Consider the following 72,089-nt stretch of genomic DNA (forward strand, 5'->3'; position numbering starts at 1 on the left):
TCCTATCTACATCTCAGATATGAGTTTCTGTGTAACTTTCGTCTACCATACTGTATATCCTCCTGCATTCATCTTTATGCTTAGCCATAATTTTTTTGGTTTACCAATCAATATTATTTACAAATTTGTGGAACCGCCATGGGCACCAGGTTTGCCCCGAGCTATGCCAATATCTATATGGACCATTTTGAACATCTTTATGTATGGGCCAGTGGCGTGCTCGGGGCGAGCCTGGTGACATGGCGGAGATATATTGATGACGTCATTTGTATCTGGAAAGGAAACCTAGAAACCTTAAATCTTTTCATTTCCCACTTGAACAGCAATAATATGAACATTACACTTACCCCTGAAATTCATAAAACAGAGGCAACCTTTTTAGATCTGTCCATTTCCATCAGAGGGAGTTATACACACTAAAACACATTTTAAAAAATGTGATACTAACACATATATCAGACACGACAGCCAACATCATCCCAGTTAGCTTAAAGCCATCCCTAAAGGCCAATTTCAAAGCCTCAGACGAAATTGTGACCAATTAGACGATTATGAGGAACAGTCCATCATGCTAAAAAAAAGATTTTTACAAAAAGGATACAAGTCAGAGACATTAGAACTAGATAGACAGTATGCCAAAAATCTAGATCGAAGTGAGATACTTAAAGGACATAAACGTATACAATCACAAGAAAGCTCCTTCCCTAGGTTTATAACAACATTTAATTCAGGACATAATCAAATTAAAAACATCATAAACAAACACTGGCACGTGTTAAAGAGTGATGAAGTATTAAATAAAATTATTCCCTCCAAACCACAAATTACATTCCGAAAAGGCCACAATTTTAAACATAAATTAGCACCTTCATTAATTAAAGGGATGACCCCAAAAATTCCTTTATCCATCGCGAACCTACAAGGCTTCTACACCTGTGGTCGGTGTAAGGGTTGTAACTACACAAAAAGGGTACACAAGTCATTTACTTCATCCACTACAGGACAAACATTTATTATTAAACATTTCATAACATGCAAAACCACTAATGTCATTTACCTTCTACAGTGCAATTGTAAGACCCAATATTTAGGCCAAACAACCAGGTTTTTAAAAACACGTATACTAGAACATCTCAATAAAATAGAGAAAAAGCATGAAGATCACGGTGTACCCCTACATTGTAATTCCTGTCAAGATTTCAACAAAAATCATTTTCTCTGGTTGGGTATAGAAAGAGTGTCTACCCACTGGAGGGGGGGGGGAGCTGGAAAAAGAACTAGAAGGGAACTTTGGTGGATTCACACTATGAGAACCTACAACCAATGGGGTTTAAACAAGGACATTAGGATAGAAGCCTTTATGTAATATATCAATTATATCACTGTTAATTGAATACACTATTTTTGACACATTATTAAATTAATGCTACACTTATAAACTATTAGGTACATTTAGGTATCTCATCAACACTTCACACATACCATTCACACTTATGTTATATTTTAGGATTAAATTAATATTTAAGACATCACATTCACATTTAAGATATCACATTTTTATTTCTTTTTATTCATTTCTTTTTTATTTCTTTTTATTCATTTCATTATTAATAATAATGTATTAGTATAGGGACTTTCTATAGTAAATAAGCACAATTAAATTTTCACTATTCAAATGTTGCACATATTTATTTATTTTTATTATTTCTTATGTTAGAGACAATATTTGAAATTTCCTTAAACAAAATATTTATTTATAATCATGTTACTAGATTTGTGGGCTCTCACCATGACATTTCCTTAAACAAAATATTTATTTATAATCATGCTACTAGATTTGTGGGCTCTCACCATGATTCATATAAATGTATTCTTTCCTGCTATGGAAGTTACATATGGCTATTTCATTTGTTTGGGTAGGCACAACCATCTCAATCTTGATATTTTATTTTTATGTATTGTCCCTTTAATATATAAGTTGTAATTTTTTCACATTATTATAGTTAGTGCCACTGACTATATATATCGGGTTTTTCCCAAATCAGGTATTCATCTTCATATGGTCCCACAATGAATGTAATCTAGACGCATAATACCTCTATATGAGATGTAATGACATTGTGACAACGATCATAATTTTTTTAAACCCAAAACAGTTAACGTCACTGCCAGTATATATTGGGCTTTTGCAAATCAGGCACTTTACTTTATATGGTCCTGCAATAATCATAATTCAGACGTAGAATATCTCTACATGAGATGTAATAATATTGTGACAGTTTAATAGAATATTGAACCCCCTTTTTTGTAATATGAATGTGCCGTACGGATCCCCTTTTTGAAATGTGAATGTAGCGTGTCACAAATGTTTCAGATTCATTCTGAAGAGCAAATACTGGTAACTTTTTTCCTGCTTTTGTTTCAGAATTATTTATCTTGTTTTATTGGCTGAGATGTATGTCTGATGTCATTCGGGATACTCCCTCTATTATACACAGAACTTTGACTCTTCCGAATTGATGCTTTCACCCTTGGATTACTGCCGTCCTCTGATTGGACAAGAAAAGCACATGACCACAGATCGGACCTGAAAAGGAACTGTTACACAACGGACTACTCGATTGAGGACTTTATACTACTGTCTGTTCATTGGTCTAAATATCCAAGAAGTGTTTTGATTGGTTAGATAACATATCAATACTAAACTAAGCCTCTATTTTTAAACTTTGATGGTTTTTTAATGATTTTCTTTAAAATATATTTTTCTTCATTTTTATTCTCAGGAATAGTTTACTATTGATGCATATATATAGTATTAAACATTTTATGAAGTTTTTGTGTGTCCAATTTCCTGTGCTCAACAGGAAATTGGAACTAATTGTTCACCTGTATGTAAACCAGCCCTGTAGCCACAGCAAACACACTCAATACTTGGTTTTACTTACCTGTTTTACTTGTTTTAATGTATGCTCTTGATAAAGACGTGTAATACGTTGAAACGCGTTGAGCAAATAAAACGTTGTATCCTTTGTTGAAAGATTGTCAAGATCTTGTTTTGCTGTGCTGAGCTGGAATCTCCTTATTTATGGAGTAAGTTACTACATTTATTTTCAATTATACACTGGATTATTTTGTCATTTGGGCCTCTATTCATTTATAGTCCACTTTTGGATAAACCTGAAAATTCAGTATTTGACTCCAGGAACCTGTGGACTCTTGCCATCTGATGCTACGTTCCCTTTCAGCTGTAAAGATTCATCTTATGGAGTTAGTATACTGCACTCATATTAATTGGCTTCAATATATGCATCAAGCCTTTTTTTCTCTCCACTTACTAGAGAAAATTATTCAATAGACCAGCACCATCTACTACCACTATCTATCTATACACAGTCACAAGGGAGAGACTGCAAGAAGGCTGCGGTCTGACCTAAAGGAGAGTATCAGTTCTTAGTTCATTTGTTCAGAATATTGTGTGTTTTTTTCCATCTTGCACCTCTGTATATTGATTTCCTTTTTGTGTGATATATGTCTGGCATGGTGATACATCATGTATAATCAGTACTCAATGGACACAGTAGAATATATTTAAAGTGATGTTTCAAGGCTAATACCTCCTATCTACATCTCAGATATGAGTTTCTGTGTACCTTTCGTCTACCATACTGTATATCCTCCTGCATTCATCTTTAGAAGTATCTTAGGTGTCATTTGTGGGGCCACAACTCTTTTTTTTATGTACCCTCTCTTTCAGGAATCTCAATACATCATATGGATTCCAATATCATCTCTGTTCTGCCAGTGCTCAATTGTATTTTTCTTCCCCCTACTTTACCCATGAAATATAGAAATACATATCAAGTCTCTAGCAATTGTTATATTTTAGATCCCCAGTGTCTTAAACTTTACATGACATAGACATAACCCATATATTCCTTCACACATGGAAAGGATAGCATAAGTCATAGAGTAGAATAAAATGGATGTTTTGGATGACATGCTTTACTCCTCTCTATAAATTTTTGTTGTATCAGACAAAATTTGTTTGAAAAATCCTGCTCCTTTCTCAGAAACATTGTAAAGGTAAATTGATTATTTGGTCATTCCACTGATATTTATCTCTGCTTTGGTCTTCTTCATTTCTTAAACATTTCCCCCTTGCTCACATTTCTCCCTTACTTAAATAGATATGAAATGCTTTGAGATTGTAATATAAAAACCAAGGGAATAATCCAATAGGGGGCGCTATTGAGAATGATATACGGTATATATGTGAACCCACGTGACCATATATAAATGTTTCAATAATCAGCAGATTAATAATAAAGCAAAAAAAACAAACAAAAAAAACAATATTAATGTGTATATACACTGCTAGATACCGGAATCCTAGATCGTAGATGGAGGACAAATACAAAAAGTCCAAAATAGTCCAATATGATTCAGGTATCTGTCTTCTATGGAACTAAAGGCAGCACTCTATCTTCACCCTCCAAAGGTTAACGAATCTAGAATCAAACACAAGGAAAGAGGCGCCGTATGTGTGAATCTGAAACAGCTAACATCAGATATAGAACAAGTGCAGGGTACTCACAATATGGAAAGGCACTCCAATGTGCCTATAGGAGCAGGCTGGTATTCACAGCAAACCAGCTAGCTGAACCGGCAATCCAGAATATCCTAAGGTAGGGATCTCTATGTCTTAGCAGACTGTATTTACTGGGTCCAGCAATATGGAAGCAGGAGCTAGGTGCAAACAAAGGCACACAACTGTGTGAATCTCTGAGGGTACAATAGTAAATTTGCAATCTGTGCAGGGTACTCACATTCTGTGGCGGCACTCAATTGTACCAATAGAAACAGGCTGGCTTTCTCAGCAAACCAGCTGGCTGTGTGGGATGTGAAGCAGGAAACTCCGCAACATTCAGGATCAACAGGTAGCTCAGAAGATGAAATAATCAGTAGCAATGATGATATATGGGTTAAAAATGGATTTAATAATATTAAAAGCAATTAAAAATACATATATCACTCATGCACTATAAGTAGGTGACATGCAACACGTTTCTCGGTTTCAACCGTTTCATCAGGCATGTGTTCTTGATCTAAACAAACATCTTATAAAGACCTGAGCTACCTGTACTACCCCACCCTTCATACCAAAAAGACCAATCGCAAAAGCCCTTTGTTTAATTAATCATGGAACATCGTTCCTATAGCTAGAAATCTCTAATACCGGCAGCTAGTCCTGCTAATCAAATTATATGACAATGGTACTACCAGATATCTAGTGGGTAACAGTTACTAGTGTGGCAAAAATCACCAGTAAGGGAACAGCCACTATATAAACCTACCAGTGAATATCTGCCTAATAAGCCTAATCTGGGGCATATCACTTAGCGCTTCCCTCAACTCATACCCCAGTGCGTGGGCCCAGATCCATATACGGGACAACATGACCCTCTACATGACCAGAACCACCAAACATGGTGGCCCATACCAGAACTAAGTGTGATCACAACTAATGCCCCAGATTAGGCTTATTAGGCAGATATTCACTGGAAGGTTTATATAGTGGCTGTTCCCTTACTGGAGATTTTTGCCACACTAGTAACCGTTACCCACTAGATATCTGGTAGTACCATTGTCATATAATTTGATTAGCAGGACTAGCTGCCGGTATTAGAGATTTCTAGCCATAGGAACGATGTTCCATGACTGTATCCATTCACGGGAGTGTCTATGGAAGTTTGGGTTGACAGCTCTGTGACGTAGTGAGGAGGCGGGTCCTGTCGATGACGGACCTGAGACGGGAGAAGTTTCCCCTCTTTCGGTCTCTATGCTGGAGCAGTTTCTAGCGGATGACACTGATCGGTACTAGAGTTGGTGCTGACAATTGTTGCAGCATGCTGTGGGTATCGGGGGCATCAGCAGAGTGCCTTCACCCACTGTCGCGAGTCTGAAGATCTGTTTACCCACTCGAGTAGGGGTGTGCAGCGGCTAGCATTTTTGATTGGTCTGATGGCTGGAGCTAATAAGCCTACCATCGGCGTATACGTCAGATGCCGGACAATCACGGAGGATTGTTTACCTTACATGATCTGTGTGGCGGTTTTTTGTTTAATGCTATATTGTGTGAATTAGGCGAATATTGTGGAAAAATGTTAAGAGGATCCACAGTGAAACATAGAAGACTGAATAGAGAAATTAGGTATTGAGCACATCTTATTATAAACTTTTCAGCTGCGCATTACGTTAAACACAAGCAGACAGGTATGAACATTTTATTTTCTAATAGAATGAGGCTATCATTAGATTAAATGAGGTATTGATCTATGGCCATGCACACTATACTTGGTGTGTATCTATAATAATAATAAATATATATCTATTGTATTATGGTCTTGAATTGGGGTACATTTCAAAAAACATTTAGTTTGCTCTTCCCTCCCATTGAAGTATACTACTGATACAAGTTTATTAAGCCTATTAGGGTAGGGGATGAGAAGTGTGCAGGTGCATCAACTAATGGGCAATTAAACAAAGGGCTTTTGCGATTGGTCTTTTTGGTATGAAGGGTGGGGTAGTACAGGTAGCTCAGGTCTTTATAAGATGTTTGTTTAGATCAAGAACATATGCCTGATGAAACGGTTGAAACTGAGAAACGCGTTGCATGTCACCTACTTATAGTGCATGAGTGATATATGTATTTTTAATTGCTTTTAATATTATTAAATCCATTTTTAACCCATATATCCTCATTGCTACTGATTATTTCATCTTCTGAGCTACCTGTTGATCCTGAATGTTGCGGAGTTTCCTGCTTCACATCCCACACAGCCAGCTGGTTTGCTGAGAAAGCCAGCCTGTTTCTATTGGTACAATTGAGTGCCGCCACAGAATGTGAGTACCCTGCACAGATTGCAAATTTACTATTGTACCCTCACAGATTCACACAGTGGTGTGCCTTTGTTTGCACCTAGCTCCTGCTTCCATATTGCTGGACCCAGTAAATACAGTCTGCTAAGACATAGAGATCCCTACCTTAGGATATTCTGGATTGCCGGTTCAGCTAGCTGGTTTGCTGTGAATACCAGCCTGCTCCTATAGGCACATTGGAGTGCATTTCCATATTGTGAGTACCCTGCACTTGTTCTATATCTGAGATTGTAATATGTTTAGTTATATGTTTAAAAAACTTTGCAATAAACTTACACTGATCTGCCCCTTAGATATTCCTATATATATCTGTAAATATTTATACCTATAAATAATCATCTCTTTATATAGGTAAGATAAATATTGTACCAAAATACCATCAGATATATGTAGAAAGATTTATTTATGAATAAATAGATAATATTCTTCTATGAGAATAACATTGGAATGTGAAATATACATATTTTCATGTCGGGTTAGCACACATGAGGAAATGCAATGGGTTTGCATGTGAGTAGGTTTTTTTTTCCACTTTTTTAAATTTTCTCTATTGACTGCGATTGGGGAATATATGAATGCAAAGACAATATTCTAACTTCAGCTTTTTGCACTTGACGGGTTAGCGCAAGAGCAAAAACAGTTTACTTTCAACTCATAAAATGAGCACAACCTGATGAGCACAAAAAGCTTACTTCTAGCGCAGTTTACACTTGCGCAGGAGCATTAAATAGCGCTCCACTCATAATCTGGCAATATGTCGTACCCAGCAATCTCTTTTGATTCTGTACAATGAAACACAAGATGACTCGGCACTTGTAACATTCAAAACTTGTGCCATACCAGTATGTTGAAACTGCTCTCTGTCTTGCATTGTATAGCCACTAGATCTTTCCAGTCTGTGTGTCAAGATAACTCAACCTTTATTTTCAGAGAATAGCAGGAATATTAAATGTTCTTGGGGGCATAGACTGTACTCATGTTGCCATAATACCACAAAACTACAGAGAGGTGTTTTATGGGAACATTAAACACTTTCATTCCATTAATATTCAGATGGTTTGACCAATGCCCATTTCCTGATTATCAAATTGTAGTTCTGCAGAATACAGTGCACAAGAACTGTGTTCTGCTGGTAGGAGAACTGGATTTTTCTACCCCTTTTCATCCTTCTGAACTCCATATCCGAAGAAGAAGCCATAATCGTAGTTATAATAAATTTTAGAACTGGTCATTTTCTAAAGAAAAAATGACAGTAATTATTTACTCACCACCATGCCCAATTAGTTTTTATAGCATTGGCTGCTGTAAAAACTTTCTCATGAGTATGTTTTTTGTCACATAATGTTAATATCCCCCCCAAAAAAAGTTGAAACATTTATAAATTTCCATTGATTTTTAAGTTATCAAACATTCGCAAGCATATAGTTTATTATTATTTTTTTATAACATTCACTCCTGGAGAGCTGTTTGGGACAAGTGGGGTGATGCGGATCTGTTCTCATCAATAAACTTGTTGACACTTTCATAAATGGGGACCCAAGAGATTGTATCATATTGTAAATAGTGAACTTTTAAAGGTTCTGCTTTTACCGGTTGGAATTAATTATCTATCATTCCCTTGTATGGCTCCACTTCATTACTAGGGGATCTAAACTGTTCTAGAAGTATGGCATTTAATGAAGTTGAACCTGGTATAACCTGCTATAACATCTCTAATCTGCATAGTATTATAGGTCATATAGATGGTGTTTGCTGTATATATTTTTCTTATGCTGAAATAATAGGTTATATTTACTATAGAATCTGGGAAGGAGAAGAACCTCTACCCAACAATTTAAACCTATGCATGCCAACATTGCTTTAAAGGTAGGGTGGCCCTATTGCCACTTTAAAACAGGACACATGAAAAATACATACATAATGGAACATTATTCAAAACATTTCTTTAAACAGCCCTCACATATGTATTTTTCAAGGGTCTTATTTTAAAGCGGCAACATAGTCACCCTATTTAAAGGGCATGAAAGTTAACATTTCTTTTTCATGATTCAAATAGAGTGTACAATTTAAAAAAAATAAAACTTTATATTTTACATTTATTGTAAAGAATTGTTTGGTCTGCCTGAATCTTGAAAGTTTACTCATGATTTCCTTATCCCTTTAAATTCCAATTAAAATTACAAGAGAATACATTAATGTTTAATATTCTTAACAACAAACTAGGGCATGCAATTTTGAACATCTTTTTAATATACTTTTATTATCAAATTTGCTTTGTTCTCTTGGTATTCTTAGTTGAAAGCTAAACCTGAGTAGGCTCATATGCTAATTGCTAAGCCCTTGAAAGATGCCTATTATCTGAATGCATTTGGCAGTTTTTCCCAGCTCGAGGACGTTAGTTCATGTGTTTCATATAAATAACATTGTGCTCACGCACGTGAAGTTATTTAAGAGTCAGCACTAATTGCCTGAAATGCAAGTCTGTCAAAAGATATGAGATAAGGAGGCAGTCTGCAGAAACTTAGATACAAGGTAATTACAAAGGTAAAAAGTATCTATACTATAATTGCGTTTGTAATGTCCGTCACTGTCGGCAGTTGTGCACGCATCCTCAATGGAATGTTGGCAGCGCGAGGCAGCCAACAGAATGTTGGCTGCGCACGCAGCCAAAAGAATTCACCTGGATGCAGAATTCTATTGGCTATTCAAATCAGCAAATAGAATTTCAGTAGCTCTCATCCTATTGGCTGATTTGAATTTGAAGAATCAAATCAGCCAATAGGAATTCAAGGGACGCCATTTTTAATCGCGTACCTTAAATTCACTATCCAGGGTACGGCTGCAATCGTACAAAGAGGATCCTCCACGCTCCATGGCTTCGTGGTCGCCGGTCTTCAGTTCCAGGGTCGCCGGTCTTCAGTTCCAGGGTCGCCGGTCTTCAGCTCCATGGTCATCGGTCTTCAGCTCCACCCTCCGCTCCGCACAGGATGTTCCTGGAAGAAGAAAGAAAGAAGTTGCCGCTTGGAAGAAGACTTCATGGGACAGGACCTTCTCTGTCGGACTTCAGGAATGGTGAGTACCAACCTGGGGGTTAGACTTAGGTTTTTTTTAAATGTTTGTGGTTTTTTTTTTTATTTAGAATAGGGTGGGCATTTTGTAAATAACTAAATACCCTTTAAAGGCAATGTCCAAGAAATGCCCTTTTCAGGGCAATGGGTAGTTTAGGTTTTTTTATTTTGGGGGGTTTGGTGGGTGGGGGGGTTTACTGTTAGGGGGACTTTGTGTATTTTGAATGTAAAAGAGCTGTTTATTTTGGGGCAAAGTTTATTCTTTGAGTAGGGGGTGTTTTTATTTTGGGGGGGGCGTTTTTATTTTCATAGGGATTAGGTATAATTTTTAAAGTTTGGTCATCTGTTTTTTATGTTCTGTAATGTTAGCCTTTTTATTTTTTGTAATCTTAGCTTTTTTTATTTTTTTGTAACTTTAGCATAATTTAAAACTTAGGTTTAATGTTTTAATTTTTGGAGGTTTTCCTTAGGGGTTTTTTTGTTAGGGTTTTTTTTTTTAGATTAGAGATGGGTAGCATAAGAGCTGAATGCCTTCTAAGGGCAATGCCCATACAAGTGCCCTTTTTAAGGCAATGGATACTTTTTTAGTGTTAGGTTTATTTATTTTGAGGGGTTTGGTGGGTGGTGGGTTTTACTGTTAGGGGGGACTTGGAATTTTTGGAAACTGCAAAAGAGCTGTTTAACTTAGGGCAATGCCCCTACAAAAAGCCCTTTTAAGGGCTATTGTTAGTTTAGCATTAGATTTGGGGGGTATTTTTTCTTGGGGGGGGGGAGCTTTTTAATTTGTATAGGGATTAGGTTTAATTTTTTTTAGTTTTGATCATTTTTTTAATTTATTTTTTTTATTAACAACACATAGACTGCCCTCTGGGTAGGCTTACCAACTAGTATTTCTATAACAGTTATGGTTATGGTAAATAAAGGGATTATCTATCTTTTTAAACAATTACATTTTAGGAGTTTACTATCTCTTTAAGGAAGTTTGCTTTGAGATCCCAAACGATTATAGAGAAATCAGTGTAAAGCAAAATGTGAATTCAGCAGTGATAAGTCTGATTGGCTGTTTTTTTTTTTATTATGCAGAAGTGTGAATTCAGCAGTGATACGTCTGATTGGCTGTTTTTTTTCATTATGCAGAAGTGTGAATTCAGCAGTGATACGTCTGATTGGCTGTTTTTTTTCATTATGCAGATGACAGTTAAAAAAGTAGCTGATAGATAACTGCTCACAGAGAATAAAGGGACTGTCTAGTCAAAATTAAACTTTCATGATTCAGATAAGGCATGTCATTTTAAACAACTTTCCAATTGACTTTTATCATTATATTTGCTTTGTTCCCTTGGTGGTATTTTTGAAAACCTAAGCCTAGTTAGGCTCAAACTGATTTCTAAACCGTTGAAAACCGCCTCTTAGCTCATAGGATTTTGAAAGTTTTTCACAGTTGGTGGACAGTACTAGTTCATGTGTGTCATACAGTTAACATTGTGCTTACTCCCTTGGAGTTATTTAGGAGTCTGCACTGATTGGCTAAATTGCATGTCTGTCAAAAGCACTGAGATAAAGGGGCAGTCTTGCAGAGGCTTAGATACAAGGCAATCACAGAGGTAAAACATATATTTTTATAACTGTGTTGGTTATGCAAAGCTAGGGAATGGATAATAAAGGGGTTATCTATCTATTTAAACAATAACAATTCTGGTGTAGACTGTCCCTTTAACTCTAGTGATCTGAAGAAAGTTTGCAGTAAAATATCTTCATTTTTTACACAGAAAAGTTAATTTGATATTTTCTAAACAGCTTCTTTTAGATATGTTGCATCACTTTTAAGTTTTATTTCATAGCATTTTACAGTCTTTGCTAAATTATTTTCTAAAAGGGATTTAATTGGGAATCTTTGTGCCTCTCAATAATAAAAAAGAGAACATCAAATGTTATATAAAAATAGTACATTTCTAGTTCATGTTTTATTAGCTTTGATATTAGTAGCTACATTAGTTAATATAATCAATTCCATTAAATTATAAAGGAGATAATGGTTCCAAAAATAGTGACAATTACTTTTCAGAAACTTTAAAATCAATAAAGATATTTAAAGCAAATAGATTATTACAAGAATAGAATAAAATCCAAAAGAAAATAATTTATTCTCATGACAGGGATTATTAAGAGAACAGAAAATTGCCCCTTCGGAATCTATTTTCATGACAAAGATAGTAATGAGAATGGAAAAGGTTAAAGTAATTCATTCTAGTGACAGAAATTATAATGGAAATTCGATGGCCTTCAGATATTGCTAAACCATCAAGTTTCTGTAAGTGCAAAGTAATTACATTTTTTTCATTTTCCTTACCTATGTTTTTAATAGTTAAAATATTAGCAGAAAAGGCAGAATAATCCATCATATGCAAACATATGCAATATGCATATGTAAGAATGTAAGATTCTTATTTCGTATTAAAACCTTATGTTTCTGATATATAGATAGTAGATAGATAGATAGATAGATAGAAAAATAGATAGATAGATAGATAGATAGATAGATATAGACAGATAGTTAGATATAGATGATATATTTTTACACATATAATCATAAATTATTTTTTGGATGAAATTTATGTTTTTATATATATATATATATATATATATATATATATTTTTTTTTTTTCCAGTTTTTGCAGTACTTGGGAGGAGCATATGAGGGACTTATGTTTGATATTTTTAAGTACTCACTTTTTTCTATGATCAAAGTGTGCCTAAGAAAGGGGCTGATACCCAGAAATAATATTAGATTAATACATTTTATAAAGGGATAGTAAAGTCCAAAATAAACTTTCATGATTCTGATAGAGCATGCATTTTTAAAACACTTTCTAATTTACTTTTATCATAAAATTTGCTTTGTTCTCTTGTTATTCTTAGTTGAAAGCTAAACCTAGGTAGGCTCATATGCTAATTTATGAGCCCTTGAAGGCCGCCTCTCATCTAAATGCATTTGACAGTTTTTCTCATCTAGAGGGTGTTAGTTCATGTGTTTCATATAAATAACATTCATCTAGATTACAAGTTTTGCGTTATAGAGGGTGCGAAACGAACGCAACAAAAGTTGCCTTATTTCACCCTCCATAGCGCTGCCATTACAAGTTTTTGAAAACCTCCTTGTGCGTGCGATATGGTGGCAATGAGCTCCATACCGCACAAAATCCAAGGCTGATTTGATGTGCTAGTGTACGCTTTCCCCATAGACATCAATGAAGGGAAGCGTGTTAGAAAAAAACCTGACACTTGAAGGGTGGAATGGCAATTGCCATAACGCAACACCATTGATGTCTATAGGGAAAAAAAAAGTTACATTTAAACCTAACACCCTAACATAAACCCTAAGACTAAAGACCCCTAATCTGCTGCCCCCGACATCGCCGACACCTACATAAAGTTATTAACCCCTAATCTGCCGCCCCCAACATCGCCGCCACCAAGATAAACGTATTAACCCCTAATCTGCTGCTCCCGATATCACCACCACTATAATAAAGTTATTAACCCCTATTCCCCCACACCCCAACATCGCTGCCACAATAATAAAGATATTAACCCCTATTCCACCGCTCCCCAACATTGCCGCTACTAAATAAAGTTATTAACCCCTAAACATCTGGCCTCCTACATCACCACCACTAAATAAACCTATTAACCCCTAAACTGCCAGTCCCCCACATTGCAAAAAAACTAAATTAAACTATTAACCCCTAAACCTAACAACCCCCTAACTTGACAATATTTCTATCTTGAAATAAATAAAATCTTACCTGTGAAATTAAAAAACCTAAGTTTAAACTAACAATTAAACTAACAACTATTATACTAAAATTAAAATAAATACCAATTAAAAAAAACTAAATTACACCTTAAAAAAAAACTAACACTACTAAAAAAAATTAATTACAAAATTACAAAAAATAAAAATTTACAAAAAATAACAAACAATAAATTACGAAAAATAACAAATGAAATTATCCAAAATAAAAAAAATTACACCTAATCTAATGGCCCTATAAAAATAAAAAAGCCCCCCCAAAATAAAAAAACCATTGCCCTAAAGAAATCAGCTCTTTTCCCTGTAAAAAAATTAAGACGCCCCCAACAGTAAAACCCACCACCCAACTAACCTCCCAAAATAAAAACCTAACTCTAACAAAAATCTAAGATACCCATTGCCTTGAAAAGGGCATTTGTATGGGCAGTGCCCTTAAAAGGGCATTTAGCTCTTTTAAGAAAGCCCAATCTCTTGCTTGTGTCTTCAAGTTCAGGCTATGGTTTCTCTTGTGCTTTTGTGTCAGTAATGGAAATAGCAGTATAATTATATATTAGGATTGGCACCCATGCAAAAATTTAAACTGTAATCTCAGTGACAGTGTCATGTTAGTGTCAAAGTATTAGGCAAGACACTAATCAGTTTTGGGGATATTCTGGTATAGCTATATCAGAATACCTTGCCCCCTCAGAGACCTAATTCCATACCCTCCTGATAAACATTTTTTAAGCCTTTCCATATTTTTTTTGTGCTTTTTTATTATCTTCATGACTATCTGACATCTTAAATGTGTAAAATAGCAGTAATTTAGTAAAGCCCTTATTTGAGTTTATGAGTGTGTACAATGTTTGAACTGATGCTGTATGTATTAACATATTTAATTTCTGCTTTTCACTGGTGAGATAGAACATTCTTATTCACACATCCAGTTTTCTTTTCTTTTTTAAATAACCAAATGGAATCTGAAAAATAACCAACAAGCCCATAGCAGTAAGTCTATTTTTAAGAGAAAATATATAAACTATTGTTGTTTTCATCACTTTATCTAGATCTTTTCAGCTAATCGGACATCTCTTCATAAATGTATATACTTGTTAGACATTTTGGCAAGGGAAAGTTGCATTGCAAAATTGAAAGTGAATATTTCTTTTATGCTTTTGATATGCATGATTTTGGGGTCATATTGACCTATGTGTACATGTAATTTCCTACCCCATTGTTATTTTTTACTTTGGCCAATATTCATATAGTTTGACCTTTTAACATACAAAATCCAGTTAAGAAAATGTGTTCCTTTAAATCTTGTATGTCCAAATAAAGGTTGGGGGCCACAATGCAGCCAACCAAGACATTTTATTTATGTACTTACATTTCCTAAACACACTAAATATATTTATGTCTGAAATAATGCTACTTTCAAGTAAAACTAATATAACCGTATCAGTTGTGTAGTGCCTACAAATCTTTACTGACTGATAGGAATATAAATCAATAAATACATTTTATTTTATAAAAAATACATTTTGAAATGTCCTTTTTTAAATTATACAAAGTTAGAATGACTGAAATGTTCAATTTAAAGGGACACTCAAGTCAAAATAAACTTTTATGATTTAGAAAGAGCATGCAGTTTTAAGACATTTTCCACTTTACTTTCATTAACACATTTTGCACAGTCTTTTTATATTCACACTTTCTGGGGAACAAGATACTACTGAGTATGTGCACAAGCTCACAGGGTATACGAATATGAGTCTGTGATTGTCTGAAGTCTGTCACATGGTACAGGGGGCCAGAAAAATGGAAGAAAAAAATACATTTGTCAGAAAAAAATCTACTGCTTTAAGTCTACAGTTTGTGTAGACTGTGTAGAAACTAGGGATATACAGTAGTTATACTTAATTTTATATTATATATATATTTAATACAGCATTTTATATATATATATATATATATATATACTTCCAAGTTAAAACGGCACACACTTTATCAAATCAGCCACCCGGTGCTCTGCCACAGAAGGACATACAGCAAAACTGGTGATAATCATCATTAAACGGATTGTTTCAAAGCCTGTTGTACCTACTGTGTCTTGAGTCCTATTGCACAGCGGAGACCGTCCGTGGGATTCATCACCAGTTTTGATATATATATATATATATATATATATATATATATATATATATAGTACAGATGAAGCTTGCACTCTCTGGATTTTCAAAAAGGTGCTTTATTTAGCAAAAAATGTGACGTTTCGGGGATCAATCACCCCTTCATCAGACCAAACAAACAGTGAGCAAACAGTGTTTAAATAAGGTGTTAACCCCTCCCCCAGTTCAGAATAAGACAGCCCCATAAGGTCATATCCAATTAGACCCATCAAAAATATAAAGTGAAATTTCAAAAAAATAATATCTTAGCATATTTATACATGTGTGCAAGCATATCAACAATAACAACATATATATAGTATATTATGGGGGGCTGAACTAGTGTACATTCCAATAAAGTGAGAAACTGATAATGAATTCAATCCCAAATAACAGCAGAGCGGTCAAATAAACTGCAATATACTAGCAATCAGAGACTTAAACATATAGGAGGGACAATAATAAAAGTAAACACTTGCAAATGGTAAATTAAACATTCAAATCTCCATTACAATCACCCAGACCACCAAACCTCGACACAGTGGGCGTGGCCAAAAACAGCATCTTGGAGAAAAACGTCATGTAACGCCATTCAGTCACTGGATGTCATGTTTTGAACTGTGGTTGTGATGGGAACTGGCCTACTCAATCTCTTTATGAGCAAATTAGAAACTACAATTCACATTATTATGCAGGTCAGGCAGGAAGACTGCACTTGTAAGCCAAGTTACAGGATAAGAAACAGGTAAGAGAATTCTTGGGAAAAATACTGTCAGAAAATAGTGCTTTATTTGTCTCAAATTTAATTTTTTAATGTTTTTGAGACTAGTAGACAATAAAAAAATTGTTTTGAATTATTAAATTTGTGGCTTGGAAGGAATGTTCACACGGAAGCAATGGAAAATATTTATACATTAAGTGCCCTGAAAGCAGTTTCAAAAAGAATATGCTAGAAATAAATATACCAGATGTTTACAGGGTCTTGTATTTTAGCAAAAAATAAGTTGGTTATTATCAGATCTCATTATGAGGCATTAGGTCAGACAATGGCCCTGCAGATACCTGGCCTTGTCCTCTTTGTCTTTATCCACACCTGATCTCAGATCAGCCACCTGGCCTTAAAACTACTCTATAACTCAGTATAAGTGCACACATCATATTAGACCCCCTGGCATAAGGCACCCATCATAATAGACCCCTGGCATAACTTTCAAACATTCTTTTAGCCATATACCCATATTAGTTCAAACTTGTGGGCGTGTAATCTACTAGGAAAGTAGAGAAATGTATGTGTAATACTCTTAATTGAGTTGTACTGAAAATGAGTAATTCTGGATCTGGTAGGAATGCCCCTGGATGTGGCTGCAATACATTTTATGTTGAGCCAATCAAGGCACATGAAACAAGCAATGATCACATGGTTCAATGTTGAAAAGAAAAACAAAACTTGTGAGATTTGAGGCATCAACAACTAGCTGTGTCAGTTCTACAGTTAAATTAGGGTAGCCAAACATTATAGGTTAACAGATTCCAAAACCTCAATGAAATAGAAAGTAACAAACTGTTTTAATTAGCAATGCATACTTACAGTAATTACAAAACAGGCAAAATCTTTTTCAGTCATGAGGATTGACATTCTTTTTATATACACACTTTTTGAGGCACCAGCTCCTACTGAGTATGTGCACACGCTCATAGGGTATACGTTTACAAGTATTTGATTGACTGATGGCTGTCACATAATACAGCGGCAGGCAAATGTGGTGAAAAATACATTTGTCAGAAAAATTTTTACTGCTTAGTTGAAATTCAGAGTAAGTGATATTGCATTGTCTTTTTATTTTGTGATGGTTAATTATGCAATTATACTATATTTAGTGGTCCTTTAAATGTAAAATGTGTGCTTATTATTGATTGTGAGTATATATATATATATATATATATATATATATATATATATATATATTTGTATATGTGTATGTATGTTTATGTATGTACTGTATGTGCACACATACACATATATACACATATATACTTACACACACACTTTGAGTTTTTCCCTGTCAAACACCTTGTCACATACCATATCAATACTTCTAGGGGAAAAGCAAGTGGGGATACTTGCCTAGATCTGCTAATTTTATACACAATAATTATATGACTTTTTATTAAATGGAGGATTTTAATCTCCTGCTTTTATTTCCACCATAATTCAAATGAGTATTGCTTATATTTATCTATCTATCTATCTATCTATATAATCTATCATATATATAATCTATTAACTATCTATCATATATATATATATATATATATATATATATATATATATATATACACACACTCTACAATGCACGAAAATGGGACTGCACTTTCAAACCAGACTGGGCACACATCCTATGACCCTGCAAAACTCACAGACAGCTGCACAGCTTTCAGGGACTCAGGCAGTTAACCCCAGACAAGCTTGAGTGCAAAGCCTAGTTGGCCAAATGCTGTAACTAACTCTTTCATTTTTCTTTTAATCTAGTCGTGTTTTTGCAAGAGAGTGCCAGACTTTATATGTTTTGTTTTGTAATTTCCCCTATGGGCTTTGCACCCAAACTGGTCTGGGGTTAACTACCTAAATCCCTGAAAGCTGTGCAGCTGGCTGTGAGTGCTAGTGAGCATCCAGGGCTGTGAGTTGTCCAAGGTCATATGATGTGTACCCATTCCGGTTTGATAGTGCAGTCCATTTTCCTGTTTTGTATGTGTCTAGAGAAATTACAAAGGGCATGTGCAGCCCTTGTTTGTATCTCAGTGTGTATGGTTGAAGGCATGCATTGGGTAGGTGAAGGTTAAGTACCCAGGGAGGAAGAGACCCTGACGTGGTCATCAAAATGCTGTAACTAACTCTTCCATTTTGCTTTTAATCTATCTGTGTGCTTGCAAAAGAGTGCAAGATTATCTATCTGTTATATTTATATGTAATTATATACAAAATAACATTTTCTTCTGAGGGAAGAACAATCCTATGTCACCTATTTCTTAACACACCTTCAGCTTTAGCTAACTTTGGCTCACGTTATCGATAGAACAAAAGCCAAAACAGGGTTTTGTAGTGAGCCCCATAGAAGTAATATTTTGTGCTCCACTTGTAGTCTAGCCCAAAATGTTTAAAATATGTGTATGAATAAATCATGGTAATCTAATTAAATATGTTTTTTTCCATCTTTTAACTCTGAAAATTATGGCTTTTGCTAGTACCCCAACTCCAAATAGATTGGTTCTCCTTAATGTTACTTACTGTGACTGATGAATATCTTATTGTCACTAGCCAGGGAGATAAGATAAACTGACTTATTAAGTGATCTGCACTACTAAGAAATTCAAATTAGGCTAACAAGATTACAAATTAAAGTTATTTTCAAATAACACTTATGCAGATCTGAAGAGGTCATTCCCAAGATTTAATTCTGTTTACATTTTGGTCACCAGTTTTAGGCTGTACAATAACTGTTGCCTATACAATCTAATTGTATTCAGTAGAACACATTTTTTTTTCACAACACTTTGTTATACCCATGTTAAAACCCATTGTGATCCCATTTAGACATTACTTCTGAGATTAAATCTAAAGGTTTATAATTAAACCATAAATTCATGCACAAACTCACACAGAGCATTCCTTGATGAACAAAAATGAATGCGCCTCACAAAGTCATCATTACAGGCTTGTTGAGATAAAAGCAGTACTTTGAATCTATTAACCTTTCATTGTGTAGCACTATCAACCAGTGCTGGAGATTAGCTACTGACACTTTTAGCAAAGGATGATAAATGAGCTGTCCTTTTAGATGTCTGATTATTTGACCTTTATTCAGTTAAACGCAAAAGGGCTGACAATGTTAAGTAGTGCAAGTTTTGAATGAAACTGAACCAAAAAAAATAAATTCATACAGGGCAATGACATTTAGTATGTTTGATAAATTAAACACTTTATAAAACATTTTTGGTGTAAGTTGTACAAAACACTTAAAGGTACATTGTAGTAAACAAAAACAAACAACATATTTATCTTATCAGCTTAGTTATTTTTATAACAATTGTCTGGTGTCACTATTCTGTGGTTTAAACAATATGAGCTAGATCCTAAAGTTCACACATGTCCCGTATTTTGAAGGATTGTCACAGCTTGGGAGGTCCACCTGTTATTCCCCAAGTCCCAATTTCATGAGCGATGCCTTGCTTTACCCATGATCTAGCCATGATCTCTCTTGTTCTGAACAACTCTTGTCCAGCTCCACCCACTACTTGTCCAACTCCTTACCAACATGATGTGACTTCTTAACACACACAAAATTGAATAGTGGCACTCCTCGGGCTTTTCCTCTTTATTTTATTTAATTATATATTCACCTGTTTAGTGTGTAGTGATTGTATATCTCTATAGAGGAAATGGTGCTTGTGCATGAAATTAATCCAACCGAATGGAAAGATGATATAAAGAATACCACAATTCCAAAAGTATGCACTTTTAGCACTCTGGGCCCTAAACTAAAGGGTGGGTGGTCCCTGCTGGGATTGGATAAAAATTAACTTTTATTGTAACCTTTTAAAAAACCAAATTGTTGGTTGAAATACACATACTATTAAAATACACTCCAGTACCATATACCAGTAATATCAACATATATTGGATCACCAGTAATTTGAATTAGGCCTGTCTATATTCACAGTCATGAATGATCCAAAAATTTTTTATAACAAAATAGCGTTCGCTAAAACACTGTTACAGTGTACCTACATCAAAAAGTGATTACAAGTGTGAGTTGGGTATATGTAATGAGAGAATGGATAGAACATGTCCCCTCTCTTTGTTAATCCCTGGATTACTGAATTCTAATATTAAATTGTGTTCAGTCTATATTGTAACTTCAGTACACTGTGGTAATAGCTAGCAGCTACTACCAGGTCATATGAATAATTGTTCAGTCCAGCTAAGTCTGTGCGGTGTCAGAGTTGGTAATCACAATGAGTTAAAGTGCTGTTATTCCGGCATCACTTATATGTGAAGGGCTAAATATTTCTGTTGTGGCTGAGTCTGGCACAACCCAGACTAGATAAGTGAAATATTTGTGAATTAGAGAGCCTTTCTAGTGGATCGATCTGGATACTAATGACCCAGTTTGCCTGTGTGAGTTTATCATTACTTGTTAGTCATAATATTTCTTCAGGTACACACCACTGCAAAGCACCTCACACAGTTCTATATATGAATGTAGCTAAATCTAATAGTTGTCTGTTACTCCCTCTGTTCAAGTCCTTAGGTATCACTGTATCAGACACACTATGCTACTATTTAGTACAAATTATAACTTGAGTACATTGCGGTAATGGCCTGCAGTTAATACCAGGTCATATCGAAAATTGTTCAGTCTAGCTATGTCTGTACAGTGTCAGAGTTAGTAATTCTGTCTGTGTAGTCACAATGAGTTTAGGTGCTCTTATTCCGGTATCCACTATATATCAAAGGCTGTATAAATCTGATAAAGCTAAGTCTGGCACAACCCAGACTAAGTAAATTGGGTATCTATAAATTACAAAGTCTTTTTAGTGAGTCAATCTGGATAGTTATAACCCAGTTAGCCGATATAAATGTTTCATTGTTCATTCATCATGGTATTTGTTCATACATACACCTCTACACATCATCTCGCACAATTCAATATATAAATAAAGCTAAGTCTGGCACAACCCAGGCTGTGAGTTTTTACTGTTATCAGTTATTTTTCATTCCAATCAGCTGTGCAGCACTCATACAGCTACGATTCTGTTATTCGCAGTCTGAGTAGAATATTGACTGTGAGTTTATATTTTCTACTGTCCACTCTGTTAATAGGCTATATATCAAGTTAAATTACTATCTGGCACAACCCAGTTTCTATATTGAATGTTTATATTTTACATAGCCTTGCAATGAATACGCCCGGTGTTTGCTGTCCGGTGCACTGATACGACCTTGTAAGCTAGATTGATCATTCAGACATTCATTCAGTTTAAATCCCTTGATTCATTATCGAGGGCACGTAGTGTAATTGTGATACTGGGGTACTGGTTTATACCATATCCCCAGATACACCCAAGTCACTCGCTACGAAGTATATTATGAAGGTACAATTTTAGCGGTACATGGATAGATGGTACTGGGCAGTTAAAAATACACAAAAATTCGAGTGTGAAGGAATCAACACTCTCCCCGCAGGGGAGAGTGTTGATTCCTTCACACTCGAATTTTTGTGTATTTTTAACTGCCCAGTACCATCTATCCATGTACCGCTAAAATTGTACCTTCATAATATACTTCGTAGCGAGTGACTTGGGTGTATCTGGGGATATGGTATAAACCAGTACCCCAGTATCACAATTACACTACGTGCCCTCGATAATGAATCAAGGGATTTAAACTGAATGAATGTCTGAATGATCAATCTAGCTTACAAGGTCGTATCAGTGCACCGGACAGCAAACACCGGGCGTATTCATTGCAAGGCTATGTAAAATATAAACATTCAATATAGAAACTGGGTTGTGCCAGATAGTAATTTAACTTGATATATAGCCTATTAACAGAGTGGACAGTAGAAAATATAAACTCACAGTCAATATTCTACTCAGACTGCGAATAACAGAATCGTAGCTGTATGAGTGCTGCACAGCTGATTGGAATGAAAAATAACTGATAACAGTAAAAACTCACAGCCTGGGTTGTGCCAGACTTAGCTTTATTTATATATTGAATTGTGCGAGATGATGTGTAGAGGTGTATGTATGAACAAATACCATGATGAATGAACAATGAAACATTTATATCGGCTAACTGGGTTATAACTATCCAGATTGACTCACTAAAAAGACTTTGTAATTTATAGATACCCAATTTACTTAGTCTGGGTTGTGCCAGACTTAGCTTTATCAGATTTATACAGCCTTTGATATATAGTGGATACCGGAATAAGAGCACCTAAACTCATTGTGACTACACAGACAGAATTACTAACTCTGACACTGTACAGACATAGCTAGACTGAACAATTTTCGATATGACCTGGTATTAACTGCAGGCCATTACCGCAATGTACTCAAGTTATAATTTGTACTAAATAGTAGCATAGTGTGTCTGATACAGTGATACCTAAGGACTTGAACAGAGGGAGTAACAGACAACTATTAGATTTAGCTACATTCATATATAGAACTGTGTGAGGTGCTTTGCAGTGGTGTGTACCTGAAGAAATATTATGACTAACAAGTAATGATAAACTCACACAGGCAAACTGGGTCATTAGTATCCAGATCGATCCACTAGAAAGGCTCTCTAATTCACAAATATTTCACTTATCTAGTCTGGGTTGTGCCAGACTCAGCCACAACAGAAATATTTAGCCCTTCACATATAAGTGATGCCGGAATAACAGCACTTTAACTCATTGTGATTACCAACTCTGACACCGCACAGACTTAGCTGGACTGAACAATTATTCATATGACCTGGTAGTAGCTGCTAGCTATTACCACAGTGTACTGAAGTTACAATATAGACTGAACACAATTTAATATTAGAATTCAGTAATCCAGGGATTAACAAAGAGAGGGGACATGTTCTATCCATTCTCTCATTACATATACCCAACTCACACTTGTAATCACTTTTTGATGTAGGTACACTGTAACAGTGTTTTAGCGAACGCTATTTTGTTATAAAAAATTTTTGGATCATTCATGACTGTGAATATAGACAGGCCTAATTCAAATTACTGGTGATCCAATATATGTTGATATTACTGGTATATGGTACTGGAGTGTATTTTAATAGTATGTGTATTTCAACCAACAATTTGGTTTTTTAAAAGGTTACAATAAAAGTTAATTTTTATCCAATCCCAGCAGGGACCACCCACCCTTTAGTTTAGGGCCCAGAGTGCTAAAAGTGCATACTTTTGGAATTGTGGTATTCTTTATATCATCTTTCCATTCGGTTGGATGATGTGACTTCTTCCCAGTTTGCTAAAACTCTGCTCTCTGTATAGCTGCAGCACTGTTACGATCAACAGCAGTGGTTCAATTATCAAAATTAAGTTGCAGAAACTTTGAACATTTAAAGCAGTATAAAACAATGCACTGCTTTCTATGCTATCCCATGTCTGAAGCCAGAGTGCTCCCACCTACTCCTGTTTGGCAGCAACAATTTAATGGAACAGTGTGGTGTATTTTTCATTTGTTTCTTTGAAAGGAGAGCATTTTAAAATGTATTCCTGTTTTTTAATGTATGTTCCTGTACTGAATAAATAAAAAGAGAGAAGCGCTCAACCTGGGAACAATAGCATAATAGCTTGTTTTATGGCTAGTTACCACCCTAGGAGCAGCCTCTTTTTGCTCAACATGTGCCTTTCACAGAGAAGAACTTTCCTGTAGCATATCAGTCTGATCCTGACTTAACAGTGCAGTCCAGTCCCAAAACACCAGGCAATACTTCTCTAAACGAGAGAAACAGCAAAACCCCAGATGTACGTTTCAGCCTATTGTGGGCCTCATCGTTGAGGTGCAGCCATATCCCTCTAGGCACACTGATATCTGGCTTCCCGCATCACCCATAGGCAGACTTCCCTCAGGGTCATAATTTGCATAAATAAAAAGAGAGAAGAGAACAGTGTGGTGTATTTTTTATTTGTTTCTTTGAAAAGAGAACATTTTAAAATGCATTCCTGTTTTTTAATATATGTTCCTGTACTGAATAAATAAAAAGAGAGAAGCGCTCAATCTGGGAGTGAACAATAGCATAATAGCTTGTTCTATGGGTAATTACCACCCAAGGAGCAGCCTCTTGTACTTAATAACTCATCATTTTCATATTAGAGTAATGAAAAGGTGTGCCCTCCTCTACAAATAGCGATGTATCAGTTAATGAGTATTAGAAGAAAGCACATAATTGGTATTAGTATGTAATTTGGATTAAAAAAAAGAGCTTACGCATGTTTACCACTCACAAACAATATCCTTATCTTGAGCAGTACCAGAGTGTGCAAGATTATGGTGGCATTTATTTTTATACCGCTAATTAAGTATTGGCTGTTGTAAGTCATTAATTTTTTTTCTCAATTTATGCTTTTCTGTACTTTGGCAGTTTGCATTGTGCTGATTTCCTTCATGTAATTGGCAAGAGTCCATGAGCTAGTGACGTATGGGATATGCATTCCTACCAGGAGGGGCAAAGTTTCCCAAACCTCAAAATGCCTATAAATACACCCCCACCACACCCACAATTCAGTTTTACAAACTTTGCCTCCTATGGAGGTCTTGAAGTAAGTTTGTGCTAGATTTCTACATTGATATGCGCTTCTTAGCATGCTGAAGCCCGGTTCCTCTCAGAGTGCAGTGAATGACAGAGGGATGTGAAGGGAGTATTACCTATTGAATGCAATGGTCATCCTAACGGGGATCTATTTCATAGGTTCTCTGTTATCGGTCGTAGAGATTCATCTCCTACCTCCCTTTTCAGATCGACAATATACTCTTATATACCATTACCTCTGCTGATTCTCGTTTCAGTACTGGTTTGGCTATCAACTTTATGTAGATGAGTGTCTTTTGGTAAGTATGTTTTCCTTTATTAAGACACTCTCAGCTATGGTTTGGCACTTTATATGTAAAGTTCTAAATATAATGTTTGTACTTATATTTGCCATGATTCAGGTTTATCAGTATATTTCCTTTTTGCAGACTGTCAGTTTTCATTTTGGGAAATGGACATAAAAAAAAATAAAAAAATTCTTACCTGAAATTTTCAAATTGACTTTCTTTTCTAAATTGGAGGCTGTTAGGCTCGTGGGTGCGCAAAATGCTATAATTTATTGCGTCATTCTTGGTGCAAGACTTTTTTGGCACGAGAATTACATTTGTTGACGTTTTTTCGTCATTTTCTGGCGTCTTAGTTGCCGCCGAGAATTTTCACGTAGTTGCGTCATCTATGTTGCTCCTGTTTGTTGCAGACGTTTTTGGCACCAAAAATATTTTATCAGTTGTGGGCGTCATACTTGGTGCCAGACTTTTGACATTATTTACGTCTTCATTTATTTTTGCTTCTGGTTTCCAGAGGGTTATTTTGTTTTGCATTTCTTTTCCATTCCTGAAACTGTCATATAAGGAAATTGATATTTTGCTTTTTATGTTGTTTTTTCTCTTACATTTGCAAGATATCTCAAAACTGTTCCTGTATTAGAAAACACTGTTGGATTCCTGCTGACTGATATCAGTCCTACCAAAGCTAAGTTCATTTATTTTAATGTTATGAATTTTTATCTTTAGCTATGGTTTGTAATAAGTTATCATGATAAACTTTTACATGCAGAGAAAATGTCCATTAGTATTAATGAATTGTCTGTTGCTATTCTTTTAACATCTAATGTTCTAGATATACCTGGGAATTTATAAGAATATTATTCTGATTCTATTCAGAAGGCTTTGTCTGCCATCCTGCCTTCTAATAAAATGTAAAGGTCTTTTTTTAAACAAATGACCGACAACATACTGAATTATCCTTCTCTGATGAGGATTTATCTGATTCAGGATATCCTTCATCAAATATTGACACTAACAAATCTACTTTTTTATTTGTAAATGGAGTACATTCATTCTTTGTTGAAAAAGTGTTGATTTTATTGGATATTAAGGAGTCTAGTCCTTTTTAAGGCTAGCTATCATTTACATTCTTTTTATTTACCTCCTGTGGTTACTTCAGAGGTTTTTTCCCAGTTCCTAATACTAGGGAATGGAATAGGCCTGGTACTTTTTTTTTTTTTTTTTTTAAATTAAAAAATGTATTCTTTGTCAGCAGTTTGGAGTTTTGAAAAGTTCCCCAAAGTTATCTCTACTCTTGCTAAACATACTACTATTCTTATGGAAAATAGTATTTATTTTAAAGATCCTTCAGATGGGAAACTTGTATCTTATCTAAGGAAAATTAATTTATTTTCAGGTCCTTTTCTTAGGCCTGCAATTTCTTTGGCTGATGTTGCAGCTGTTTCACCTTTTTTAGTTGGAAACTTTAGTGCAACAAGCATCGGATTATGATTTGTTTAGCATTGTTAACTTGCTTCAACATGCTGATAATTTCATTTGTGATGCAATTTTTTTGATATTTTCAAAATTGAGGTTTAATCTATGTCTTTAGCTATTTTAGCTAGAGGAACTTTGTGGCCTTATCTTGGAATGCTGATTTGATTTCTAAATCCAGATTTCTATTTTCTTTCCTTCTAAGGTAATAAATTATTTAGTAGAGATAGATGAGGGGAGTAGTCTGTTTTAAATCGAATAAGGCTGAGTCCATAGTTTAGACACAGCTGAACCTGTTTAAAGGATTGAAAATGCAGACCCTTAAAATATATATTGAAAAAACTTTTAAAGAGAGAAGCTTGTAGAGACCAAATAAGTAAATACACAAAAGACAGGGATATCAGCATTTTCATTTTAATTGGTTAAAGTAACCTTGACAATCACTGCCGACGCACCACGGAGCGGGCCGCTCAGCCCTGGAACAAACAAAGTTTGCAACAGAATGGAAACATTTGGTAACAAACTTGATAGTTCACAAGCCTAGCCAAGCGGTTTGGATACACGATTGCTGCTTCTTTGCTCGAGAGGATTGCCTCAAGAATTATCATGTTCACATTGAAATAGAGGGAAGGAATTTTACCCCTCGGAGAATGTAATTATATGGCACTTGGTTTATCAGGCATATGTGACAACTGTACTCTGGACAGTGCGTAATACTTGTACTACAAGTTCGGAGGATATACATTTCATTGCCTGTTATGTGGTTTATTATGTGTATCATGACATTGTTGTACATATGTATATATTATTTGCCTGTTTGTTTCCTTTGCAATAACTCTGTATTTTGACTGAATCCATTAATTCCTAAGCGGTAATATTGTCACCTTGAATTTAGGAAGACCAAGCATAGATCCTAAACAGTTAATTTCAAGACACCATATCCTTCCTAGATGTTAGGGGTGCCCTCTGAAATAGGTGTTGCTTGGTTTCCCTTAGGTCTCAATTACCACTTTCCAGTCAAACTTTACCTATGCACTTATAATTGAAAGCATATATGCTTAAAATACTTTCTTGCACAATTTAACATAGTTTGTGTTCACTATCTGTTTTAGCAAACATAGATCCTCAATGATTAACATGTTGGCCGATTAGTGCAGTCTCTGCACTGCCATCCACTGTTAGAGGTGTTGTTTGTTGATTCAGGTATTAAAAGTGCTTACTTTATGAGTGAATGTTGCAAATTTGATGTCCTAGGACTGCGTGACCTTAGCTTTACGTGCATTTTCTGTATGTGGTTCCCATGTAAAGCCAGTATCAGGGTCTCTGTCTGGTATAGGCTTGCACGAACTGTGTTGCACCGTTTTGTATTTAGTTTTCCCTGATGGGGATGATTGTCAAGGTTACTTTAACCAATTAAAATGAAAATGCTGATATCCCTGTCTTTTGTGTAGTTACTTAATTGGTCTCTACAAACTTCTCTCTTTAAAAGTTTTTTCAATAATAAATTATTTGGTTCACAGTTGAATTCAATGCTTTCAACTGCTACTGTGGGGAAGGGAGCTTTTTTGCCTCAAGATTAAGTTCTAGGGGTAAATCTTAAGCTTATTTCCATTTTTGTTCTTAATAAGGAACAGAAATCTAATTCTTCCTCAAGTAATATGTTTCTAATTGGAAGCTTTCTTAAAAATGGAATGAATTCAAGCCATTTAAGAGATCAAAGCCAGCCCCCAAAATTTGCCTGAAGGTGCGTCCCTTATTCCAGCTTAGCTGGTAGGGGGCAGGTTAAGTTTTTTCTAAAGTTGTTTGGTTCAATTTGGTCCAAACTCCTTAGATTGGGGTACAGAATAGGATTCAGGGTAAGACCACCTGTGGGAAGTCTTTTTCTCTCTCACTTATTCCAGCAAGCCCAGTAAGGGCTCAGATTTTTCTGAAGTGTGTTTCAGACCTGGAGTTATCTGGGGTATTCATACCAGTTCCGTTTCAGGAACGGGGTCTGGGGTTTTATTCAGAACTATTCATTGTCCCAAAGAAGAAAATCTTTTTTATTGTCATGTAAGAGCACCATCTTTTCAGAATGGTGATTATAAGGTCTATTCTGCCTTTTGTTCAGCAAGGGCATTATTTGCCCACAATAGACTTACAGGATGCATGTCTTCATATTCTGCTTCATTCAGATTATTTTCATTTTCTGAAATTCTCTTTTTTTGGACAAGCATTACCAATTTGTTGCTCTTCCTTTCTGGCATAGCAACAGCTCTAGGAATCTTTTCAAAGGTTCTCGATGTTTCCTTACTTGGACGATATCTTGGTACTTGTTCAGTCTTTTCGTTCTACAGAATCTCATACGATTCAAATTCTGTTGTTTCTTCAAAGACAAGGGTCACCTTTTTTTAGGTTTCCAGAGAGATTGTGTCAATGTCTTTGTTCCTAACAGACAAGAGACAAATTTTATTGGGTTCAGTTTGTCGAAACCTTCAGTCTATATTATTTCCTTTTCATTTTTTAATGCTGAATTAATGGTGCAGGGATTTTTCTAGGATATCACATTTAATATCCTTGAATCCCAATATTCAACTATCTCTGACTTGGTGGTTAGATCACCATCGTATAGTTCTATGGGTCTCTTTGGTTTATCCAACCTGGACCGTGATTACAACAGATGCGAGTCTTTTAGGTTGGGAAGCTGTCTGGGGATCTCTGACAGCACAAGGGGTTTGGAAATCTCAAGAGGCGAGATTACCATTCAATATTTTGGAACTCTGTGCGATTCTCAGAGCTCTTCACTTTTGGCTTTTATTGAAGAGAGAGACGTTTATTGGTTTTCAGACAGACAATGTCACAACTGTGGCGTATGTCAATCATCAGGGTGGGACTCACAGTCCTTAGGCTATGAAAGAAGTATCTCGGATACTTGCTTGGGCAGAATCCAGCTCCTGTCTAATTTCTGCGGTCCATATCCCAGGTATAGACAATTGGGAAGTGGATTTTCTCAGTCGTCAAGCTTTACATCCGGAAGAGTGGTCTCTTCATCCAGATGTGTTTTTTCATTTTTTTCAGATGTGGGGGCTTCCAGAAATAGATCTGATGGCATCTCATCTAAACAAGAAACTTCCCAGGTACCTATCCAGGTCCAGGGATCCTCAGGCGGAAGCAGTGGATGCATTGACACTTCCTTGGAGTTTTCATCCTGCCTATTTTTTTCCGTCTCTAGTTCTTTTTCCAAGAGTGATTTTCAAAATCATCATGGAACAATCATTTATGCTGCTGGTGGCTCCAAAATGGCTGCACAGGTTTGGTATGTGGATCTTGTTCGGATGTCCAGTTGCCAACCTTGGTCACTTCCATTAAGGCCAGACCTTATATCTCAAGGTTCGTTTTTCCATCAAGATCTCAAATCATTAAATTTGATGGTATGGAAATTGAACGCTTAGTGCTTAGTCATAGAGGTTTCTCTGACTCAGTGATTAATACTATGTTGCAGGCTCGTAATTTGTGTCTAGGAAGATTTATTACGAGTTTGGAAGACTTACATCTCATGATGCTCTTCTCATATATTCTCTTGGCATTCTTTTAGAATTCCTAGAATTTTACAGTTTCTTTAGGAGGGTTTACATAAGGGTTTGTCTGCAAGTTCTTTGAAGGACAAATCTCTGCTCTTTTTGTTCTGTTCCACAGAACAATTGCTAAACTTCCTGATATTCATTGTTTTGTACAGGCTTTGGTTCGTATCTAGCCTGTCATTAAATCAATTTCTCCTCCTTGGAGTCTTAATTTTGTTTTGAAGGCTTTACAGGCTTCTCCGTTTGAGCCTATGCATTCTCTGGACATTATATTACTTTCTTGGAAAGTATTGTTCCTTTTGGCCATCTCTTCTGCTAGCATAGTTTCTGATTTATCTGCTCTTTCTTGTGAGTCTCCTTTTCTGATTTTTCATCAGGATAAGGCGGTTTGGCGGACTTCTTTTGAATTTTTACCTAAGTTGTGAATTCCAACAACATTAGTAGAGAAATTGTTGTCCCTTTGTTGTGTCCTAATCCTAAGAATTCTCTGGAGAGATCTTTACATTCTTTGGATGTGGTAAGAGCTTTGAAATATTATGTTGAAGCTACTAAAGATTTCAGAAAGACTTCTAGTCTTTTTGTTATCTTTTCTGGTTCTAGGAAAGGTCAGAAGGCTTCTGCCTTTTCTTTGGCATCTTGGTTAAAACGTTTTGATTTGTCATGCCTATTTGGAGTCGGGTAATTCCCCGCCTCAGAGGATTACGCGGCTCATTCTACTAAGTCAGTTTTTGATGTTTTCTCTTCTTCAGAAGCAGTTTTTGGTAGAAAAGTACTTCAGGCAGCAGTTTCAGTTTGTTTTCTTCTGCTTATAATTTCAGTTTTTTTCATTATAAAGATTAAAACTTTTGATTTGGGTTGTGGATTAATTTTACAGCGGAATTGGCTGCCTTTATTTATATCCCTCCCTCTCTAGTGACTCTTGCGTGGAGTTCCACATCTTGGGTATTTGCTATCCCATACGTCACTAGCTCATGGACTCTTGCCAATTACATGAAAGAAAACATAATTCATGTAAGAATTTACCTGATAAATTCATTTCTTTCATATTGGCAAGAATCCATGAGACCCACCCTTTTTATGGTGGTTATGATTTTTTTGTATAAAGCACAATTATTCAAATTCTTTGTTTATGCTTTCACTCCTTTCTTATCACCCCACTTCTTGGCTATTCATTAAACTGAATTGTGGGTGTGGTGGGGGGTGTATTTATAGGCATTTTGAGGTTTGGGAAACTTTGCCCCTCCTGGTAGGAATGTATATCCCATACGTCACTAGCTCATGGACTCTTGCCAATATGAAAGAAATTAATTTATCAGGTAAATTCTTACATAAATTATGTTTTTCTCGCTTTGCACTTCCTAAATCTCTTCTACTTTTTTGCAGTTTCTGAAATAAGGGGAACCTGCTAAATGAAAATTAGTACCGTGTTTACACTGTACAAAGTTACATTTTAAAAATGCTGAACATTGTCCAAATTGTTGTTTTACACTACTAGATGTTAACATACAAAGAGCAAACAAAATAGTGTGAAAATATACCCAAAACAAAATACCTTTGTACATTACATTTTTCTATTTGTAATCTGAAGTGTTATTTTTAAACTATCTGAATGTCATTTGTATCTAGACATGATGAGTATAATTAGCATGTTTACTCAATTATTGTATTTTGTTATTTTAACTTTTTTTTTTTTTTTTTTACTCAATTGCTTGAGAAAATAAATTTTCCCCTTATGGTGAGACACCAATCAGCAAGCACTATCAAGGGTACTGACCAAAATTGGTCTGGCTCCTAAGCTTACATTCCTGCTTTTTCAAATAAAGATACCAAGAGTACAAAGACAAATTGATAATAGGAGTAAATTAGAAAGTTGCTTAAAATTGCATGCTCTATCTGAAGCATGAAAGTTTAATTTTTACTTGAGTGTCCCTTTAAATGTATCCCTATAGATGCTCCAGGTTACAGTCATATAGATATTGATTAAATAAATTAACAAGGTATACGGCTCTCCAAAACTCAGTAAAATAAAAGCTTCTTGATTTTTTAAAATAGTTAAAGGGACATTACATTAACATGTATATGTTATTATAAATTGTTTATTTATGCATAATTTTTTTAAAAAAAATGTAATGCACAGTTATTTTTCTCTGTTTTTACTATAATTTAATGCTGAAAAAAGTAGTTTTTCCAAACCCCTAGAGAGACAGGAGTGCATTCACACACACACACAAACACACATATGCTGTGCAGTGATTGGCTGATTTGTGCAGTAGCATGTTTATATCTGGCCCCAGCAGAGCAAATAAAAAAATAACATTTAAAATTTTTACATAAAATAAGAGTTTTAAATTCTTTTTTGCATGCAGATCTTTTGCAATGCAGTACATAAAATAGTGCTCCTTTAAAAATACTCAATGCGGGGGGGGGGGGGGGGGGCGTGTCCGGGAGGCAGCCATGTTGGACTGAAATTTTAGTAGCTCTGATAGATGGTAATACAACCTGCTACCTATCTACAGAATACCCAATTATTTACTCCGGAAAGAGATATATTTGAGTGTATGAGAGGGTCCTGAACAAGTACATATAGGGATCTGGACTGGGCTGATAGATTATACATTGTGACCTAACACACAGATTCCAAACATCTCCTCCTGGCTCGTGGAGTTGCCAAAAGCAAGGGAGTCAGTAAAATACCCTCTATCAAGGACGAAGTGGACCCACATATACTGCACATACTCATCATGTATCTGAGGGATGAAATGCATGACCCGGCTGCCTCAGGACCTATGCACATTGTGGACAAATGGGAGGCTCGTGTACAACTGCTGCTAGATGACCATTTAAGCAGTATGAAACAGCACCTCCTCCAATTGCTGGAAAGCCCGATGCTTGAATACAGCCCCGTTAATACAGTGGCCCAGAGTGACGGACAAGAAGCTGTCAGTGTAGAACAACACGAGGATGAGGAAGAAAGCAGAGACCAACCCACACGGCCCTTGAGTGTGGAGGAAACCCCTACTACAGAAAGCACACTTCGGTGGTGATCTTTCGAGTCCTCTGGTTGTACTGATGAGATGGTGTCTTATTCTGAGACAATCAGAGAGGCCATGAAGATGTATACTGGTGAGCCCAGATGCCCAGGTCCCTCACGACGCGCTAGCTTCAGAAAGCATTTGGATGGCCCAGAGTTACGAGATGCGGGGCTGAGATTACTCTTTATTAAATAAATAATAATTATATTCTAGCTATTTTAGGATTTATTTTTATTTTACAGGCAACTTTCAATTTATTTTAACTAGGTACAATAGCTATTAAATAGTTATTAACTATTTAATAGCTACCTAGTTAAAATAAAGAGAAATTAACCTGTAAAATAAAAACTAGCCTAAGTTACAATTACACCTAACACTACACTATACTTTAATAAATTATTCCTCTTTAAAACTAAATACTTACCTGTAAAATAAACCCTAAGATAGCTACAATATAATTATTATTTATATTGTAGCTATATTAGGGTTTAATTTAAAGGTAAGTATTTAGTTTTAAATAGGATTAATTTATTTAATAAGAGAAATATTATTTAGATTTATTTAATTAATATTTAAGTTAGGGGGGTGTTAGGGTTAGACTTAGGTTTAGGGGTTAATAATTTTATTACAGTGGCGGCGGTGTAGGGGGGGCAGGATAGGGGTTAATAAACTTATTATAGGTGGCAACGGTGTAGGGGGGGGCAGATTAGGGGTTAATAAGTTTAATATAGGTTGCGGCGGGGTCCGGGAGCGGCGGTTTAGGGGTTAAACTATTTATTTAGTTGCGGCGAGGTCCGGGATCGGCAGGATAGGGGTTAATAACTTTATTATAGGTGGCGACGGTATAAGGGGGCAGGATAGGGGTTAATAGGTATCATGTAGGTGGCGGCGGGGTCTGGGAGCGGCGGTTTAGGGGTTAATACATATATTATAGTTGCGGCGGGCACCGGGAGCGGCGGTTTAGGGGTTAACATATTTATTATAGCTTGCAGTGGGCTCCGGGAGCGGCGGTTTAGGGGTTAATACGTTTATTAGAGTGGCGGTGGGCTCCAGGAGCGGCGATTTAGGGGGTAGAACATTTATTTAGTTGCGGCGGTGTAGGGGGGGCAGATTAGGGGTGTTTAGACTCGGGGTACATGTTAGGGTGTTAGGTGTAGACAGCTCCCATAGGAATCAATGGGATTTCTGGCAGCAGCGAACATGAACTTTCGCTATGGTCAGACTCCCATTGATTCCTATGGGATCCGCCGCCTCCAGGGAGGCGGTTTGAAAACCAGGTACACTGGGCTGGAAAAGTGCCGAGCGTACCTGCTAGTTTTTTGATAACTAGCAAAAGTTGTCAGATTGTGCCGCACTTGTGTGCGGAACATCTGGAGTGACGTAAGAATCGATCTGTGTCGGACTGAGTCCGGCGGATCGAAGCTTACGTCACAAAATTCTACTTTTGCCGGTATCTAGGGCTTGATAACTAAGGCGAATCAGCCTCGCCACAAATACGCTGCGGAATTCCAGCGTATTTGAGGTTGACGGCTTGATAACTACCCCCCAATGTCATAGTTAGGATTTACCCATATGTTCTCTATTTATATTTTCTTAAGGATATTCAGCCTTTTGCCCTAAGTTATGCTTGTCGTTTATGTAACCCTATTGTCTCCCCTCCTACTGCACACATTCATTAGTTCAATATGTGGAACTATCTCTGCAGATTGCTTAGTGTATACTCTTGCCTATATGTCTAATTGAGTTCACATGTCCTACTTATGCAAGGGGTCCCAGAGTAACCATCTCTTTCAATATCATATGATCTCTGCGTTTATTCGAGGTGCACTTACAGTAAAATTTTCATTGCAGATCTTCCTTACACAATAGTCTTGTATGAACAATTGCATGTTTTTCAGGTGTCACACCCCAGCATATATACCCTCTCATTCCTTCTTTCAGCTACAATGAGATATATATATATCCTCTATATCATAGCTACCTTAGTCTTAAGGGGGTGGCCAAGTAGACAAGGTTCCCAACATACACAGCTCAGTGATTCTCTCACATGTCATGCTGTAACGTGATACTGTATATTTCATACTATTATCTACTTCTGCTACCATTACCTCACGCAACACTTGGCCAAGAAATAATCATATTTTTAACATGTTACTTCATAGTAATGTCAAGTTATTTTAAAAAGCAGGAATGTAAGCTTAGGAGCCAGCCCATTTTTGGTTCAGCACCCCGGGTAGCACTTGCTGATTGCTAGCTACATTTAGCAACCAATCAGCAAATGCTACCCAGGTGCTGAACCGAAAATGATCCTGCTCCTAAGCTTACGCTCCTGCTTTTCAAATAAAGATACCAAGGAAATGAAGTAAAATTGCATGAACTATCTAAAATATGAAAGAAAATAATTGGGTCTATATCCCTTTAAATTATCTCTTATAATTATGGATCATATTGATACCTATATGACATAGAACATAAGGCTGCTTTTCAACACTACATTCTGTTCACAGCATCTATTTTACTTTTTTTTTGTTGTTGCTTGTTTCAGCAGTGGCAGGTGTAGCAGCCTTTTCACAAGATCTATATCAAAGAAGTTGTAATATTGAGCATGTTAAGGAAAAATTAGTGATAAGTGTATAGTGACTAATTTATAACTTTATATTCTGTAGAAATATGATACTGCTATGCCTTTTTTCTGAAACTAGAATCTGTGTAAATACTTTTACAATATGGTTTTATGACTATAAACATTGCCACTGTTCTTTGAAACCATTTGTAGTACATTTTAAGATATTTTCTTTAAGTTGCTAGTTTCTCACTTGTGTTACAATAAATAATTATTCACAGTTATCAAGAAATTGTAGTGAAGCAACACCAAAAGCTATGTCAAGGTGGCACAACTATGTATTTAACTGGTAAGTGATAATCTGGATGTGTATACACAAGATTCTGGTTTTAGGGATTATATATAAATTTTAAGATTATTATTATTTATATATTTATAAATAGAGACAGGACAAAATTTAGTAAACAAATACAGGAGGAATTTCTGTGGGAATTTATAATCTAGAAGGGTATGAGGGTGAGAAAGAGGAGGTGGGGACTGCAAAGGTGAGAATGATGTTAATGTGGAATTAGACAAGGGCAATTATTATTCAAGTTTAATTCCTTTCTTACTTATTTGGATGGTAGGCTTCCCTGAACAAAAAAACGTCTTTATGTAGTGTTTAAAGGAGGACAGATATGGGGTAAGTCTGACAGCGCAAGGAAGTGCATTCCAGAGGGTTGGAGCTGCACAAGAGAAGTCATGCAGTCTAGCATCGGAGGAGATGATGGTAGAAGGAGCAGGTCATTGTTGGATCCTGGGGGCGGCCTGGAGAATATTTGCTGATTAGTGAGGACAGGTGTGGGGGGGGGGGTAGCATTGGTAAGGGCTTGTAGGTCAGGGTGAGAATTTTGAATTTAATTCTGCTGTGAATGGGGAGCCAGTGAAAGGACTCGCAGAGGTGCAACAAATACAGAGCATTGGGAAATGTGGATTAGCCTGGCAGAGGCATTTAGGATCAATTAAAGGGGGAGAGGCAGGAGAGAGAAAGGCCAGTTAGTAGGATATTACAGTAGTCATGTTTGGAAATTACCAGGGAGTGGATTAGCTGCTTAGTGATGTCAGCGATCAAAAACAGACACATTTTGGAGACATCGCTTAGGTGTGTGCGACACGATGGAGAGAGCAATTGGATATGGGGCATAATCTTAAAACAATCCAATCCGTATATCATTGTACGCCACAGCCACTGAACCAAACAAGGAGCTTTTAACATGTTATAGCTATGTTATAAACTATTGATATGCAAAATACCAAAATCCCTATCTGGTTAAAGAGACACAATATCAGGATTTATTTTATTTGTTGTATAACCACAGGAGGTTTATAAACAGAATTTAAACGTTTACTAGTTTTAATATCAAGAGGACTAGTCTCCTCAATATCCAATATAATCAACACTTCTTTAACAAAGAACGAATGTACTCCATTTTAAATAAATAAGTAGATTTGTCAGTGTCAATATCTGAGGAAGGATATTCTGAATCAGATAGATCCTCATCAGAGGAGGATAATTCAGTATGTTGTCGGTCATTTGAAATTTCATCAACTTTATGAGAAGTTTTAAAAGACCTTTACATTTATTAGAAGGTGGAATGGCAGACAAAGCCTTCTGAATAGAATCAGCAGTAAATTATTATACATTCACAGGTATATCTTGTACATTAGATGTTAAAGGAACAGCAACAGGCAATGTACTATTACTGATGGACACATTCTCTGCATGTAAAAGTTTATCATGACAACTTATTACAAACCACAGCTGGAGATATAATCTCCACAAGATTACAACAAATGTAGTTAGCTTTGGTAGAACTGTTATCAGTCAGCAGGATTCCAACAGTGTTTTCTGAGACAGGATCAGATTGAGACATCTTGCAAATGTAAGAGAAAAAACAACATATAAAGCAACATTATCAAATTCCTTATATGGCAGTTTCAGGAATGAGAAAAAAATGCAAACGGCAGAGCCCTCTGATAGAGAAAAAAGGCAAGAGGCATATAGTAATGGGGTTTAAAATAATGAAAATATTTGACGCCAAGTATGATGCACAAACAAAAAGAGACATTTTTTTGGCACTAACAACATCCGGAAATGACACACTCGCTTCATTGAAGACACAACCTTGTGAAAGGACTCGTAGTCAACAAAGACGCCGGAAATGATGAATTTGCGTCATCGAGCGTAACTTCACGCCAAAATTAATTATCGATGCTCCTGTACTGTGGAACTTCTTTTGTTTTTGTGCTTGTGAGATGTCTTACTATTCATGAATAAAGCTGCGGGAAGCCTTATCTGCCAGTGAACAACTGACACTTAAAGGGACAGGGTACTGTAGAACTGGTTTACGTTGAATGTGTTTCCTAAGACTCATTATACTAGATGAAGAGTATACATGTATGGGGAATTGCTCCGTAAAGTATATGGATATAAATTAGCCTTATCTGCCAATTGAAGGTACAACCCAATGAAATAGGCTGAGCTTTTAGGCTGCACAGACCTTATTAGCTTATATGTCTAATTATTTACACAAAGTCTTATTTATCACTGCTTACTCAAATATCAAATACATAGAAATAACAATGGAAAATGAACATTTTGTATCTCTCTGTCACACACACCACTGGAAGAATTATTTAATCTAAAGATTATAGTTTTTCTATAGCCAGTAAGTTACTGAAATTTTAAGTGTAGGTTAACAACAGGCAAAACCAGCTATTTCAAATTACAAAATAAACGTTAAGGGATTGTTTGTAAGCAGTTTATTACATACTAGCAAATAAAATAGATCATTTGGAATACATTAAAGGAGAAAAATACCCTACACTGTTTCTTTAAGACAGCCATGCTTTTCTTGTTAGCTTGTAAATTTAAAATACATTTTTTTATTTAACTGTTTTTCATGCAAAATAAATAAATAACATTTAAATAGTGATCTGTCATATACACGATATCCATTTTAAAGTTTTTTGTTCCTTTAAGTTGGGAAGTATAACAATTTATTTGCAGACTTTACGTTGTTGCAATAGCACCTAAAGCCGCATGGTGGTCCTCCAGTCTTTTTTGTTCATTCGAATGTACTGCTCAACACTCTCTAACCATGTTCTGTGCAAGCAGGTCACCTATTATTTGCATAGATATCTTTGTGTTGGCCCAAAGTATTTGTTTCTAGTCCTGCCCACAGTAAAATAAAAGCTTCTTGATATTTTAAAATAGTTAAAGGGACATAAAATTAACATTTATATGTTATTATAAATTGTTTATTTATGCATAATTTAAAAAAATGTAATGCACAGTTATTTTTCTCTGTTTTTACTACATTTTAATGTTGAAAAAAGGTAGTGTTTCCACACCCCTAGAGAGAAAGGAGTGCATTCAGTGAAATGCAGAACCCCTCCCCCCACCTCCACACGCATGCTGTGCAGTTATTGGCTTGCAGTGATTTGTGCAGTAGCATGCTTATATCTGGCCCACTTTATTTAGTGTCCGCGATATCGGTGTGCGGTGGATTAGGGGTATTTAGACTAGGGGTGTTAAGTTTTAACGTAAATTTCTTTTCGCCATAGACATCAATGGTGATTGTGTTACAGGAATCGCCATTCCCCGATCACATGTGTTAGTTTTTTTCTAACACTTTATCTCCATTGATGTCTATTGGGGAAAACGTGCACCAGCACGTCAAGTCAGGCCTTGGGTTTTGTCTGGTATGGAGCTTTACGCTCAATACCACACAACAAAAGAAGGTTTTTCAGTAACTTGTAATGGCTGTGCTATGAAGAGTGCAATACCGCTATTTTTTGTGTGTTATTTACACATCCGGTTTAGCGCACAACTTGTAATATTGGTGTTTTTAAGTAATATATGCCATTTATTGAGTAAAATCAAGCATATATTCCTATTTTCAGAAGTTGGGGAGGAGAGTGTAACATTGGACAGATGCCTGGAAGTGTCAACTGATACAACAGCAAACATTGCTTGGACTTGATAAAGCCATTTTAATTACAGCGGTCAGACATTAGGAGAGGCAGCCCGAAAACCCAATAGGATTTGTATTCAAAGTCGACTATCATTTTAATCTTGTGAGTTCATTGTATGCAGAGATTGGGCCACTGTCCTTGTGTTAGTCCACATTTTTGGTCTTTTCAATCTCTGTTTTTGTTTTGCAGTACATAACACAAGGAGATTGATTGATATTGCTTGAAGCTTTGCTTGTCTGGGACATTATTTGTGGATCTTAAAGGAGTACATGTTTTTATTAAATATAATTTACTCAATTTATATTTGTATTTTAGGTGTTAAGCATTTTCTTTGCATGGAAAGATATTATCAGCAACTGTGTAAATGAATGCAGCCTAATATTTATATATAAGGTATGTATAGAATATAAATATAATAATTTCTGAAATATGTTTTAAAGTAATTAGGAATTCCTAATCTATATTTATATATAAGACAGTGTCTAAAACTACAAAGGAAACTATATTAACTAGATATATTAATGTGGAAGAGATGTTAATTAAATAGTTTATTGCTAAGCAACATACTTTTTATACCATCAGAGATGAGTATCTAGCAACTGTCAGTAAAGAAGACCTGTGAGTTGCCAGGTTAGCTCCATTTAAATGATCCTAGGCGTAAGTGTTTTAGCATAAACAATTACACTATGCTTTGTCAGGATACAGTACACACTACAGAGGGTGATGTTGCAAGTGTATTTACTCACTAGCCATCTTAGAGGGAATTGTCCGACATCCAACCAGTCTAAGATAGCAGAATAATTTAAGATATGAGTCCCGAGTTCTTCCAGGAAAAGCTTTATTGACATGTTTCCTGAGCGACAAACACAAACTTGCACATTAATTGAGTGAAAATGTTTGTATTTTCAGAATATGTGCTCTTGATTTTAGGGAGCTGTGAGTGCCACATGGATGCAATCTATGCCTTTCAGAAAGCATTGATTAACCCCTTAATGACCACAGCACTTTTCCATTTTCTGTCCATTTGGGACCAAGGCTATTTTTACATTTTTGCAGTGTTTGTGTTTAGCTGTAATTTTCCTCTTACTCTTTTACTGTACCCACACATATTATATACCGTTTTTCTCGCCATTAAATGGACTTTCTAAAGATACCATTATTTTCATCATATCTTATCATTTACTATAAAAAAAATTATAAAATATGAGGAAAAAATGGAAAAAAACACACTTTTTCTAACTTTGTCCCCCAAAATCTGTTACACATCTACAACCACCAAAAAACACCCATGCTAAATAATTTCTAAATTTTGTCCAGAGTTTAGAAATACCCAATGTTTACACGTTCTTTGCTTTTTTTGCAAGTTATAGGGCAATAAATATAAGTAGCACTTTGCTATTTCCAAACCACTTTTTTTCAAAATGAGCGCTAGTTACATTGGAACCCTGATATCTGTCAGGAATACCTGAATATCCCTTGACATGTATATATTTTTTTTTAGAACACATCCCAAAGTATTGATCTAGGCCCATTTTGGTATATTTCATGCCACCATTTCACCACCAAATGCGATCAAATAAAAAAAATTGTTCACTTTTTCACAAATTTTTTCACAAACTTTAGGATTCTCACTGAAATTATTTACAAACAGCTTGTGCAATTATGGCATAAATGGTTGTAAATTTTTCTCTGGAATCCCCTTTGTTCAGAAATAGCAGACATATATGGCTTTGACGTTGCTTTTTGGTAATTAGAAGGCCGCTAAATGCCACTGCGCACCATGCGTGTATTATGCACAGCAGGGAAGGGGTTAATAAGGGAGCATGTAGGGAGCTTTTTGGGGTAATTTTAGCTTTAGTGTAGTGTAGTAGACAACCCAAAGTATTGATCTACGCCCATTTTGGTATATTTCATGCCACCATTTCACCGCCAAATGCGATCAAATAAAGAAAAACGTTAAATTTTTCAAAATTTTAGATTTCTCACTGAAATCATTTACAAACATTTTGTGCAATTATGGCACAAATGGTTGTAAATGCTTCTCTGGGGTCTCCTTTGTTCAAAAATAGCAGACATATATGGATTTGGTGTTGCTTTTTGGTAATTAGAAGGCCGCTAAATGCCACTGCGCACAACACGTGAATTATGCCCAGCAATGAAGGGGTTAATTAGGTAGCTTGTATGGAGTTTGCAGGGTTAATTTTAACTTTAGTGTAGAGATCAGCTTCCCACCTGACACATCAGACCCCCTGATCCCTCCCAAAGAGCTCTCTTTCCTCCCCCACCCCAAAAATTGTCCCCGCCATCTTAAGTACTGGCAGAAAGTCTGCCAGTACTAAAATAAAAGGTATCCTTTTTTTATATATAGCATATTTACATATGCTGCTGTGTAAGATTCCCCCCCCTTAGCCCCCAACCTCCCTGATCCCCCCAAAACAGCTCTCTAACCCTCCCCCTCTGCCTTATTGGGGGCCATCTTGGGTACTGGCAGCTGTCTGCCAGTACCCAGTTTGCATGTAAAAATGTCTTTATTTTTTTTATTTTTTGGTTTTTCTGCAGTGTAGCTTCCCCCCCCCAAGACTAATCCCCCACCCCCTCCCAGATCCCTTAGATGACTTTAATTAGGGATTTTTTTCCCTCCTTTCTCCCCATAATACAAAAAAACGTTTCTGTAGTGTAAGTGGTTCCCACCCGCTCCCTCCCCGTGCACGCGCCCGCCCACCACCCCCCGTGCACGCGCGCGCGCCCGCGCGCGCCCCCGGCGATACCGCCCCCGATCCCGCCCCCCTCTCTGACCAAGAAGCCATCGATGGCCGCCCACCCACCTCCCACTTCAGCTCCCACCCACCAACGAATGCGGCCATCGATGTCCGGTGCAGAGAGGGCCACAGAGTGGCTCTCTCTGCACCGGAGGGGTAAAAAATGTTATTGCAGGATGCCTCAATATCGAGGCATCCTGCAATAACCGGAAAACAGCTGGAAGTGATCAGGATCGCTTCCAGCTGCTTTCCACACTGAGGACGTGCAGGGTACGTTCTCAGGTGTTAACTGCCTTTTTTCTGAGGACGTACCCTGCACGTCCTCAGTCGTTAAGGGGTTAACAAATGATTTTAACATCATCAGTCTTCAGGTTTTGAGGGTGTGACAGGTATAATGGATGAATTTTGCTGAAAGCAGATTGCTTAATCATACTGACTATCCTCTTCATTTACCTAAGACCATTTGATGATCTCATGTAGTTCAACGAGATTTGCACATGCTAAGCAATTTATCTCCTGTATTTCATTATCCTTCAAGTCCTGTAGTAAAACTAAGAGGTTTAAAATCCTAGAGGCCTTATGCATTACTTGTAATAGGCTGCTGCTTTAACATATGCAAACTAACACATCCATGTTTGTAAGGTGAGGCCTGTGTGTTGAATCATCCCTTTTTATAGTTTATATAGATTCTTTTCGCCTCAATGATGAATCAAAAAGTGTTGTCCTGTTTATCAAGTCCTTTTAACTATGAAATTAAATAGGTGAAAAATGCCCCTGGATATGTGTCACTGAGTTTTAAAATATGGATTATAATCTGTTAAAAAGTACTGGCACATGTTAATTATAGGGCCATTTTTTATCCAAAAAATAATGAAAAGGTGCTGAGTAACAATGAAAATGGCTGATTGTGATCATGTTAATATAAAAAGAAAACAGCTCACCTGCATCTGTTAACATGTCAATACAAACCATTTGTATTTTATTGCTGAATATATGTACATATGAGTTGTATGCCACTTTAACTGAGCCAATGAAGTACATGTAGAAGACACTTAGGCCTAGATTTGGAGTTTGGCGTTAGCCGTGAAAACCAGCGTTAGAGGCTCCTAACGCTGGTTTTAGGCTACCGCCGGTATTTGGAGTCACTCAAAATAGGGTCTAACGTTCACTTTTCAGCCGCGACTTTTCCATACCGCAGATCCCCTTACGTCAATTGCGTATCCTATCTTTTCAATGGGATCTCTCTAACTCCGGTATTTAGAGTCGTGTTTGAAGTGAGCGTTAGACATCTAACGACAAAACTCCAGCCGCAGGAAAAAAGTCAGTAGTTAAGAGCTTTCTGGGCTAACGCCGGTTTATAAAGCTCTTAACTACTGTGCTCTAAAGTAAACTAATACCCATAAACTACCTATGTACCCCTAAACCGAGGTCCCCCCACATCGCCGACACTCAAATAAATTTTTTTAACCCCTAATCTGCCGACTGCCACCTACGTTATCCTTAAGTACCCATAATCTGCTGCCCCCCTAACACCGCCGACCCCTGTATTATATTTATTAACCCCTAACCTGCCCCCCACAACGTCGCCTCCACCTACCTACACTTATAAAACCCCTAATCTGCCGACCGCAAAGCGCCGCCACCTACGTTATCCTTATGTACCCCTAATCTGCTGCCCCTAACACCGCCGACCCCTATATTATATTTATTAACCCCTAATCTGCCCCCCACAACGTCGCAGCCAGCTACCTACAATAATTAACCCCTAATCTGCCGACCGAAAAGCGTCGCCACCTACGTTATCCTTATGTACCCCTAATCTGCTGCCCCTAACACCGCCGACCCCTATATTATATTTATTAACCCCTAATCTGCCCCCCACAACGTCGCCTCCACCTGCGTACACTTATTAACCCCTAATCTGCCGAGCGGACCTCACCGCTATTCTAATAAATGTATTAACCCCTAAAGCTAAGTCTAACCCTAACACTAACACCCCCCTAAATTAAATATAATTTTAATCTAACGAAATTAATTAACTCTTATTAAATAAATTATTCCTATTTAAAGATAAATACTTACCTGTAAAATAAATCCTAATATAGCTACAATATAAATTATAATTATATTATAGCTATTTTAGGATTAATCTTTATTTTACAGGTAACTTTGTATTTATTTTAACCAGGTACAATAGCTATTAAATAGTTAAGAACTATTTAATAGCTAAAATAGTTAAAATAATTACAAATTTACCTGTAAAAGAAATCCTAACCTAAGTTACAATTAAACCTAACACTACACTATCAATAAATTAATTAAATAAACTACCTACAATTACCTACAATTAACCTAACACTACACTATCAATAAATTAATTAAATACAATTCCTACAAATAACAACAATTAAATAAACTAGCTAAAGTACAAAAAATAAAAAAGAACTAAGTTACAAAAAATAAAAAAATATTTACAAACATAAGAAAAATATTACAACAATTTTAAACTAATTACACCTACTCTAAGCCCCCTAATAAAATAACAAAGCCCCCCAAAATAAAAAAATGCCCTACCCTATTCTAAATAACTAAAGTTCAAAGCTCTTTTACCTTACCAGCCCTGAACAGGGCCCTTTGCGGGGCATGCCCCAAGAAGTTCAGCTCTTTTGCCTGTAAAAAAAAACATACAATACCCAAGCCCCCCAACATTACAACCCACCACCCACATACCCCTAATCTAACCCAAACCCCCCTTAAATAAACCTAACACTAAGCCCCTGAAGATCTTCCTACCTTGTCTTCACCTCACCGGGTTCAACGATCTGTCCAGAAGAGCTCCTCCGATGTCCTGATCCAAGCACAAGCGGGGGGCTGAAGAGGTCCATGATCCGGCTGAAGTCTTCATCCAAGCGGGAGCTGAAGAGGTCCATGATCCGGATGAAGTCTTCATCCAAGCGGGAGCTGAAGAGGTCCATGATCCGGATGAAGTCTTCTATCAACGGCATCTTCAATCTTCTTTCTTCCGGATCCATCTTGCAGACCTCCGACGTGGAACATCCTCTTCTCCCGACGCCTACTAGCCGAATGACGGTTCCTTTAAGGGACGTCATCCAAGATGGCGTCCCTCGAATTCCGATTGGCTGATAGGATTCTATCAGCCAATCGGAATTAAGGTAGGAATATTCTGATTGGCTGATGGAATCAGCCAATCAGAATCAAGTTCAATCCGATTGGCTGATCCAATCAGCCAATCAGATTGAGCTCGCATTCTATTGGCTGTTCCGATCAGCCAATAGAATGCAAGCTCAATCTGATTGGCTGATTGGATCAGCCAATCGGATTGAACTTGATTCTGATTGGCTGATTCCATCAGCCAATCAGAATATTCCTACCTTAATTCCGATTGGCTGATAGAATCCTATTAGCCAATCGGAAGTCGAGGGACGCCATCTTGGATGATGTCCCTTAAAGGAACCGTCATTCGGCTAGTAGGCGTCGGGAGAAGAGGATGTTCCGCGTCGGAGGTCTGCAAGATGGATCCGGAAGAAAGAAGATTGAAGATGCCGTTGATAGAAGACTTCATCCGGATCATGGACCTCTTCAGCTCCCGCTTGGATGAAGACTTCATCCGGATCATGGACCTCTTCAGCTCCCGCTTGGATGAAGACTTCAGCCGGATCATGGACCTCTTCAGCCCCCCGCTTGGGCTTGGATCAGGACATCGGAGGAGCTCTTCTGGACAGATCGTTGAACCCGGTGAGGTGAAGACAAGGTAGGAAGATCTTCAGGGGCTTAGTGTTTGGGTTAGATTAGGGGTATGTGGGTGGTGGGTTGTAATGTTGGGGGGCTTGGGTATTGTATGTTTTTTTTTACAGGCAAAAGAGCTGAACTTCTTGGGGCATGCCCCGCAAAGGGCCCTGTTCAGGGCTGGTAAGGTAAAAGAGCTTTGATCTTTAGTTATTTAGAATAGGGTAGGGCATTTTTTTATTTTGGGGAGCTTTGTTATTTTATTAGGGGGCTTAGAGTAGGTGTAATTAGTTTAAAATTGTTGTAATATTTTTCTTATGTTTGTAAATATTTTTTTATTTTTTGTAACTTAGTTCTTTTTTATTTTTTGTACTTTAGCTAGTTTATTTAATTGTTGTTATTTGTAGGAATTGTATTTAATTAATTTATTGATAGTGTAGTGTTAGGTTAATTGTAGGTAATTGTAGGTAGTTTATTTAATTAATTTATTGATAGTGTAGTGTTAGGTTTAATTGTAACTTAGGTTAGGATTTCTTTTACAGGTAATTTTGTAATTATTTTAACTATTTTAGCTATTAAATAGTTCTTAACTATGTAATAGCTATTGTACCTGGTTAAAATAAATGCAAAGTTACCTGTAAAATAAATATTAATCCTAAAATAGCTATAATATAATTATAATTTATATTGTAGCTATATTAGGATTTATTTTACAGGTAAGTATTTAGCTTTAAATAGGAATACTTTATTTAATAAGAGTTAATTTATTTTGTTAGATTAAAATTATATTTAATTTAGGGGGGTGTTAGTGTTAGGGTTTGACTTAGCTTTAGGGGTTAATACATTTATTAGAATAGCGGTGAGCTCCGGTCGTCAGATTAGTGGTTAATGATTGAAGTTAGGTGTCGGCGATGTTAGGGAGGGCAGATTAGGGGTTAATACTATTTATTATAGGGTTAGTGAGGTGGATTAGGGGTTAATAACTTTATTATAGTAGCGGTGCGGTCCGCTCGGCAGATTAGGGGTTAATAAGTGTAGGCAGGTGGGGGCGACGTTGTGGGCGGCAGATTAGGGGTTAATAAATATAATATAGGGGTCGGCGGTGTTAGGGGCAGCAGTTTAGGGGTACATAAGTATAATGTAAGTAGCGGCGGTTACGGAGCGGCAGATTAGGGGTTAAAAATAAAATGCAGGGGTCAGCGATAGCGGGGGCGGCAGATTAGGGGTTAATAAGTGTAAGGTTAGGGGTGTTTAGACTCGGGGTACATGTTAGGGTGTTAGGTGCAGACGTAGGAGGTGTTTACCGCATAGCAAACAATGGGGCTGCGTTAAGTGCTGAACGCGGCTTTTTTGCAGGTGTTAGGTTTTTTTTCAGCTCAAACAGCCCCATTGTATTCTATGGGGGAATCGTGCACGAGCACGTTTTTGAGGCTGGCCGCTTGCGTAAGCAACTCTGGTATCGAGAGTTGAAGCTGCGTTAAAAATGCTCTACGCTCCTTTTTTGGAGCCTAACGCAGCCTTTATGTGGACTCTCAATACCAGAGTTGTTTTTATGGTGCGGCCAGAAAAAAGCCGGCGTTAGTTTTTCGGGTCGTTACCGACAAAACTCCAAATCTAGCCGTTAGGATGCTTAATGGAATAGGTACCCTTACAACCAATGTCTTTATCACTTGTGAATAATAGGCTTTAAGTGTTTAAAAAATGCAATTGTTTTAATTTAGCATCCAAAGTAAATCATTTTCTTTTAATAAGTACTTGTTATTGCTAAAGGTTAATGGCAATAGTTTAGTCATAACACTACCAGTGTCGCTTTTTCTCTTTTCGCCAAGGTGCTGTTTGTGGAATCTGGATGTGAGTCTGCTAAAGAGAAATTCATCTTTGCTTATGCAACAGATTTAACTGGGGTTGAAGGTTTTTGTCAGAATGTAGGAAACAAATATTAACTTTGTTTTAATGGTACTTAATTATGCATTGTTGCCAACAATAATCTTTTAAATCCTATAGCAGATTAACATTCAGAACCCATAAAAAAAGAAATTAAAGTCATAATCAATACAGTGACAAAAGTGAGGCATCAGTTGAAAAACAGAACTGCAAATTATGGGTATTTTGGTGTGTCTTTTATTGTGCTGATGTTGCTATAACCCTGCATGAATGTCATCTAAGGATGTTCATATTCATTGTCTTTCTTAGCACACAAAAGCTTTCTTCTCCTTGATCAGTCCTTAAGGTATTTGCTAAGTGTCTGTACTAATTAAACTCTTTACATGTTGACTGCATCCTTATCTTTTTATAGTTGTGAGACTAAATCCCAATCCAGCCAATGATCCTTGCAGATGTGCGTTTGAGGTCCAATCATTTGTATTCAAATACAAAGTTACTACACTATGTTAAACAGTATTTTATAATTTTTTCTATGATTTTGATTTGTGCTAAAGCATCATATACTTAAAGGGACACTAAACCCAAATTGTTTTCTTTAATGATTCAGATAGAGCATGCAATTTTAAACAACTTTCTATTTTGCTCCTAATATCAATTTTTCTTCATTCTCTTGCTATCTTTATTTAAAAAGCAGGAATGTAAAGCTTAGGAGCCTGCCCATTTTTGGTTCAGAACCTGGGTTATGCTTGCTTATGGGATTGCTAATTGTAGCCACCAATAAGCAAGCAATACCCTGCTTTTTATAAAGAATTTCCACAGTTTATGGTTGATTGGAATGAAGCACTAAGTGATTGCTCTAAATCCCTGATGGAAAAATTAATTAAATTTAAAAAAGATCAGAGGGAGAAAATACTTAATGAAATTGAACAAATCACTAAGGATATTGAAACATTTAAAGAGGAATCTCATTTTAAAGCCTACCAGAAGCAGCTCAATGAGACCCTGGAACAGCTGAACAATGAGTTATCTGACAATAAATATAAAAAATATGAGAGGGATAACAAGAACTATGAGCTTAGTGTGGTTTACAACTGGAATACAACAAGAAAACCAATGGCAAATAAAGTTAAAAATAATAAAAGAAACAAAAAAATAATCACAAAAGAAATGGTGGAAATAAAACAAGAAAAAGAGAGAGAGGCGCCTAGTTTTGAAAGTTCTACATCTAAAAATGAATCAAAATCATCAACACCTGATACTCCAATATTTACGTCTACCCCAAAAAGGGTCTCAGAGAGATCAATTGAGGAAATGGGTGCAAGGCCAAAAAATGGAGGAATGACAGAGGAGCAAGGAGTAGAAGTACAAGAGATACAAGCACCTTGCTACCCGAGCCGACAAAACTTCAAGAAATACAGCAACAGGAAACAAAAGAATTACAAATAATGAATCTGTCCAGCAGGAATTTGAATGGCTTTGGTGAATCTGTGTTGTCTAAAGGACTAAGTTTTGCTCCTTCACAGGACTTTGATTTATTTAACACCATCTTGGACGGGAACAAGTTTGTTCGGAAAATAACCTTGAAAAAACACCTCAAAAATAATAAAATTGATGATGAAATAAATAATGATGTTATAATAAAAAATTCCGATCATGTTTTAGGGTCTGATGTAAGGTTAAACTTTGATGAATTGTGTGATATAGAGGCAAATTTATCAAAGGTCTTGCGGACCTGATCCGACAGTGCAGATCAGGTCCGCAAGACCTCGCTGAATGCGGAGAGCAATACGCTTTCCACATTTATCATTGCACCAACAGCTCACAAGAGCAGCTGGTGCAACACCACTCCCTGCAGACTCGCAGCTAATGGGCCACCAGCAGGGGGGGTGTCAATCAACCCGATCGTACTCGATCGGGTTGAATTGTGGCAATTCCTGTCCGCCTCATCAGAGCAGGTGGACAGGGTTATGGAGCAGCAGTCTTTAGACTTCTGCTTCATAAATGCTGTTTCTGGCGAGTCTGATAAACACGGCCCTTCAAGCTCCATTCGGAGCTTGATAAATGGGCTTCATAGTTTCATTGTGTGATTTACAATTGGAGACTGACTGAGAGTGATGGTAAGAATAAAACAGGTCCGCAACCAATAAGGGAGAACAGAACAAGCACGCAATGATGTGATAGAGATATTTCATTCTATTATAGAACAAGATTTGGTAAATTTATCTAAGACAACTTCTGAGAAAAGTAGGTATAGGAGTAATTTAAACAGAAGGAAAATGGATGCTCTGAATGAAATAAAGAAAGACCCTGATTTAGTGATTCTTGACTCAGATAAAGGTGGCTCTATAATCATCTTAAGCAAACAACAAAATTTAGATGAATCCTACAGACAACTAGGGGACACTGACACTTATTGTAAATTAACTTTTTATCCAACAATAAAAATTTTTGCGTGAGTTAAAACATATATTGGATAATGCAGTGGAACACTCAGTATTAAGTATCTGTTTTTAAGTATCTGCCTAAGATATACAAGTCCCCTGTTAATCCCCCGGGACGTCCCATAATTTTTGCCATTGGATCCTTAGGACAGAAGATGGGTGAGTGAGTGCAGCTGCAACCATAGGGATAGGAAGCATCTTTTAAAATTATTAGATTAAATGAGTTGGGATAGTTGCACAACTTTTGTGACTAGCATTAAAAACATACTGTGTATCTGCTGGCGAGTGCCAGGTTTTCTGTGTGTTGTGTTGATGATGTTTGTAATGCTTCTCTAAAACCCCCTAACTTAAATATAATTAAAATAAAGCTAAATAAACCTTACAATTATTACCTAAATAATTCCTATTTAAAACGAAATACATACTTACATGTGAAATAAAACCTAAGCTAGCTACAATATAACTAATAGTTATATTGTAGCTAGCTTAGGTTTTATTTTTATTTCACAGGTAAGTTTGTATTTATTTTAACTAGGTAGACTAGTTAGTAAATAGTTATTAAATATTAACTAACTACCTAGTAAAAATAAATACAAACTTACCTGTGAAATGAAACCTAAGCTGTCTTACATTAAAACCTAACATTATAAAAAAAAAAACTACCAATACAAAAAATAACAAAACAATAAAAATTATTCCTATTCTAATACCCTGTTTTAAAAAAATAAAAAAAAAATAAAAAAAAAAATCATTAGGCAATGCCCTAAAGAAATCAGCTCTTTGTCTACAAAAGAAAAACAAACCCACCCAAAAAGTATACAAACCCCACCCTCCAAACCCACAAAATAAAAATAAAGTAAAACCTAATCTACCCATTGCCCTGAAAAGGGCATTTGTATGGGCATTGCCCTTAAAAAGGCATTCAGCTCTTTTGCTGCCCATTAAAAATAAAAAAATGGCTATTCTAAAAAAAAACTAATCTACCCATTGCCCTGAAAAGGGCATCTGTATGGGCATTCAGCTGTTTTTCTTGCCCTTAAAAGGGCATTCAGCTCTTTTAAGAAATGCCCAAACCCTAATCTAAAAAAAACCCCACCCCAAAAAACCTTAAAAAAAACTAACATTAACCCTTCTTTAGGTACTCACAGTTGCTAAAACCCCGCTTGAACGATCTTCATCCCGACGGCTCCATCTTCATCTAGGCGGCTCCATCTTCATCCATCGTGGGACCGGCATCTTCTTCATCCCTCCGGAGGCGGAGGTCCAAGGCAAAGGTCAAGGCGGAAGTCCATCGATTTTTTTTTAAATGGGTATTAGAATCGGAAAAATTGTTATTGTTATTATTTTTAATAATTTGTTTGTTATTTTGTGTAATTTTTTTTCGCTTTGGGTGTGTTTTTTTTTAGAATAGCTATTTTTTATTTTAATGGGCAGCAAAAGAGCTGAATGCCCTTTTAAGGGCAATGCCCATACAAATGTCCTTTTCAGGGCATTGGGTAGATTAGGTTTTACTTTATTTTTATTTTGTGGGTTTGGGGGGTGGGGGTTTGTATACAATTAGGGGGCGTTGTTTTTCTTTTGTAGAAAAAGAGCTAATTTCTTTAGGGCAATGGCCTACAAAAGGCCATTTTAAGGGCCCTTGGTAGTTTATTATAGATTAGGTTTTTTTTATTTTGGGGTGTTTTTTTTCTTAAAACAAGGCAAAACTTGTAATGGCAGCGTTATGGGAATCCAATTGAAAAACGTCATTTTTTCGAGTGCGGTACTGATGTTGCGTTACAGGCTAAAATGCTTGCGGTACAGCTATACCGACAAGACTCGTAATGGCTGCATTGCTGTTTTAACGCTGAAATTACCATTTTTTCAGCGTTAAAACACAAACGCAAAACTTGTTACTGTATCTACCTGATAGAAATCACTCAACAGATAAGGACAGATACTTTTTGTTTATTCGTTAAGCGATCATTCATTAATCATTTTTGGACAAATGCACCAAATAATAAAAAAAATGTTTGTTTTTTTCCAGTTATCAAAAAATGAATGCTCATCTATTGCATAGCAATAGCTAGAAAATGTTCTTTGTGGTCTAAAAATGTAATATTGTCGTACAATATTTTAAAATGTTCTACAGTGGATTTTTTTTATATAGATATTCTTGCACTGAATAAAATTTTCATTTTTTTTTCTTTATGAATTGTCTTATTTTAGCATTTTTTCTGCAAAAGTATTTTCACTTCTGATCTTTCACAGGCATAAAAGTGTTGAATACTAAGTCCCTTGGTTGTTTGTCCTTAAACCATGCACAAAAGAAGGACATTTTAGTAGTCATATATAGCATTAAAGGAACATTGTAATACAAAACTTATGTTCTCTAGTTCGTTATCCGAGTATATCATTTACATTACTCTGCATGGCTCCATGACTTCTGTCAAAGGATAGAACAATACATGCATTCAAAGATGGAAGCTTCCAGAATAAAGATGGAGATCTTTACCAACTGGCTTTTTTTAATACTTTAAATAAGAGAATGGCTTTAAATAGAGCTTATAGAAAAAAGGGAAATAGTTGGATGCACCTAAAGTCGGTAATTGATATAAACTTTGGATCAATTGAGTCACAAATAATATAACGCACAAATAAGGAACGCTATCCACATGTGTAGTTATTATACACCAACAAGTCCCGGGCAATCCTGTTAATAAAGATCTCAGTTCTATACATATGTGATGATTTAAAGGATTGTTTTTCTTTTATGCTTTGTTTGTTTATACAAACTTTTTAATATAAATTATTTTGATATTAAGTAAAGTCGTTTAGTAAAGTCTAGTGTTTTAAAGGATATCTTTTATTTTATGTTTTGCTTGGTTTGTTTATATGAAGTAAAGTATGCATTAATTATCTGTTTAATATAATCCACACATCTAACAGTAATACTGACTTTTTTTAGACTGTCACTTTTTTAGTGACTTTAGGCGTATCCAACTATTTCCCTTTTTTTCAATAAGTATTTTCCAATATTTGAGGTTTTATTGGCTTGTGTGAGTGTTTATTTCAGTGTACTTCTAAGCACTATTGACTCTGATACACTTTTGTGATTTAAAGAGAGCTGCAAATATAGGAGGAAAACCATAACATGGCGAGTAGTAACCATTCTACTCTAGTTGCACTTATCAGCTTAATGTCCCTTTAAGATATTTTTGTCTCATCAGAGAGCTTTAGCGAATCAGGTTCATAATTACATTTTTCCCCCTTTATCTAAGCCTTGCTGCACTATGGCGTTGGGACTAGATTATCCAACAGGAAGAATACTAAAAAAGTCATAATAGTGTGTCATATAGAAAGAGGGATTAATGTTGGCAGCACAATTATTCTTTCATGTAATTTTTATTATTGATTTTATTTTCTAAAATAAGTATTGATTTAGATACTTATGTTCTGTATGGGTGATTAAAATGGTGTTTCTTTTATACAGGTGGTGAGAGTCTACAATCCATTACTCCTGGGAATTACTCTTCCCTACCATTAGGAGGAGGCAAAGATTCCCAAACCCCAAGAACTCTATAAAACCCCTCTCTCCTCACCAGTACCTCATTCTTTTCTTTGCCTTGCTGGAGGTGGTCAAAGAATGAAGATGAGCATTTGATTATTCAGAGAAACTTTTCAGACTCTTCTGTAAGGTCAGTTTATGTCCTCAATAGATTTTAAGGATGATTTCTTTTGTGTTCTTATTTCTAGGAACATTTTTGTTTTCTGAGATTTGCTTTTTCAGTTTGTTGCTCTTACGTTTAGTCTGACAACAGTTCTCAAAATGTTCTCCAAGGTTTTTGGTACCCTCTTATCTATAATAAGTTCTCAGGGTATTGCTGTATTTCCTGGCCTGGATGATATTTTGGCTCAAGCTCCATCTTTATATTTAGCAGCATTTTTCTCTTGCAGACTATTGTTGTTTCTTCAACAACATAGTTGAAAAGTCATTTTTTCAAGCAATTTTCTGGTTCCTCAGATAAAGATTTATTTTCTGTGGGTTCAATTTGATTCAGTTTCTTTGAGACTTTCTTTGACAGAGTAAAGACAGATGAATCTGAAGTTTGCTTGTTAGAACCTTAAAGGTACATTGTACACTAGATTTTTTTTGTTTTGTAGGTGATCCATTTACATAGCCCACCTGGGGGTGTTTTTGTAAAAATGTTTAGTTTTGCTTATTTTTAAATAACATTGTGCTGATTATGAGACTCCTAACCAAGCCCTACAGTTGTAGATGTGTGCTGATGTATACAGACTTCAGATTGCTTCTGTTTGTATAATGGGTCTTTTCATATGCATGGGAGAGTGGAGGGTCTGCTCAGCCCCTATCAGTGGGTGTCCCAGCCTATAACCTCATTAGCAGTGCTAAATTGGGAGCTTCTAAGTAAGATTTTAAAAGGTTTTATACTGGATTTTTATATCAGTATATGTGCATATTACTCTTTATAGTAGTGTCTATTACATGCAGTTATAAGAAAGGAACTTTATGCTTACCTGATAAATTTGTTTATTTTACGATATGATGAGTCCATGGATTTCATCCTTACTTATAGGATATCGCCTCCTGGTCAGCAGGAGGAGGCAAAGAGCACCACAGCAGAGCTGTATATATAGCTCCTCCCCTCCCTCCCACTCCAGTTATTCGACCGAAGTTAGGAAGAGAAAGGAAAAGCCAAGGTGCAGAGGTGACTGAAGTTTAACAAAAATAAAGACCTGTCTTAGAAAAGAACAGGGTGGGCCGTGGACTCGTCATATCGTAAAAGAAACAAATTTATCAGGTAAGCATAAATTTCCTTTTCTTTTACAAGATATGACGAGTCCACGGATTTCATCCTTACTTATGGGATACAATACCAAAGCTATAGGACACGGATGAAAGGGAGGGACAAGACAGGAAACTAAATGGAAGGCACCACTGCTTGAAGAACCTCTCTCCCAAAAACAGAATCGGACGAGGCAAAAGTATAAAATTTGGAAAATTTGGAAAAAGTGTGAAGAGACGACCAAGTTGCAGCCTTGCAAATCTGTTCAACAGAAGCATCATTTTTAAATGCCCATGAGGAAGCTACAGCCCTAGTGGAATGAGCCGTAATTCGTTCGGGAGGCTGCTGTCCAGCAGTCTCATATGCAAAGCGGATGATACTCTTCAGCCAAAAGGAAAGAGAGGTAGCCGTAGCTTTCTGACCCCTACGTTTCCCAGAAAAGACAACAAATAATGAAGATGATTGACGAAATTCCTTAGTCGCCTGCAAGTAAAACTTCAGAGCACTGACTACATCTAAATTATGTAACAGACTCTCCTTCTTAGAAGAAGGATTAGGACACAATGAAGGAACAATAATTTCCTGATTAATATTTTGGTTGGAAACAACCTTAGGAAGAAAACCAGGTTTGGTACGTAACACTACCTTATTGGAATGAAAAATAAGGTAAGGAGAATCACATTGAAATGCCGAAAGCTCAGAAACTCTGCGAGCAGAAGAAATAGCAACCAAAAACAAAACTTTCCAAGATAATAACTTAATATCTATGGAATGCATAGGTTCAAACGGAACCCCTTGAAGAACATTAAGAACTAAATTCAAACTCCAAGGAGGAGCAATTGGTCTAAACACAGGCCTGATTCTAGTCAGAGTCTGACAAAGATATTGAACATCCAGAACATCTGCCAGACGTTTGTGAAGCAAAATAGATAGAGCAGAAATCTGACCTTTTAAGGAACTTGCTGACAACCCTTTCTCCAATCCTTCTTGGAGAAAAGATAAAATCCTAGGAATACTAATCTTACTCCATGAGTAGCCCTTGGATTCGCACCAATAAAGATATTTACGCCATATCTTATGGTAAATCTTTCTAGTAATATGCTTACATGCCTGAATCAAGGTATCAATGACCGAATCAGAGAACCCTTGTTTAGATAAAATCAAGTGTTTAATCTCCAAGCAGTCAGTTGCAGAGAAATTAGATTCGGATGATGGAAGGGTCCCTGAATGAGAAGGTCCTGCCTCAATGGAAGCTTTTAAAAATGGGAAAGACCTAGGAGCGCCAAAGATAGGCAGAGGGACTAAATGGACAAATGGCGGGCGGGATTAAACCATATATTATACAAAGGAAAAAATTGTGGATAAACGTCGTTCTAGAATATCACAATGATCCTCACAGATAATTAAAAATTACAGTTCAATAATCTTAAAAAAGTAAGTGCAAAATAAATACAATTTATTACAATTAAAATAATTGGGTAAAATCATGGATCCATGGTACAATAAGCACAAATTATATAAAACAATATCATATAATAGCATATAATAAAAACAAGTGGTTATAAAAAAGATAATAAGATAATGGTTGGACAAATATGTCTGTAAATGGGAACGATATCTTCTATACACAGTGCAAAGAGTGCTTAAAAATGCACAAAAATTACACAAAATTGAGTGGCCATAAATGAAAAAAGATGGGGGGTACCCCCTCGAAGTACAAACAATGTGAAAAGTGATTGTGACTGTCAAGACAGAAAAATCCAAAAAAACAATGTGTAAAAAGGAAGTAAAAATGGGAAAAAAGAGAAAAAATGAAAAAAAAAATGAAAAAAATATATATATATTGTGGTGTCCATGGTAAAAATCAGTGATGAAAAAAATGTTAGTGATACAAAGTTCCAAATAAGATGTGTGTTGTAAGTGAAACTTCCTTAAGTCTCCTCAAAAAGAAGGTTCCAAACAATGTAAATGTGGTAGGTGAGGGAATGTCCGGTATACCCTGGGTGCAATCCCTATATCCAATCTGTAAAAGAAATTCACAATAGTGCAATAAAGCTTACAAATGAACATATATTGTAAGAAAAAAGCTCACCAATTCTGCCAACTCATTTCGGCCCACCCAAATCTGGGCCTTTTTCAAGACTATGGATGGTGTGTGATGGTGGCTCTATTTAAGACTAAGCCTGACAAAGATATTGAACATCAAGAACATCTGCCAGACGTTTGTGAAGCAAAATAGATAGAGCAGAAATCTGACCTTTTAAGGAACTTGCTGACAACCCTTTCTCCAATCCTTCTTGGAGAAAAGATAAAATCCTAGGAATACTAATCTTACTCCATGAGTAGCCCTTGGATTCGCACCAATAAAGATATTTACGCCATATCTTATGGTAAATCTTTCTAGTAATATGCTTACATGCCTGAATCAAGGTATCAATGACCGAATCAGAGAACCCTCGTTTAGATAAAATCAAGTGTTTAATCTCCAAGCAGTCAGTTGCAGAGAAATTAGATTCGGATGATGGAAGGGTCCCTGAATGAGAAGGTCCTGCCTCAATGGAAGCTTCCACGGTGGCAGAGAGGACATGTCCACCAGATCGGCATACCAAGTCCTGCGAGGCCATGCAGGAGCGATGAGGATCACCGAAGCCCTCTCCTGTTTGACTCGAGCAATCACCCGGGAAAGGAGAGCAAACGGCGGAAACACATAAGCTAGGTTGAACGACCAAGGCACTGCCGAGGCATCTATCAGTTCGGCCTGAGGATCCCTGGATCTGGATCCGTATCTCGGAAGCTTTGCATTCTGACGAGATGCCATAAGATCCAGCTCCGGCCTGCCCCATCTGAGAATCAGGCTGGCAAAGATCTCTGGATGGAGTTCCCATTCCCCCGGATGAAACGTCTGTCTGCTCAAACAATCCGCTTCCCAGTTGTCCACTCCTGGGATGTAAATTGCTGACAGATAACAAGAGTGAGTTTCCGCCCACTGAATTATCTTGGATATTTCTGTCATCGCTAAGGAACTCCTTGTTCCTCCTTGATGATTGATGTAAGCCACGGTCATGATGTTGTCCGACTGGAATCTGATGAATCTGGCCGAAGCCAACTGAGGCCAAGCCTGAAGCGCATTGAATATTGCTCTCAACTCCAGAATATTGATGGGAAGTAGAGACTACAACCGAGTTCACACACCCTGAGCCTTCAGGGAATTCCAGACTGCCCCCCCCTCCTATTAGGCTGGGGTCCGTTGTCACTATAACCCATGAGGGTCTGCGGAAGCACGTCCCTTGGGACAGATGATCCGGTGACAACCACCAAAGAAGAGAGTCCCTTGTCTCCTGATCCAGATCTATTTGAGGAGACAAATTTGCATAATCTCCATTCCATTGTCTGAGCATGCTCAGATGTAGAGGTATGAGATGAAAATGAGCAAACGGAATGTCCATTGCCGCCACCATCAATCCAATTACCTCCATGCACTGAGCCACTGATGGCCGAGGATTGGACTGAAGAGATCGGCATGTATTCAGAATTTTTAACTTTCTGACTTCTGTCAAAAAGATTTTCATGGATAGAGAGTCGATTACAGTTCCCAGGAATTGAACCCTTGTCTGTGGAATTAGTGAACTCTTTTCTAGATTAACCTTCCACCCGTGAGTCCTTAGAAAGGACAGAACAATGTCGGTATGAGACTTTGTCAGCTGATAAGATGACGTCTGGATCAGAATATCGTCCAGATAAGGCGCCACTGCAATGCCCCGTGGCCTGAGAACTGCTAGCAGGGACCCTAGGACCTTTGTGAAAATTCTGGGTGCTGTGGTCAGCCCGAAAGGAAGGGCCATGAACTGAAAATGTTTGTCCAGAAAGGCAAACCTCAGGAACTGGTGATGATCTTTGTGGATAGGAATATGAAGATATGCATCCTTCAAGTCCACGGTAGTCATATATATATATATATATATATATATGGATCAATGGAAGAATTGTCCTAATAGTCTCCATCTTGAAGGATGGAACTCTGGGAAACTTGTTTAGACTCTTGAGATCTAAAATGGGTCGGAACATTCCCTCTTTTTTGGGAACCACAAAAAGATTTGAGTAAAACCCCTGCCCCTGTTCCTGTATTGGAATGGGACAAATTACTCCCATAGCGGAGAGGTCTTTTACACAATGTAAGAACGCCTCTCTTTTTATCTGGTCTACAGACAATCATGAAAGAAGAAACCTTCCCCTTGGGAAGGAATTTTTAAACTCCAACTGATACCCTTGAGACACAATTTCTAGCGTCCAAGGATCCTGAACGTCTCTTATCCAAGCCTGGACAAAGAGAGAAAGTCTGCCCCCTACGAGATCCTGTCCCGGATCAGGGGCTGCCCCGTCATGCTGTCTTGGTAGCAGCAGTGGGCTTCTTGGGTTGTTTACCCTTGTTCCAAGCCTGGTTGGGTATCCAGGCAGGCTTGGCTTGTAAATAATTCCCTTCCTGTTTAGCTGAAGAGGAAGAGGAGACTCCTTTTGAAATTACGAAAGGAACAAAAATTACTCTGTCGTCCAGTTTGCTTAGATGTTTTGTCTTGAGGGAGGAGATGACCCTTACCTCCCGTAATGTCAGAAATCATTTCTTTCAAGTCAGGCCCGAATAGGGTCTTTCCCTTGAAAGGAATAGCCAAAAGCTTGGATTTAGAGGACACATCTGCAGACCAAGATTTTAACCATAAGGCTCTTTGTGCTAAGATGGAGAATCCCAAACTCTTAGCCGCTAATTTGGTGATCTGAAAGGATGCATCCGTAATAAAAGAATTAGACAGATTAAGGGCCTTAATTATGTCCTGTATTTCCTCTAAAGGTCTCAGTTCTAAAAGACTCTTCTAGAGCGTCAAACCAAAAAGCAGCCGCAGTCATGACTGCTACAATGCAGGCTGCCGGTTGCAATAAAAACCCTTGATGAACATAGAGTTTTTTGAGAAGACCCTCTAACTTATTATCCATGGGGTCTTTGAAAGCACAACTGTCCTCGATAGGAATAGTTGTACGCTTCGCCAGGGTAGAGATAGCTCCCTCCACCTTAGGGACCGTCTGCAAGAATCCCGCATGGTATCAGCTATAGGGTACATTTTCTTAAAAATAGGGGAAGGGGGAACGGGATACCCAGTCTTTCCCATTCCCTTACAATAATTTCCGAAATTCTCTTAGGAATCGGAAAAACATTGGAATAAGAAGGGACCTCTAAGTATCTGTCCATCTTACTTAATTTCTCTGGTGGGACCACAATAGAGTCACAGAGTCACCAAAACTTCTTGCAGCAAAAGACGGAGGTGTTCAAGCTTAAATCTGAAGGACATGGCGTCCGAATCTGTCTGGGGCAATGCACTTCCTGAGTCAGACAGTTCCCCCTCAGACAGGGCCTCCCTATCCCCCAATTCAGAGCCTTGGGAGGGTACATCGGAGATAGCCATCAAAGCATCAGAAGTCGCAGGGACCACGTGGGCCTCTGTCCTGAATAGACCTCCATGAATGGCACTCCTAAGACCGCTTGTCAGAATGCAAACACAAGCTGTCTTAGGAGCCCTGAAGAACCTTTCTCAACAGTCCGGATCCGGATAGCAAGTGCGCGTCTAAGCACGCAAAACGCTAAGCCCTGCCCATCGTGGGCGGAATTAAGTCCCCAGAAAAGAAGAACCGCATGGGAATAAACATGTTGGAAACCATGCAATCAACAAGTTAAGAGTTGTCAATGTGCCCCCTCAACACACACTCTCCCGTCCAACCATTAGTTCATTAAAGGGACACTGAACCCAAATTTTTTCTTTTGTAATTCAGAAAGAGCATGCAATTTTAAGCAACTTTCTAATTTACTCCTATTATCAATTTTTCTTCGTTCTCTTGCTATGTTTATTTGAAAAAGAAGGCATCTAAGCTTTTTTTGGGTTCAGTACTCTGGAGAGCACTTTATATTGGTGGATGAATTTATCCACCAATCAGCAAGGACAACTCAGGTTGTTCACCAAAAATGGGCCGGCATCTAAGCTTACATTCTTGCATTTCAAATAAAGATACCAAGAGAATGAAGAACATTTTATAATAGGAGTAAATTAGAAAGTTGCTTAAAATTTCATGCTCTATCTGAATCAGGAAAGAAATATTTTGGTTACAGTGTCCCTTTAAACGTTAAAGTTAGGACACTTAGCTGCCACAATCTCCCAGCGTCAAGCCCACAATCTAAGACACATCCACCGGGTTAAACCTTTATTAGGGCCCTGATAGCACCTGCTGAACTTCACCTAATAAAGAGGGGATACCCATGCACACAATCTTACCCTGTTCAAACTGATTATCCCTTCCCGGTATAGGGAATAAGTGCCAGTCTGTTCTGAGATACTACAGTCTCCCCAGAAGCAAATGACTGTACATATCTTAATACTGAACGCAGTATGAGGCTGTCCCACACAATGAAGATGTTCTTTTCCTCACCTCCAGCAGATCTGTGGGGACAAACAGGGTCTTAGATAGATCTGCTAAGACCATCAGCAGGTCAGCAAACAATATGGGAGTCGCAGAAAGATGAAAGTCTCCCGAGTCCATTGCCTAAAAGCCTATGGCTCTAGCCCTGAGAAAAATAGCACACACTGGTACCATTTAAAAACAATAAACTCTTGATTGAAGAATCTAAATTTACACCTCAATTTACCTCTTCCTATCACTAACACAGGCAAAGAGAATGCCTGGAGTGGGAGGGACCAGGAGGCGATATCCCATAAGTAAGGATGAAATCCATGGACTCGTCATATCTTGTAAAAGAAAAATATACTGTCTCTTTCTGTTCTGTTTTTCCTTCAGATGGTCTTTGCATGGAGGTTTCAGTTCTCATGTTTGCGGCCCTGGTTGCTATTCTGCCTGTCCCTTCTACAGGGCCGGACTGGGAAATCAGACCTGCCCTGGAAATTTATATAGACCGACCCAGCCCCGCCCCCTCCAGCCCAGCCCAGCCCCCCCCCCTCCAGCCCCGCCCCGCCCCGCCTACACCTCCCAAATCAAAGGCACTTATAACTAACAGACCTTTATTCAGAGACACATATTTACATACACTCACTGCACCCACTTACATAAATTATATATACGGTACAGATACATTGAGTACACATTTGTGGACAGATGCGTCAAATAAATATATAGACACACACATTTTATAACATGGAGTTGAAAATAAACATAAAACATACACATACATAAGTTTCTCTCATCATATGTTTTTAACCCAATGATAAACCCAAATCATGTCTACTTTAATAAACTTAATAAACTACTTTTAACTTTACCATAAGAAAGAAAAAAATAAACCTAAACAAACCATGAAGTGTTTTACTGTGTGCAGAATTAATGCATAATGTTAAAAAATTTTCAAGAGTCAGGTGCACTAGCACTCAGGTGTAAAAAAAGAATGCTACACAAGAACATACAGTATATATATATATATATATATATATATATATATATACACACACATACATGTACATACACACACACACACACACACACATACACACATACACAATTTATATTCTTTTTTTCCCCATAAGGGAGGAGCACATTTATCTGACCATTTCACTTGCTGGAGACACAGTATGCTCCAGTTATTCTCTTTGCCTGTGTTAGTGATAGGAAGAGGTAAAATGAGGTGTTAGTTTAGATTCTTCAATCAAGAGTTTATTGTTTTTAAATGGTACCAGTGTGTGCTATTTTTCTCAGGGCTGGAGCCACAGGCTTTTAGGCAATGGACTGGGGAGACTTTCATCTTTCTGCGACTCCCATATTGTTTGCTGCCTTGCTGATGGTCTTAGCAGATATATCTAAGACCCTGTTTGTCCCCACAGATCTGCCGGAGGTGAGGAAAAGAACCTGATACTCTGTGTTATCTGATCATGCAGTGGAGTAGGCAATAAAACCAGCAGCAAAAAAAATGGAGCATTTTTCAAAGTAAAGTAATAAACTTAATACCTACTAGTCGGCTGTCTCCTGCATGCTTAAAGCCCAATCCCCCTCCTTCTGACTTCTGTGCACAGGAGTTTTTTGTCTGCTTTCTCTAGCACTGGATTGGGCTGCAATGGGAAGAATGCCCCTATACGCATGCGCACTATAAATTACATTTTCTCTACCCTTCCTGGAAACTGGGAAGGCTTCAATAGACAAAGACAATTTGCGCATGCGCTCTCCCATTAGTTAGGAGCCTGTCGCTTGGCTGTTTAGTGGAGTATTGGATCTCTCATTGCTGGATAGGAGTCAGAGTTAGTAAATTAATCTGAAATTTTGTGAAACTATGCAAGGTGTTTTAAAAGAAGGCACTATAAAAGACTGGGACAAATAAATAAAGCCCTTCTATGTTTATGTTGTTGTGATTAAATTAACACTTATATTGCATTTTAACGCTTGCCATTTTTCCACGTAAAACATTATTAAAAACTACACCTGGATGTTCATTAGTGTAGATGGCTGCAACTATATGAAAAGGAACTTTAAGCAGACATAATACCAATAGCAGAACCCCTAGAAACCCATCTCTATATGCATAAACCATAATCAGTACTAAACTAGATTATCAACAGCGCCCGCAGGTGTGATTATACCAGTGAAGAGGAAGTAATGATATAGTTATATCACACAAACAACAGGGACTGATTGTTAGGAAGAGACAATTCCATTCTCTGCAGCCGAAACCAGACTCAATCGGCAAATTTTGCATTGACACTGAGCTGACAGCTCCTCACATACAGGGAGTGCAGAATTATTAGGCAAGTTGTATTTTTGAGGATTCATTTTATTATTGAACAACAACCATGTTCTCAATGAACCCAAAAAATTCATTAATATCAAAGCTGAATATTTTTGGAAGTAGTTTTTAGTTTGTTTTTAGTTATAGCTATTTTAGGGGGATATCTGTGTGTGCAGGTGACTATTACTGTGCATAATTATTAGGCAACTTAACAAAAAACAAATATATACCCATTTCAATTATTTATTTTTACCAGTGAAACCAATATAACATCTCAACATTCACAAATATACATTTCTGACATTCAAAAACAAAACAAAAACAAATCAGTGACCAATATAGCCACCTTTCTTTGCAAGGACACTCAAAAGCCTGCCATCCATGGATTCTGTCAGTGTTTTGATCTGTTCACCATCAACATTGCGTGCAGCAGCAACCACAGCCTCCCAGACACTGTTCAGAGAGGTGTACTGTTTTCCCTCCTTGTAAATCTCACATTTGATGATGGACCACGGGTTCTCAATGGGGTTCAGATCAGGTGAACAAGGAGGCCATGTCATTAGATTTTCTTCTTGTATACCCTTTCTTGCCAGCCACGCTGTGGAGTACTTGGACGCGTGTGATGGAGCATTGTCCTGCATGAAAATCATATTTTTCTTGAAGGATGCAGACTTCTTCCTGTACCACTGCTTGAAGAAGGTGTCTTCCAGAAACTGGCAGTAGGACTGGGAGTTGAGCTTGACTCCATCCTCAACCCGAAAAGGCCCCACAAGCTCATCTTTGATGATACCAGCCCAAACCAGTACTCCACCTCCACCTTGCTGGCGTCTGAGTCGGAATGGAGCTCTCTGCCCTTTACCAATCCAGCCACGGGCCCATCCATCTGGCCCATCAAGACTCACTCTCATTTCATCAGTCCATAAAACCTTAGAAAAATCAGTCTTGAGATATTTCTTGGCCCAGTCTTGACGTTTCAGCTTGTGTGTCTTGTTCAGTGGTGGTCGTCTTTCAGCCTTTCTTACCTTGGCCATGTCTCTGAGTATTGCACACCTTGCGCTTTTGGGCACTCCAGTGATGTTGCAGCTCTGAAATATGGCCAAACTGGTGGCAAGTGGCATCTTGGCAGCTGCACGCTTGACTTTTCTCAATTCATGGGCAGTTATTTTGCGCCTTGGTTTTTCCACACGCTTCTTGCGACCCTGTTGACTATTTTGAATGAAACGCTTGATTGTTCGATGATCACGCTTCAGAAGCTTTGCAATTTTAAGAGTGCTGCATCCCTCTGCAAGATATCTCACTATTTTTTACTTTTCTGAGCCTGTCAAGTACTTCTTTTGACCCATTTTGCCAAAGGAAAGGAAGTTGCCTAATAATTATGCACACCTGATATAGGGTGTTGATGTCATTAGACCACACCCCTTCTCATTACAGAGATGCACATCACCTAATATGGTTAATTTGTAGTAGGCTTTCGAGCCTATACAGCTTGGAGTAAGACAACATGCATAAAGAGGATGATGTGGTCAAAATACTCATTTGCCTAATAATTCTGCACTCCCTGTACATGTAAAATGCAGCAATTCGGCAAATTAAATGCCTGAATGAGTGGCTGAGCCTATCAGTCTGTGTTCAATTCTGCTTTCTGGCGGCTCTGCCGCTACACTCCCTCACAAGTGAGTCACAACTTTGCTGTTCTCCACACACTTCTGCAGCTGCCCCCGACCAGCCTCTGCTGGCCCACCGGGATTTTTCCCAGTATCCCGGTGGCCCAATCCGGCCCTGCCCTTCTATATGAGCTCTCTTCAGTTTTGTATCTTTTAATCTATGATACAGGGTCCAGGTTGTGTTGTCTCTGAGAACTCGTTCACTTCACAGAACAAGTCAGATTCTGCCTTTGTGGCTGAACTATTATCTCTTTATGCAGGGGACTTCTTTTGTTCATACTTCTTGGTCTGCAATCTCTGCAGATACAACTTTTCTTCAGAATGGGGGGTCGTCTGGGGGTCTCAGAAGGCATAAGAAGTTTGGTTTCCTTGTGAAGTGAGTTTACCTATTAATGTTTTAAACTCCCTGCAATATTCAGGGCCTTTCTGGGTTGACCTTTTTTTAAAGGGAATATTTTCTCTGTTTTCGGATTGGACTATATTACATCTGTAGCTTATGTGTTCATCATTAGTGAACTTCCAGGTCGCTAGTTATGAGAATTGTATCTCAAATTATTTTATGGGCAGAAAAATATTGCTGTCTTATTTCTGCAGTTCATACTCCAGAACTAACAACTGGGAAGCAGTTTTTTTCTCAATAATCAGTTTTTCCATCTATAAGATTGGTCTCTTCATCTGGTTATGTTCTATCAGATTATAAATCTTTAGGCTCACCCAGAGTTAGTTCTGATGGTTTGTTGGGTCGAATCTCAAATTTCCCAGATACTGTGCAACGTCCAGTGTTTTTGGATTGTGTTTGTGGATTCTCCGGTAGTTTAGTGGCCATTTTGGCTAGCCTATATGTTTTCCACCTTGATGGCAAGGAGATAGAATCAGAAATTATTTGAACTATTTGTTCAGCTACTGAGTTTCATATTCTGGCTTGTAAGACTGTGTCTAGAAGAATTTTTTTAAGGTCTGGAAGGCATTATTTCTTTGCATTCTTTTAGAATTCTTTCATTTCTTACTTTTTTTATAGGATGGTTTGGATAAGCGTTTATCTGCCGGTTTTTTAAAGAGTCAAATTTCTGCCCTTTTTTTAGTTATGTTCTGTATGAATATTTCTAATCGTCCTGTAATTCTTGGTTTAGTTTTAGTCTGGCCTAGAATTAAGCCTTTTTTTTTTACTCCTTGCAACCTTAATTGGATCTTGCAGTTTCCTCTTTATGGGCCTGGATATTTACTTCTTTCTAGAAATTTTTATTTTATTTTAGCTATTTCATCTGGTAGAAGAGATTCTTCTTTTGTCTTGTGTTCCTCCTCACCTTATTTTTAGGATAAAGTTGTGTTTTCTGACAATATATGTTGGAGAATAGTTGTTCCTTCTTTATGTCTTAATTCTTAGAAATATTTAGAGTGATCTCCTCATGTTTTGGATTATGTTAGAGCTCTGTAGTGTTATGTTGACACTAATAAGGTTTTCAGTCAAACTTTTAGTTTGTTTGTTTCCTTTTGCTGGTTCTAAGAAATGACAGAATAATTCTGCCGTTTCTTTAGCTTCTTGGTTGAAGCTTCTGTTCTATATAGCATTCATGGAGGCAGGTCAGCCTCCACCTTGTTGGATTACTTCTCTCTCTATCATTCCAGATGTTGTTCTTATGTTTTTAGAATATTTTTTTAAGTGGACCAATTTTACAAGGCAGCTATTTGGTCTCATGGTGGTGAGAGTCCATGAGACCCCAGCCTGTTTCTTTCTGGGTGTTTTAATTCCTTTTTTTGCACACATATTTCCCCTGCTCCTATTTTGTTTGCTCTTATTATATTCCCTTCATCTTTGTGATCAGCTATTCATTAGATTGAGGTATTGGTGAGGTGGGAGAGGTTTTGGGAATCGTTGCCTATTCCTAGTGGTAGGGAAGAGTAATTTCCTGAAGTTGTGAACTCACCACCTTGAAGGAAATTAATATATCAGGTAAACATAAATTGTGTTTTTTTAAAGGAGAAGGATGTTCTCTGATATTAGGTGACGCTTTCCTACAATCATGCAGTAACATTTTAAAATAGGCTCCATTGTGAATGTACCAAATGCTTTTTTAAATACATTTAAAAAAAATAACTTCTGGAAGCAAACATTGGCTGTATTGTTACAATATTTACAGATTTGTTGTTAAATATTTACTGTATGGCCCAATCTAGCCTTTGATAGAGTGTGAATCATTTTTGAGTAAAGATATGTAGGAACATTTTACCAAACGAAATACAACCTTATCTCAAAGTAAAAAAACAGTAAAATACTGAATGAGGTGAAATTTGTATTTATGTCAAAAATTTTATTATGACATATTTATTTTTGTAATCTGATTTTTTTTTTGTACGTTACTGTAGGATAATAGGGTATAAGATGAATTGTTCTCAGCATCATAACACAGTGAAATTAAATTTCTTCCTGTGAAAAATTATCTTTTCAAAATCATGTTAAATTGTATCAATAATACTGAAATGTACAGTCCATTGCCATCACTACTGGTGCAGGAGAACATTAAATGTTTATGAAAGTAAAAGTTAATGACTTATGATAACTAAACCCCAGGGATAGTAATTAACTAACTGAGTGACTGCACATCAGTAATTAAATGTCATTCCACTTCGTTGTGCTGCAGAACAAGCCCTGCCCTGGAATAAAAAGAAATTGGTCACATTTAAATGACAAGAAAAATGAAAATCAATAAAAAGGAACTTAGAATTATTGAAAAGAAATTACCATGTGGAAAAAAATTGTGTTTCTCAAACAGTAAGACTTTGCTACTGAACTAAAACATAAGCTTTTGCTAGAAAAAACTGATAGATTTACTACATTGTTACTGATTTATTTCTATTTCTCTTTTATGTATCTAATAGGGTTTGTTAATATACTTCTTTTTCTGCTCCAGAAAACATTCATGCACTTCTTGGCCAGAGCTAAAATAACAAAAAACTAAATATATTACAGTTAATTTTAAAACTCTTCTTTTATGATAATTTATTTATAACGTTTCATTATATTTTCAGTACTATAAATGGGTAAATGGACAAATAATTAAAAAGAAAACATTGATATACAATTTAAGAATAAATTACTAGAGGATCATACTCTCTAGAAAGCTTACAATATAAAAGCTCCAGAAAGCTTACAATATAAGCGCTCCTGAGACAAATGGTGACATAGTAACTTTAAACCTAGGCTGTTTGTCCGTCTGGGCCAATGAAGGATGGCCAAATGGCATTGATTGTACATTAGGGACATATTTGGTAGGATTCTCACAATAGATAGGTTTGAATAGATTAGTTTAAAGACATATTTAAAGCTGTAAAGAATGGGTCAACCTCTTACCGAACGTTCTACAGAAAAGATGCTGCAAGAGAAGTTCTGTAGTCAAGAGATGGTGGTGACTGAAACTGAGAGGTAAAACAGAAAAAGTGGGGAACAGCAACCAAAACAATCAGGCACATGAGCTGAGGGTCAGCCACCCCTCTGTATCAGCAAATCTTAGAAGAAAGGTTACTCCAGCTTTGGCAAGTTTCATAAAAGAAAGACCTTTAGTAAACCATGATCCACACAGAAAAGCAACAACATTTCAGACCTATGTTTGGTCCTTAGTCATGTCTGCAAGTGTACATACAGAGGCGACCTTTATACCTGCAAAGTGCAAAACAATAAGAATGGTGTAGTAGACAGTTATGTCCTTATCAAAAAAATCCCCATGAAATGTATGCTATGTGGGGATAAGATATGCTGGTAAAAAAAGGAATATTCGTGGTGTGCAAAAGTGGATGTAACACAAGTGGTTAGTCTGTCAGCAAAATACAAAAGCTGTTATAGCTTCACTTCACAGTAAAAGTCTCGCAGGTGTGTATATGGCAATGTCAGTACAGTTACGACAACAATACACAGTAAAATCTGTGCAAAAAGATGCAAATGGTGCTGGGCTGGAACTGCTTTAATGCAGTATAATGCAGTAATAGATTTCATTCAAAGCCTACTGAACAATCGTTCCTTTACTCACAGTAATGCTGGAGGGTATCAACGACTCCAGTGATTCTGAGCTGCCTCGCATCCCTTTCTCTGGGGTAAACCGCGGGTCTGCCTAACAACCGCTCGCTGCAAACTCCTCTCGTGGGTTCCGGTCCAGCTACACACAGGCCCTGACGTAGCTCACTCCTGACAATGCGATCCGTGAATGGCTTGATGGTGAACTCCCACCTGTCTCCTATTGGACAGTATGTACCAGCACACGCTCCTTGGCTCTGACCCCCGTAGGAACGGCAATAAAGTATCAAAGAAAGAACAAATCCGGGGTCAGAGTAAAAAATACAAATCTTTAATCAAAAATAGTTAAAAATAGAGATCCAACATGGGGAAAGAAAAATCAAAAAACACCTACAGCATTAGGTGTTTTTTTATTTTTCTGTCCCCATGTTGGATCTCTATTTTTAACTATTTTTGATTAAAGATTTGTATTTTTTACTCTGACCCCGGATTTGTTCTTTCTTTGATACTTGTTTTAAAGTGACAGTGCTAAATGGGTTATACAGAAATAATTTAAACACATCAATTAAGATACATATAGCCACAATATATACAATTAAAATTAAGGAGCTGCACATCTGATCCTACATAAACAGACTATTGGATGCAGAAAACATGCCAACAGCAAGTATGGTGGGATGAATCTACTGTTCTATATAATACTTTTGTATTATTCAATGGTACAGAATATTGGGTGGACTATGCATAGAATGTTAACATCTACTTAGTGGGGAAGATATTTGAAGGGATTATAAGGGATTATAAGGGATTATATTGATGAGCATATTTGTGTAAACAAGATTATGAGTTCTAATCAGCATGGCTTTAGGAGAAATAGATCATGTCAAACTAATCTAATTAGATTCTACAATGAAGTAAGTAAAAATATAGATAAAGGGGAATCAGTTGATGTGATATACTTAGATTTTGCAAAAGCATTTGATACAGTGCCACATGAGAGATTAATGCACAAAATTAAGGGACTGGGAATAGCTAAAAATGTTAGCTCATGGATAAATAACTGGATAAAAGAAAGGGAGCAATGAGTAGTAGTAAATTGATCATACTCAGATTGGACAAAGGTAATCAGTGGCGTCCCCCAGGGATCAGTACTGGGCCCCGTTCTTTTTAATATTTTTTATAAATGACTTGGAGCAAGGATTAAATAGTGACATCTCTATTTTTGCAGATGATACTAAGTTAAGTAAGGTCATTAAGTCAGAGCAGGACGAACTCTCTTTACAAAGGGATTTGCTAAAATTAGAACAAGTGAATGGAAAATGAGATTTAATACGGAAAAATGCAAGGTTCTACATTTTGGAAGTAAAAATAAGCAGGCTACGTATTTTTTAAATGGGACAAGACTTAGCCAAACACAGGAGGAAAGGGATTTGGGAGTAGTAATAGATAACAAGCTAAAGATGGGTGCACAATGCAGGGCAGCGGCTTCAAAGGCTAATAATAAGATACTAGCATGTATTAAAAGAGGCATTGATTCAAGGGAGAAAAGCATAATTCTGTCATTATATAAAGCCCTGGTAAGACCTCACCTTGAGTTTGGAGTGCAGTTCTGGGGACCGATTGCTAAAAAAGATATTGCAGAACTAGAAAAAGTTCAGAGAAGGGTCACAAAGCTAATAAGGGGATTGGAGAAATTAACCTATGAGGAGAGGCTAGCCAAACTGGGTCTGTTTTCTTTAGAAAAAAAGGCGCATGAGAGGTGACATGATTACTTTATATAAATATATTCAAGGCCCATATACAGAG

This window comes from Bombina bombina, chromosome 6, assembly GCF_027579735.1.
Source record: "Bombina bombina isolate aBomBom1 chromosome 6, aBomBom1.pri, whole genome shotgun sequence".
In the NCBI taxonomy this organism is placed as follows: Eukaryota; Metazoa; Chordata; class Amphibia; order Anura; family Bombinatoridae; genus Bombina; species Bombina bombina.